Raw genomic sequence first — 72,089 nt, 5'->3', positions numbered from 1 at the left:
GGTAAGGATATCGGGAGACATAGGAAGGAAGCTGTGGAGCCGTATATACAACAACGACATTCAATGTCGTCAGTGCAGAGGGGCGACAAGTTGAAAGTATGTATACGAGAAGCGTTTAGAAGGATGTCGGATCCCAGTATCCCCACAATGGAGATACATGAGATATTTGATGAATATTCCATGCCCATGAAAAGAAAAGCACTGCAGTCGATGGCTGAACATTTACTAGACAAAGATATAAAAAACGACATGGCCAGCCCACCCGAAATAATGGCATTATATAAGAGAGCACTAGAGCGAGGGACAGGAGAAACAGCCCTATTGCTTGATCTGGGAATATTGTTGCACATGAGAGAAGGAGGAGGAACAGTAAGTGGGGCATTTCCTATGAGAGAGGTCCCACCTACCTTTGTGCCCAACGTAGAGGTTCCCGCAACGGGCAACGTAGCGGCGCAGGTAACACCAGCCCATTATACCGCCCAATATGTACATGCCCCTTTTCCAGACAGAAGGTGAACAACATAAAGCAGACGATTCCCGATATAAGAAAGAATCCTGCAGGGTTCTACAAGGAAGTAGAGTCCTGCCTGCAATCATCCGTGCTTACCATGGGTGACATAGACCTGATATTCCCAGTGATCCTGCCAACAGACATATGGAAGCAAATAAGAAAGGTGGATGACATAACAACCTTTGGCGCCACATGGGCGGACTTGATAATAGAGGATAGGAATAAAGCGGTTGGAGGAACACCGGGAGCGAACCTGGTGGCATTACCAGCACGCATAGTACAGAAATTAAAAGAAATTGTCCCAGAGAAAAGAATTCAATGGGACAAATTGACTGCATGTGTACAAGGCAAGGATGAGTTAGCTACAGATTATTTTAACAGGTTTGAAGAAGTATTTACAGACTTCAGTGGGCAGAATGTGAGCTCGGAAGCGGGGAAGAGGTTATTTGTTGACAAATATGTGAGGGGGTTAAAACATCCAATCCAGAACCTAATAATGACATCAGAGAGTGCATGGCAAGCAAAAACGCTGGGCAAAGTATTACACATGGCCCAATATTATGAGAACAGAGTGACTGCGGAGAAAGAAAAAGAGGAGAAGGATAGGGTAAATCTGAAAACCCGGGTGCTACTACAGCAAGTAGCAGGACATAATAGAGGGAGAGGGAATGCACAAGGAAGGAGTAATTCGAATATGCATGGGGGACCAGTGGGATCAAATCAGTGTGCGTATTGTAAGGAGGAAGTACACTGGCGAGCGCAATGTCCACATCTGCAGAATAGAAATGGGTCTGGTCAGAGGAGACAGCACAAAGGGCACCAAGGAGCGAATGGTCCAAATAGGAATAGTATGCAGCAGCACCACAATAATGGAGGTAATCAAAACCAAGCCCAAAACCAAAGTGCCCCTAACCAGAGTTAGGGACAGCAAAACCAACAGTATGGGAACCAGAGTGGGGGAAATAGAGGGAAGAGTGGGAACGTTTTCGATACACAGCCAAACACGTATTACAGTAATAGTAATGATTACAAATCGGACGATGTGTTATTTACCCAATAGGACAGCCCAGGACAGGGGTCGGAACCAGTGTCTATTCCCGTGAATCAGAGAGGACCCTACATAGAAATGAGAGTCGGGAATGAGGAGCACCGCTTCCTTGTAGATACAGGAGCGTAAAAGTGTTCAATAGACCATCACTTGGTTCCGGATATACCACTGTCAGGGCAAAAGAATGTTTCCGTAGGAATCGCAGGTACACCAGTCATAAACCCAGTGTCCCAACCAGTCCCAGTTACGATAGGACCATTCACTGAACATTGTCCTTTCCTTCTAACAGAAAATTGTGAGGAGAACCTGTTGGGATTAAATTTGTTAAAAAAGTTAGGTTCCGTTATACATTGCACGGCAGAGGGGGTGTTCCTAACGATTTGGCCACAAGATGCCCCTGTGTCAGAATTCATGTCTGAAACTTTACCAGGAGAACTAAGTAAAGTGCCAACCTGTATATGGGCAATGCATGATAATGATGTAGGATGCTTGAAAATAGAGCCAGTAAAGATCATTTTAAAAGAGGGTGTTACACTACCGCGAATTCCCCAATACAGAATTTCGACTGAAGGTGAGAAAGGATTGAAGAGTATTGTTACAGATTTGGTGAAATTAGGGGTGATTGAAGAAATTACAGGCAGTACATGCAACAGCCGATTCTTACAGTTTATAAAAAAGGAGGCAATGAAAAACCATACCGTTTCATAATTGATTTGCGCGCGCTAAACAAAGTAGTAGATCCACAATTTCCTTTAGTGCCAGATGTCACTACAATATTGACAATGATACCTGTCTCAGCAGAATACTTTAGTGTAGTTGATCTAAAAAATGCGTTCTTTAGCATTCCGGTGGACAAGGACAGCAGATATTTGTTCGCATTCACATTAGGAGGACGATCATTTACATTCACGCGGATTCCGCAAGGTTAAACGGAAAGTCTGAGTATTTACAGTAGAGCATTGAAAGAGCAGCTAGACATGCTAGAATTACCAGTGGGTTGCGTACTCTTGCAATACATAGACAATCTATTGTTAGCTGCTGACACAGGAGATTTGTAAAGAAAGCACTGTATTACTACTATCACACCTAGCGGCACATGGCCATAAAGCTAGTTTGAAGAAATGTCAATATAATCGAAAGGAGGTAGCTTATTTGGGCTACCTACTTTCGAAAGAGGGGAGAAGGCTAACGCCAGAACGCATAAAAAGTATTTCTTGTATGCCTATTCCAAAGACACAGAAAGGAGTCAGAGCCATAATAGGCATGGCTTCATATTGCCGACAGTGGATCGGTAATTTTGCATTAATTGTGAAACCGATGGTGAATTTGACTAGAAAGGATGCGGTTATGCCTCTACAGTGGGATGAGGAATGTCAGAGAGCGTTTGATCAATTGAAAACTGCATTATGTTCTGCTCCAGTTTTGGGCACACCAAATTATGAAAAGGTTTTTAGACTGTTTGTGTGTGAAAGTGAAGGATGTGCATTGGCGGTTTTGACACAGGAACAAGGTGGAAGAAATAGGCCGTGCGGCTATTTTTCTTCTGCACTGGACCCTGTAGCGCGTGCACTACCACAATGTTTGCAATCTGTCGCGGCGGCTGCTGCGTCAGTGAAACAAATTGAAGGAAGGGTATTGGGGTATACTTTAATTCTGATGGTGCCACATGCCATAGACGTCCTATTAAATAGAACACAGACGCAACACCTCACCTCTGCTAGATTGACAAGATATGAGATTATCTTGTTCGCGCCCCATATCCAAATTATGAGGTGTAGCGTTTTGAATCCTGCAGAATTAAGGCCACTACCCATAAATGAAATTGGTGACAACAAATCACCCCCCCATGATTGCTTAATGATCACTGAGGAAGAAACAAAGGGGAGAGTTGATTTAAGTGATACCCCACAGAAAGAGCCAGATGGAGAGTTGTTTTGTGACGGCTCTTGTTTTAAATTACCTGATGTCACGACAACTGCCGCCTATGCTATCACTACCCTAGAGAGCGTTGTAGAAAGCAAAAGAATCCCCTACAACTCGGCACAAGCTGCAGAGATAATAGCATTGACCAGAGCCTGCGAGATTTCTGAAAATTTGAATGTGAATATATATACTGATAGTCAGTATGCTTTTGGGGTGGTTCATAACTTTGGTTGACTCTGGGCTGAGAGAGGGTTTTTGACATCACACGGTGCCAGAATTCAACATGGCCCTTTGATTGTATGATTGCTGTCTGCACTCACATATCCAAAACACCTAGCAATAGTGAAATGCGAGGCACACAAAAAGGTAACATGCAAAGTAGGAAAGGGAAACGCGTTTGCAGACAGAATTGCGAAACAAACTGCCACTGATTTGAATACTAAAATGATGCCAGTCCAGACTAAGGAAGTACCCTGTATGATAGGAAATGGAATTGCCACTGTCAAAGAAATGCAGGCCGAAGCCACGGCCGATGAAATACAAGGGTGGGCAGAGGGCTCTGCTGAGTTAGATCTGGAGGGTTGTTGGGTGGACAAGGGAACTAGAAACTGGATGTTGCCAAATTCTTATGTGACTGCAATGGTCACAATGGCCTATTCACATCTGTGCGAAAAAGATAATACAGCACCTATCCACAGTATGGCAGAATGTAAACATAAAGAAGAATGCAGAGAGGTTGGTGCAGAACTGTATCACGTGTTTACAACACAATGTAGGAAAGGGAACAGTGACTCAAATAGGCAGTTTTGGCCCGCCCTCTATGCCTTTTGAGGTAATCCATTTTGACTTTATAGAGATGGAGAGATGCCAAAACTTGAAATATGTCTTAGTGGTGATTTGTGCATTCAGCAAGTGGGTGGAGGCATATCCCTTAAAAGACTTCACAGCAATGAGCACAGCAAAATTAATGCTTAAAGAATACTTTTTCCGTTTTGGCCTGCGCCGCGTCCTATGGTCAGATAATGGTCCACATTTTGTGGGCGCAGTGGTGTTACAGATATGTGCGGGTCTTCAGATTGATAAGTGATTTCATAGTTCAAGACATCCGAGTTCGGCCGGTCTTGTGGAGAGGTAAAACGGGATCCTCAAGTCAAAAATAAGCAAGATATGTGCAGGAAGCAAGTTGAGTTGGGTGGATGCATTACCAATAGCATTATTATGCATGCGTACATCTGTACAGGCTAGAACTGGGCTCTCCCATTACAAAATCGTAATGGGGAGACCGGCAAATGTTTGATGCGCACCTCAGCCAAAATGACTTAGAGAGGTAGAACACCCTGTGCTTAGTACTTATTGTGGCCTTTTAATGCAGAAATTGCGTTTGATTCATCAGCAGGTGCAGAAGGCTTTACCAGTGAGATACACCGGTCCGGGGCACGCGCTGGAGCCAGGCAACTGGGTGCTGCTAATATTTTTTGAAAGAAAGTCATCATTAGCACCCAGGTGGCGCGGCCCCTATCAAGTACTCTTGGCAACGCAGACGGCGATACGGGTGGATGGACGGAAGTCGTGGATCCATGCCACCCATGCCAAAAAGATTCCAACTTCACTGAAAGACTTGCCTGACCCAGACGATTGGAAAGAGACAGCGGTCCCAGAAACGAAAGAAACTGTTGCCAGTAAGCTGCCACCAAATCTGCCCGAGCGAGAAGTGAAACTCGAAACAAAGCCTGAGACGATTGCCAACATGGGGGAAGGGCAAAGAGTGCCTTAAAGTTGCCCAGCAGAATCTACATCACTGTCGGCTGACACAAAATCTGCATTGCAAATACTGGCAGACATTAAACGTGTACCCCTTTGGTGCCCACCAGCACTTGCCAGCATGCCAAAGACCGAATCTGCATCACTGGTGCGGCGCACACCAGCACCTGCAATAGCGCCACAGGCTGACTTTGAGCCTGGATCTGGAAGTGCACCGGCACTGGTCACACAATACCAGGAGTGAGGCGATATGATTTGTGGCCTCGAAAGACAAAGTGATCCGCAGTTCTTTGATGGTTATGTCAACCTCTGGTTTGGCTCATGGACGGAGAAGGAACTAGAGGTGTAGAGGAGAGAAGCGTGAGAATTGTGCAAGTCGGACAATTCAACTCTCGCGGCTCCTCGGTGCGATCATAAAAAGTACACTTGTCCTGAACCAGAGCAGACAAGCTGGGCACACATGGTACTAAGGCAATAGATAACTGATCAAAGGTCCTCTGAGCAGTATGAGAAAGGACAAGTGATCTTGCCTAAAAACAAGTAAGCAAATCCAGGCTATAAAGGACTGGCAGAACTGAACTGTGACAATTCCGTTGAACTTATTGACATCAGAGCAAGTGCAACGAAGAGAGATATCCACGACGAACTCTAATAAGAAAGAAGAAGGACGATGAGAAACATGTCAGGACCGGTTTCAGCCTCCTCCTGCACTGCTGGTGAGAATGAGTTAATTGTAAAGACTGTAAGCTTAAGAAAAACGCATGGTAAAAAGAATTGTATGCTGCTACTGACAATAATCATGTGCTTCATGAGTGTGGTAGCACCAATAACGACAGCCCTAGTATTATGGTATGTGAAATCGATACACCCATTGGGAATGTTTTTACCAATAGTTAATATATCCAATACTGAAAGCCCAGTTCAGGTGATTACTTATACCTTGTCCCCAATGGAAGAAAGACAGAGGGAAGGGTATGGGAACAATACGTTGTTATTGATTATGAATATGACACATGCAATTCTAAAGAAAACAAATTGCTGGGTATGTGCCCATTTACCGCAGCATGCTGGGAAAGGAAAAGGTTGGTATGTACAGCCATTACCATTAAGTTCTGCATGTAGTGCATCTTTAAGTGCAATCTTCTATGGGAAATGGAATAAGAGTAGTACGGGTCAATTAGACAGAACAAACATGAATGATTTTGAGGAAATAATTATGAGGCCTGTGGGTTGTTCCATATTCCATAAAGCACAAGTGATGACCCCAGAGCCTTTCGAGGAAAAGTACGCGAAAAATAACACGACAAAATAGACAAGATAGATTGTCCCCACCAGTTAAAACATCTGTGATGACGTTTCGTGTAAGAACAGACGGGAACAAAGATGCAGTTCCCCCTTCTTACACAGTGAATTACAACCCAAGAACTGTCCCTTTTTGTCTAAAAAAGAAAGGCTCCTATTCAGTCAGAACATTTACTGGATGCATGAATACAGTGGTATTAAAATGGGAAATAGTACCAGTATATGTGGGAGATCCAGTTTATTTTATATGTGGAGAGAAAGCATATCCTTGGTTGCCCAGAAACTGGGGAGGTACATGTTACCTAGGTCTACTGTTCCCAGGAGTGTTCCTCTTAGAAACAGCAGACATGGCCAGACTATCCAGATCTAGAGACAAAAGGAGTAGTGAAGGCCTTCTGATAGCGACTGACATAGCAAAAACATTAATTCCATTTTTGTCCCAAATAGTGAACTCCTATAACATAAGGCAGCTGTCCAGAATACTAAAAAATACCATAAACACAATGACAGATATACTATTTAACATGACGTTGGAAGAAAAAGGAATCAGGTTAATGACGCTGCAAAATAGAATGGCTCTCGATGTGATCCTGGTTGATCGTGGGGGAATTTGAAAGATAGTGGGATCAGGGTGTTGTGTATTTGTAGATGACTATTCCCCTACGATTTTTGAAGCGATAAAGAAAATGCTTGTCCTAAGCTCCAAACTCCCTACTGGAGAAGGAGGCTTGGGAATAGAGTCCTGGTTTTGGGGAATATTGCATTCTTGGGGATGGAAGTTGATCTCAATATTAGTAGTGGTGTTTGGAATATTCATAACGTGCTGTTGTTGCATACACTGCCTACCGTTAGTTTGCACTGAGGTAACTGAGGGATGTACGAAGGGATGTATGCATATGATGACAAGAAGAAAACAAACTTATGGTCGGGCTGACCGAGACACAAATGAGATGAAAACAGTGAAAGAATTAATGGCTATAGATATTAATGAAGATGATGATGCTTACAAAAGCATGCAAAATTCAGACATAAATACTTCAGACTTATTGTCATCAGAGGAGGATACCATGAATGAAGGAGACGTTTGGCATACGGCCAAAGGAGGGTTTGTCAGTCTAGAAAAATGGATACCTCTCATGATTGACGGCAAATGTATTTTGGTGGCCGTGGGCCAACCGTCTCATGCTTGATGTAACAAGGATCGCCATTTTGTTTTCTAACAATTGCTCATTGCTTTCTGTTCTTATTGCTTCACAGCATATTTTCTGCTTACACTGCTCGACTGTTAAACATTGTTGTCTGAATGTGAAAGGACAAGGCCGCAGGGCCGCGAGGCGAACAAGAGGCTAACAAGAGTTTGTTGAAACACAACGTAGGCAGCGCCAGGAAGGAATGCCCGGCTCCCTCCCGAATGTAGCCTTGAAGCAGAGCTGCAGGGCATTTAATCATTTCACAGCTGCCAGCCAGTCTCGTTATATGGTAGAATATGCTAGAATAAAGCAGCTAAAAGCTTGAATTATGCTCTTCTTATGGCCCCACTTTTACTGAGCCCTGTAGAGCGTGTCGGCTCCCAGGACACAAATAGCACCTCATAGATAGCAAGGTCTGGAATGTGACTCTTCCCCCGTATGTAGCTCGCTTCCAAGAACAGAAGCACTGTGTTCTGTTCAACAACTAAAAGATGCCTCCGCACTTGCAAATTGCATATTGTTACTAGAATAGATATTTGAAGGTGTCATAATTGTCGAAAGTGTCCATCATCACACCGAGTTCAAAGAAACCCAATAAAGGGGGGTGTTAAACATGTCATAGCTGATTGTATGATATGCATTTTGTATATATGTAACTGATGTACGTAATTCGCTCTCTTGCATCCCTCAAGGTCTAGAGATACACGTCGTGGGGCGTGAGACCGAGTTGGCCAACTGAGACTATTTGCTTTGCAATAAACCCTAGCTTTGGGAATACAACCTTGTGTCTGGCGTATCTATCGTGTGTGGTGACTTGCCTTGTTTCCATAGACGTAAGGGACCCCAAGGGGCCTCTTTCAGTTCCCACCGGTGAAGGCTCCAGCCCCAGCATGGGAACTCAACGTGATACTGACAAGGCTCATGGGCCCGCCATTTGATCCATTGCATTCGGCTCTGTTGAAGTTTCTGTCATGGAAGACAGCGTTCCTTGTGGCCATCACCTCTGCACGACACGTGGGAGAGATTCAGGCCCTTTGCTGCAAGTCTCCATACTTGACTTTCCACGAGACGAGGGTGGTGCTGAGGACGCACCCCTCGTTCATGCACAAGGTGCCGTCGGACTTTCATCTCAACGAGCCCTTGGTGTTACCAGTCTTTTTCCTGCCACCTTCGTCGCCGGCCGAGAGGACTTTGCACTCGCTGGATGTAGCTAGAGCGCTGAAGTTCTACGTGGACCGAACAAAGAGTTTTCGGAAGACATCACAGTTGTTTGTGAACTTTGGACCTGTGAACCAAGGGTAGGCTCTCTCGAAGGCTTCCATTTCCAGATGGATATCCGGCTGCATCATGCACTGTCATCGGTTGGCAAACTGACCGTTGCCCGGCTGTCCGAGAGCCCATTCGACCAGAGCGATCACTGCTACCACAGCGTTCTTGTCTGGTGTGCCCCTGCTGGACATCTGCAGTGCTGCTATGTGGAGGTCGACGCACACCTTCACGAGATTCTACTGCGTCGACCGGGATTCCAGGGAGGTGTCCAGAGTCGGCCAGGCAGTACTGCACAACCTGTTCGCTTAAGGTGAGCCTGGTGAGGAGGTAAGAGATGCTTAATGTTGAGTTTTATGTAATGCTTAATGTTGATCCTTGCCACCTCCCATGGTAGTGCATGTGTGTACTGCTATGTATTCTTATATTCATGAGCATGTGAATCCATGCCAGACCCCATTCTGGAGAAGGAACAAGTTACTTACCTGTAACTGTTGTTCTCCAGCATGGGTCTGGCATGGATTCACATGCGAACCCTCCCTCCGTCCCCTCTGCGGCTCTTCACTTGTTCATACTGCCACTTTACGTGCTACCAAATCTGAGGATGGCTGTCGAGGGCGGGGCTTAGGGAGAGGGCAGTCATTGGCTGGGGGCAGCATGACCCAGAGACCAGTGATTGGTTACTACTAAGAAAGACAGATCAGAAACGGAACTGATACTGATTTTTTCTTTACCGAGGATTCCCAGCCTGACGACTGGGAATACTCATGAGCATGTGAATCCATGTCAGACCCATGCTGGAGAACAACAGTTACAGGTAAGTAACTTGTTCCTTAGAGTTACCTTATAAGGAAACCCCTCCGTGACTTGCAATGTCCTTATCACATGCAACGGTGGGAGAGCTGTGGATTGTGGCTTAAACAAACATAATAAATAATTTAGTGCATGGACAGTTTAAGGTATTTTGGGATTCATTACAGGCTGGTAATGGTAAAAATGAAGTATATTTTTAATACCCACTATTTTTAATATACAACCTATTTACAGGTTGTAATCACGTGGGATATTTACAGCAATGGGTATATAGAAAATATTGCACAGGATAAATACTGACCATTTTCCCCATGCAGTATATTCACACATGCATGTACTCTACTTTAGACCCCAATAGATTTCAATAACGACAGCAAAAAAAGGAAATGTGGTCCGATTAGAGCCCCCGTATTAGAGCCTCATTAAGCTCAAGGTGTATGCCTAATGTTGCAATGCCTTCAAACCCATGGCTTAGCAAGCATTTTGTGGACTTTGCAACCGAGCAACTTGAGTTCTAGCCCTGGCTTCCCACCTTGTCTTAACATAGCTTATTCTAGGCAATCACTTTATCTTAGAGAGGGAACTCAGTTAATTTATTTGGTAAAAACTAATTTTGGAAACAATGTGACCCCTAATACTAAGCACCATATTAAATCAACCAAATAATTCATAAAGACAATTCAAGTTCTAGTTATGAGAACTGCATTAAGCCTTACCAGTGTTTAACCAGATGTTAAATGTGTTCTGTATGGTTTTGATGGCATGCTGCACTTCAATTCATCACGTACGTTATTTTTATCTGATTCAGATTACTTTGAATGGCTGTGTGTGCCATTCTAAGGCTGTTGTTCAGAGGTGCAAAAATGTTGGCAGCCCTGAGAACAATGGGCTGGTAGTGGCGCTCAGTGGTAGCTACTCACCTTTTAAAGTGGGGAGGAAGAAATATTCTCCCTGGATCCTGTGAGCGAGCAAGCAAAGCATGGATCCCTGAAACCAACAAGAGGGTTTGTTAGCGGTTTCAAGCATGACGTGGTATTAAACAGATTTTATGAACTTGTCCATTTTACATCTCAATTTCTTTGAGAAATGTAATAAAAAGCCTTAGCGGGATACACTATGTAATCAAATACTTGAGATGCTGGGTCACTGACATGTGGTACACATCTGGATGCAGCAAATTATGCACAAATCTGTCATCAAATTGTGAGCACAAAAGAAACCAAGGATGCACAGTAGAAAAATATATATTTGGACTACCTCACTGACACAGTGATGATACAGTTTTCCACTCTGGCACTTTAAAACATGTCCATCCAAAACTATATATAAGTAGACATTACACCATTTTTAGTTTGAGCCGAAACTATTGCATTGGCGTACAGATAGGGAGAAATGGCATATGAGGAGGAACATAAAGCTTGTAGGTATTGTTGGGTATTTGCCCACCAATTGACTGCCCATGGCCCTGCTAATTCATATGGCCATTCCCACCAGGTTCCTGCCCCTCCCTGTCCAAAACACTTCCACATGGGAACTCTTTGGCTTGTGCATAGGTTTTGAGCTTTGCCAGGCACTACTATTAGATGGCCAGTTACTCATGCCATTTTGCACCGGCTACCAACAATGAGTGGTTAATACCACTATGGCTATGCCTTGCACGTGCCTTTCCCATGACTACACAAAAGCCCAAACTGCTGGTATTGCCAGTGCTTGTTTGCTTTCTGTTCTACTATGTTGTGTTCTTCTTTGCTATTTCTGTTCTTGTTACTGCTCCATCCTATTTTTTCTTTTTGATCAATAATGTTTTCCTTTCATATTTTTCTTAGGCATGGATAGAGGGGTCTTTATCTCTCTGCCATACCACTTGCAGCATTATGCATATAGTCTTTGGCCTCAACCAGCTGCTCTATGATGCATAACAAACAGTAGTGTAACACAAAATGTGGTGACTATGATGTGGGCCTTGCTGAGGGTATCCCATTCTCCTTGAAGATGTGCAGGCCACGCCAGACTTCCAGGCCAGCCTGAACAACCATGAATGCACAAAGCAATTGATGATCATGTTGCTGCAAGGACGTTCAGCACTGGTTGAAAGATGCAAGCACGTTTTGTAATCAAACCTTATATATTTCACCTAGCGTGGAAACAAGAAGGTGACACCTGCTGCTCAAGCATACCAGCCACCACTGTGCATGGACTGTAACATTACTATATGAATATATATCTTTATATGCATCTTTATATTGTCTCCCGATAATGCTTCCATTCTTTAAAATAAATTTTTGTGTAAACCAGATTTGGAGAACCTTTGCTCCAGGGATCTCGATTCACCAAAATGCCAGGGGTAGCGCAAGTGCCACCACAGACCTGATGCCATCACAGGAAGTGATGTCACTTGACTTTTGACCCAGATAGCATCAATTCGTCTTTAACACTAGTAGCATACTGAAAGTGGCTTGCATGAGTACAAAAAGTACATAAACGTAAAAATGGAAAAATACCAAATACGTACTGAAGCAGACAAGAATATTTTAGCTACCAATCACATTTTAAGAAGGGTTCTACCTTCATATACCATTAATGGGATAATGATATAATAGGGCTAGACCAAATAGTACAACATAGGATTATGCAATATTGGTTCCACCATCGGGTTCGCTATTTGAAGATTTGAATATATCTTTAAGCAATAATTATGACAAAGCATTGAGCAATTTTGGGGAGTTCTTTGAGCCAATTCATGCTGAAATAGACTCAGTCAAGCTGACATTGCTGAAAAGCCCAGAGAAGATGTACAACAAAATGAAAATTGTAAAATGGGGAAGGATATACAGAAAATGTCATTTTATGAACTGCAAATAGAGCTAACCACACACATGAAGAAATATAAGGAGTTGCAGTCCTCCGTGATGAGATCCCAGGGCCGAAATAGCAAGGCATTTATATGCCCTTTCGTCTTAACTTACTAGGCTCCCTACAAAAGTGGGGTCCCATAGAGGATCCCTTGGTAAGAAAAATATTGTTGGCTCTGTAAAATCCAGGGGAAGCAGAAACGCTAAAACATTGGCTTATGTGCAGCACTTGGGCCGATGAAAATGTGGTTGGGGAAGTTCATAAGGAGATTAGAGGATTTAAACAGTGAAGTCAAGTTGGCTAGGGTCTTGTATGGATACTCTATCTCAATAACCATTGCTTTAGTGAATATTTTAATAGTGATACACACACATTTTGGGGGAAATGTTTTTCTCGATTAGTCCCCCATAATGAAGTAGGGAAGGGACTCTTCCTCACTATCCCTCTTTCTGATGGGGCTGCTGGAGCGGCTTCAGCTTTCCCCTCCACCTGACCTTCTCTTCACTCTGTGCACTATGATCCTGGACACCCTGGAAGGTAAGCCCTCTACCATTGGGCCACTCCAAGATGCGCGCGAGGACGCTCGAAAATGAACATTTATGCAAATAATATTTTATGCACAGGCTTGTGCTACATCTGTAAATTGCAGACTCTGTGAGCCAGAAATCGCTCCGTTTCGTTTTACTCTGCTGTCCTTTGTGCTCCGTTTTGATGTGGAGCTGCCATTCCAAGATGGCCACTCGTTTTTACCCTGCACTGGAGTGATGGGACTGGTGCTGCTGGGGGGCATTGATTGGCTGGAGCATGTAACATCAGGGCCAATGGGAAGGCCGGCAGGCTTGGCCGGCCCTCCTCACAAGGCCCACTCCTAAGGCCCTGTCTACCGCTGTCCACCGCGGTACGCCGGATCGCCGGCCCATGCGAGTGTTTGTCTAACCCCCGTGAGTATCCCCCCCTACCCCCCGTGAGTATCTGTGTGCCCCCCCTGCCCCCATGAGTATCTGTGTGCCCCCCTGCCCCCCGTGAGTATCTGTGTGCCCTCCCTGCCCCCATGAGTATCTGTGTGCCCCCTGCCCCCCGTGAGTATCTGTGTGCCCCCCCTGCCCCCCGTGAGTATCTGTTTGCCCCCCCTGCCCCCTGTGAGTATCTGTGTGCCCCTCCTGCCCCCCGTGAGTATCTGTGTGCCCCCCCTGCCCCCGTGAGTATATGTGTGCCCTCACCCTGCTTGCCCCCCTCTTGCTCTGCACTCCACCCCCCCTCCTCATTTCCATCCTCTTCAACTTCCCGCCTACTCCCCCCTCCTTTTCTCCCCCCTCTTAGACTTCCCCCTCCTAGCACTTACTCCTATCATCTGTTCCGTGACTCTTGATAGCAGCTTGTCTGTCTCCCCCCACTTTTTGTTCTCCCCCTCCCCTACTTTTCAATTTGTCACTGACTTTTTGCTCAGTAGCGTGTCTTGTTCTCCTTCCCCCCTCCATCCACTTGCCCCCCCCTCCCACCCCGCCATACAATAAACTATCATATCATATCATATCATATCATAGGTGGGAAATGTAATCTTGTGGGTTAGAAGGGGAGGTCCTGAAATGTGTGATGAATGTGATATTATGCTGTATTGTGTGAAATGAATTAATGTCTGTAATATTTGTTTTAGAATGTTGTGCCTGAAGTAATTTATTGCCATGTGTAATGAACTAAGAGTTGTGAAGTGTTTGAATAAAAATGTTTTCAAGTTTTTAATAAACTATAAACACACAAAATGAAAATAGGCAGAGACACGGCATAGATATGCCACTTCAGCATTGTATGGCCGTATACTTCTATTTTATGCCAATTATAGCTGCATGTCAATATTGCTATTATATGAAAAATAGATCCTCTACATTGCCTGTTTCTGCGATAATGCAGTATCCAAAAATACAATAGAAGCAAGACACTTTCAGTGCACAGGAGCATTAATGCTTTAATGTTAAAGATTTGTTATTTACATAGCGCTTTTGCCGAAGCACTGTACATAGCTCATATCATCCCAACCGAAGTTGGTACTCATTTATCAACCTCGGATGAATAAAAGGCTGAGTTGGCGTTGCCAGGATGTGAACCTGCAACTTGCAGATCACACACATCAGTGAGCGCTCAACCTGCAAAGCTATCTTTCTGCTTTGCTATCAAAAATGCAATGCAACTATAAGAAAGCCTTTCAAAACTTGCTGCACAATGTAGGCCAGACACATAATAATACTTATCTGGTTTGCTGTAGCCTAAATGATGCACAGTAAAATATACCATGCCATAGTAAAACACACCTAGACTGGCAGCACCAAAATGCCAATCTAACCAGGTAATAACACTTATCATGCTTACTTTATTATAGCTGCCACAGTAAGGACTGGCTGCACCCAAATGCCAGTCTAGCCAGGTAGTTACACTTATCACACAGCAGCACAAACTGGGAGCTGATTGAATTTTCATCGGCCCTAACTGTGGAACTATTAAAATCCGACGCTGCCGACCTATCAAGAATGGGCAGGTCTTGTACCATTTGTCGCAAAATAAAGAAATTAATAGACTTCACTGATCGACCACAAACTATAAAAAAGGATGATAACTGCAAAAAGCATTGAGAAAACTGAAAAAGTAGCATTACGAGCGCGCCTATCATTTAAATAAACCTCAACTTGAGTCCATGGTAGTGGACACCTGGATACCTGAATGTTTAGCGAACGGTGCAAACTGACTGCCTATTTCTGAAAAAAACTTGAAGTGGACCTCATGGAATACCCGTGGTTATCGCTCTTTCCTGGTTCACCCTATTGGCCTTAAAACTATTGTGTTGAGTGATGTTTACTTATTACAAGGAACTTGGTGTACACAACCTTTCGCTATACACGGCTTTCAGATCATTCACAATTTCTCCACACCATCTCACAGAGGTCGAGGTAGAGGTGGTCTGGCCATTGGCCAAATATGTCACACGAACTGACTTGTTTCCCAGAAAAAATGAAAACAACGTACATATTAGCAGCGATACTCAAACCCAAGCAAAATAAGTCTATATTCATACTGATCATAAATGTCTATGATCCACCGGGAGGTTCGAAAACTAAGCAGATACAAGCTGAAATAGGGGGCATCATACTAAGATGGCACACCATCTCAACATCTGGTCTTGTCATCATGGCCGGTGATTTCAATACAGGCCATTTGTGTACCCATGTTTCTCCAAACTACATACCTAAATCTTCATGGTCACATTTTCTAATGGCTCACGATCTGACACAGCTACCCTTTAAAAATCCCTCAATTGGACAAACTAACTACACATGGACAAATGGCGTCCACCAATCACACTTGGACCACGCATTGGTGGACTCCACTCTAACAACAAAGTGTGGGCTGATCTAAATTCATTTAAAATAAATTGAATGATCACACAGTGTTGAGTTGGGATCTCAGCCTCGACGTGGCATACACAAACATGATACATCGCTCTGAAATTATGTCCAACACACAGGACAATAGGTTTCAATTGGAATAAAACAGTTTCTTTAGGGAATGGCCAAAAAGATCTAACTCATTTACTCTCCATAGTGAATTGGGATTTAGAACATATGAGTTGCATGAAAGTACAAACCACCAATACAAATTTAAACAACATGGCAAACTACAAGGGCACTACAACTAAGATCCTTTTTGACTCCCTGCTGGTAGAACAAAAACGAGTATACTGCCAAATGCGGGCATTTATCAAAAGAGACATGTTGGTAAGTGATGGCGAAAAACCGCCTCCCATTAAAAAATCAGCCACCAGATTTAGAAACTGGACTAAACAGCACAAAAGCTCCACCAATACTGATAACTGGACATTATTGTTTGGATGGCTTAAATTGCATAACACCAAAAATGTTGGTCCCTCTTTAATGGGGAAAAAAGTAGTCTGTCCCTTGCTGACCAAAATCAAGTGCCTGAGGACACATGGGGCCTCATTAGGACCCAGGCGTTAAGGGGTTAACGGCACCGTAAAAGGTGTTGGCGCCGTTAAACCCTTAACGCCTTACTACGAGGTCCCTTTGTGGGACCCACCTTAAAGTAGGGGCCCGCAAAGGGACTCTCGAGGTAAGTACGGTACCGCAATTTGCGGTAACGTACTTACCGCCTTCCCCATTCCCATTATGCCCTATGGGACAAAAATGGGAATGGGGAAGGGCCATGGTGGCATGGGGAATTACCGCCCCGCCAACCTTGGAATGGGGTGGTAATTCCCCATTCCGCCATGGCGGACTCTGGCATCGACCATGGTGCTAATAGCACCATGGTTTTCCGCCGGAGTCCTAATGAGGGCCATGGTCTGTATACATCATCGAAACATATACTGAATTCAACCCTACTAATATAAAATAGACCTTGAAATATGCTTATCTAGAATTGACTAAGCTAGACATTGAGGAAGACACTTTAACGAATGTCATCACTAAATTAAAGAGTTCTCGTGCTCCGGGGGCCGGACGGTATCCCTAATGATGTGACATAGCAGTTCGGGCTGGACTCCCCTTTTTGGGGCAGGACCAAGCCTGATTTGCATACAGTCTTTCCCCTTCTGGAGGGTTGCCCAGAGCAATGCAAGAGGTTAAGAATCATGCTAAACCTTCTAGCCACCACCTCTTAGTTTTTGCTTTGTCACCCCGAGCGGGACGCATATGCCCAAACATGGGTCCCATGCCTGCTAGGCCTAGAGACCCAAGCTACTCCTCACTGATGAGACCCAACAAGACTGAAACATGTCTGGAGATGCTTGTGGCCTCGTGCAGAAGGGGTGTGACCTAGCAATTCGGGATGGACTGCCCCTTTTGGGCTGGGACCAAGCCTGATTTGCATACCGTCTTTCCCCATTTGTAATGGCTTAGCAGGTGAAATACGATGGTCTGGAGAGTTGCCCAGAGCAATGCCAGAGGTTAAAATTCATTATAAACCTTCCTGCCATCACCTCTTTGTTTTTGCTTTGTCACCCTGAGTGGGACGGGCATGCCCAGACGTTGGTCCCGTGCCTGCTGGGTCTGGAGACCAAAGCTACTCCTCACTGATGAGGCCCAACAAGGCTGAAACATGTCTGAGGATGCTTGTGGTCTTGTGCAGAAGGGATGTGACCTAGCAGTTTGGGCTGGACTGCCCCTTTTGGGGTGGGACCAAGCCTGATTTGCATACAATCATTCCCGTTCTGTAATGGCTTGGCAGGGGAAGAACGATTGTCTGGAGGGTTGCCCAGAGCAAAGCCAGAGGTTAAGATTCATTCTAAACCTTCCAGCCATCACCTCTTTGTTTTTGCTTTGGGATGAAAGCGCAACCTGCACTAGGGCCAACATATTAACACAACTATACACACACATATAGCACGACCAGCTGGCGTACATCTGTGCGATCAAAAGAGGCGATAGACTGAACCCCACCAACAATCGCCTCCTGGCCATGATCGACTCCAGCCAAAACACATTTGCAACAGTTTCTGTTAAGAAAACTCACCAGATGGGCTGAAAAAAAATATCTTTTAAGCCCATATCAAACAGGATTTCAAAAAGCCTCTAAAACACTCACCAAGATCTGCACCCTCAGTGTTTGATTGCAAAACACACCACAAATATAGATCTAACGTGTATTGCTGCTACATCAATTTCAGCAAAGCTTTGGTTTTGTATCCCGGCTCTTGCTTAGGAGAAAGCTTACGAACTCGTGCATAAATCCAACACTACTATTTTGTATCCAGCTATTATACACTGACACCTCAATCACAGTACGTCTGAATTGTGCTGAATTACATACAAACCATTATTATACAAACTGTGGATTGAAGCAAGGCTGTGTCCTTGCGCCTATATTGTACAATCTATACACAAATGACCTGGCCCAAACTCTTTGCACAACCCTAAGGGGCCAATTCATAGAATTTGGCGGACAAGCGGCGCACGCGGCTGGCGCACAGTGTGCGCGTGCGGTAGGCTGCGCCAGCCGCGTGCGCCGAAACACATTCAGGCGCACAGCGTATTCATGGATTCCAACATCCACAACCAGCCGTGGCGCAGAGTGGCGCAGCGACCCTGCAGCAGCGTCAGTTACGCCCCCAAGAACGCCCCTTGCGCAGGGAAAAGCCATCAAAATCCCCAATCCAGCGCAAAGGGCAGCAGCAAACGCAGTGCGGGGAGCGTGTATTTCAGGGGTGTGCGGGTGTCCCCACACGCGATAGGCCTGGGTACGTGTATTACAGGGGTGCGCGAGAAATTCTACACGCGATTAGCCTGGGTACGTGTATTACAGGGGTGCGCGAGAAATTCTACACGCGATTGGCCTGGGTACGTGGATTTCAGGGGTGCGCGAGAAATTCTACACGCGATTAGCCTGGGTACGTGTATTACAGGGGTGCGCGAGAAATTCTACACGCGATTGTGCTGGGTACGTGGATTTCAGGGGTGCGCGAGAAATTCTACACGCGATTGGCCTGGGTACGTGGATTTCAGGGGTGCGCGAGAAATTCTACACGCGATTAGCCTGGGTACGTGTATTACAGGGGTGCGCGAGAAATTCTACACGCGATTGTGCTGGGTACGTGGATTTCAGGGGTGCGCGAGAAATTCTACACGCGATTGGCCTGGGTACGTGGATTTCAGGGGTGCGCGAGAAATTCTACACGCGATTAGCCTGGGTACGTGTATTACAGGGGTGCGCGAGAAATTCTACACGCGATTGTGCTGGGTACGTAGATTTCAGGGGTGCGCGAGAAATTCTACACGCGATTGGCCTGGGTACGTGGATTACAGGGGTGCGCGAGAAATTCTACACGCGATTGGCCTGGGTACGTGGATTTCAGGGGTGCGCGAGAAATTCTACACGCGATTGTGCTGGGTACGTGGATTTCAGGGGTGCGCGAGAAAATCTACACGCGATTGGCCTGGGTACGTGGATTTCAGGGGTTCGCGAGAAATTCTACACGCGATTGGCCTGGGTACGTGGATTTCAGGGTTGCGCGAGAAATTCTACACGCGATTGGCCTGGCTACGTGGATTTCAGGGGTGCGCGAGAAATTCTACACGCGATTGGCCTGGGTACGTGGATTTCAGGGGTGCGCGAGAAATTCTACACGCGATTGGCCTGGGTACGTGGATTTCAGGGGTGCGCGAGAAAATCTACACGCGATTGGGCTGGGTACGTGGATTACAGGGGTGCGCGAGAAATTCTACACGCGATTGGCCTGGGTACGTGGATTTCAGGGGTGCGCGAGAAAATCTACACGCGATTGGCCTGGGTACGTGGATTTCAGGGGTGCGCGAGAAATTCTACACGCGATTGGCCTGGGTACGTGGATTTCAGGGGTGCGCGAGAAAATCTACACGCGATTGGGCCTGTGCGAGTGGGGCAGTGTATTACGTAGGTGTGCGGGAAGTTGAAGAGGTGAATTGCCAGTGTGGGTCCTCCCAGGTCTCCCCTCTACCCCCTCCACGACCTCTGCAGGCAGCCCACACCACAGGGGACTACCCTGCACCCCTGGTCATGTCCCGCAGGCAGCCCATCCACCATGGGCATGCCCCCCAGCCAAGCCACATGTCCCCTTGCACCCCCACCCCCCAGCAGGCCCCCACTCATGTCCCCCTGCACCCCCACCCCCCAGCAGTGCAGGGGCAGCCTCCACCAGGCCCCCACCCATGTCTCCCACCACCCCCAGTCACCAGCCACCAGGGGCAGCCTCCACCAGGCCCCCACCCATGTCCGACTCATGTCTCCCAGCACCCCCACCCCCCAGCCACCAGGGGCAGCCTCCACCAGGCACCCACCCATGTCTCCCAGCACCACCACCCCCCAGCCACCAGGGGCAGCCTCCACCAGGCCCCCACCCATGTCTCCAAGCACCCCCACCCCCCCAGCCACCAGGGGCACCCTCCACCAGGCCCCCACACATATGTCCCCCTGCACCCCCACCCCCTAGCATCCAGGGGCACCCTCCACCTGGCACCCACACATGTCTCCCACCACCCCCACCCCCCACCCACCAGGGGCAGCCTCCACCAGGCCCCCACCCATGTCTACAAGCACCCCCACCCCCCCAGCCACCAGGGGCAGCCTCCACCAGGCCCCCACCCATGTCTCCAAGCACCCCCACCCCCCCAGCCACCAGGGGCACCCTCCACCAGGCCCCCACACATATGTCCCCCTGCACCCCCACCCCCTAGCATCCAGGGGCACCCTCCACCTGGCACCCACACATGTCTCCCACCACCCCCACCCCCCAGCCACCAGGGGCAGCCTCCACCAGGCCCCCACCCATGTCCAGGAACAGAGACTTCCATGCTGTCATGTGTGCAATCTGCACAGGGCTCCCCATGTCACATTCAAACACATGCAACAACCATGCGGTTCACACATTACAGGTCGCACATGCATTACCATGATGTCCCTGCACACATACATGCGTACATGGCCTATGTCACACATACAGGCAGGTATCAGACAACCAGCACACTGCAACATGCCCTGTCTCACACAGCAATGCTTGGCCACTTACCGCTCAACTCCAGACGGGTCTCCCTCTCAAGGACCTGGGCGTGGAGCGCTGGGTGTATGCGTTCCAGGACCCTCAACTGGATGGAACTCATGCGGCCCCGGCCCCCCTCCACAAGGCGCCGGGCCTTCATGAGGGTCCTTGACCTCAAGTCCTCCCAGCGCTTCTTGACCTTCTGGATGTTGCGGGTTGCCACCCCCTCCGCCTCCTCTCCCGTCCTTCCCTCTTGGCGCGGGACGATCCGAAGAGGGCATCATACTGCCCCAGGACTTGCTCCACCAGGACACCAACTTCGGTGGCAGTGAAGCTGGTGCCCCTCTGCCCCTCTGCCCCTCTGGCCGGGGGTTGCAACTGGTGTCAGATGTGGATGTGCTCCACATGGCAACCCCAGGGGCAGGAGTGGCTGACCAACTGGGTCCTGGGGCTGGGCTGTGGAGCGATGTCATTTGAGTCGGGACTCTTCTGTACCAGCAGGGGTGGACACAGCAACTGGACCCCTGCAGATGGCTGATGTGCAGGCACCAAATGGCAGGGCACGGTGGCAGCAGGCAGGCAGGCAGGCAGGCAGCAGCAGATGGCATGTGGGAGGCTGCTTGGGGCACTGGGGGCCAGTGAAGTGTCCTTCTGGGCAGGAGCGCGGTCTTCCGTGCGTTTTCGCGTGGCCAGCTTCATACGGAGTGATTAGGCACGTGAAAAATCTGCACGCTGCGTGTAATGCGCGTAAGCGCGCGTGAAAAACTGCACGTCCGCGTGTAATAGGAGGAAAGGGCCCATGCATAAGCGTGCGCGCGTGAAAAACTGCACGTCCGCGTGTAATGCGCGTAATCAAACGTGAAAAAGTGCACGTCCGCATGTGACTTGACGCGCGCGTGCGTTTTCCCTCAGCACGGGTTAAAGGTGAGCGGGCCCAGCAGTTCGCTGTACGTGCCTTTCGTGGAGACCGACGTGTGTTGCTGCTTCCAGTTGTTTCGCGCGCCATCTACTTCACAGCTCTCAAGGACGTATCTCTTCTTTTGGCGGGGGTATTGGCTACGCGTGTTTTTCTGCATCGCGCTAGTCAGACGGTGAGTCGCAAACGCTCCTTTTCCCACTGCGGGTGCCCCTGTGTATCGCACCCATTTTCGATGTCATCGTAGCCTGCGTGTCCCACGCGTACGCGTTATACGTGTTACTGGGTGCCACCGCGTACTGCGGGAGGTTTAATCCACGCACGTAGGCTGCAGGGTTGCGTGCACGGTTTTACTGCAGTTTTGGGGTGCCTGAGCGTTGCGTGACCCGTCAACACATCACCGGGGTCACATACAGCCTTGCAGGTGCAGGGGGGCTGTTAACATCTTGCTTCCCACCCCCTTCACCCCAATTGCCCAGGTCAATTGTGCTGTACACCTCCCATTGGCACCACTCCATCTGTGCCAGCACTATAACATCTGTGCCATGGTAGGGAGGCTACCAAAGGTGAGGGGCGCCTCAGCTGGGCGTCCTCCTCGTGGCGGGCGTGGTCGGGGACGTGGCCGTGGTGACCAGGGAGTAGGGGGACTCCAGGGTGTCCAGGGCAGCCACAGAGGGGGAAGAGGCAGGGGTGCGCCACTTGAGCACAATGTTGTGCCATGTGTCGGTGCAGCCATGCCACCACCCCCTGTGGTTCAGGGGGATGCAGCTCCTGCATCTGGCACTGGCACCCATATGACCCGGCAGTCCGTTCCATCGACTGCCACGGGCCCAAGGGTAGCGGTAGCTGCAGGTGCAGTTGTGGACACCGCCACCCAGGCTCAGGGTCTGCCAGCGCAGGCTGCGTTGGCACTTGAAGAGCCCTTGGTAGATCTCCAACAGGCCAGGGGGGAAACCATTGGGGCAGGCCGGGCTGCTCAGACGAAGACACGTGTCCCTGGGGCAGTCATGTCATCTGCTGCCCCGAACAGCCGGGTGTTGGCAAGTGCAGGGGCAGATGCACCCAACAGCACCCCGGTTGTGAGTCTGCCAACCAGGACCGTTGCGGTCAATGACCCTGCCACAGCTGATGTTGCTGCGCAGGGTCCATTAGTGGGCACCCAGCTGCCACTGACACAAGTCAGGCCTTTGGTCATCCCTCCACCTGCCACTCCCTCGGCTCAATCCACCCAACCCACTGGCCATACTGGTCAGGGCGGCATTAGCCAGCCAGGGTCTGCGCCACAGTCCAAGAGGAGGAAGGTTGCATCTGCAGCACAGGCTGGGACCCCACACACAGCCACGACCTCCTGCACGTCGAGGAAGAAGCCTTTCTGTAAGCAGGAACTGGACTTCCTCGTGGACTACGTGCGGGGACACAGCCGTGACATGCTAGTGGGTGCCAATAGTCAGACTACGGCTGCCCAACGTGACACCCACTGGAAGCATGTGGCGGAACATGTCAGTTCATTCGGCCATGAGGTGCGCACGGCGCAGGAGTGCAAAAAGCGCTGGAATGACATCAAGCGCAGCACTAAGGCCAAGCGTGCCTCAAATTACAACTTGACTCTGGTGACTGGCGGTGGGCCTGCACCAGAGGAGGAAGAACTCACTCCGCATGAGGCTCTCGTTGCGGAGTTCATACCACCAGAATTGGTCGAAGGTGTGGGAGAGATGCTGGACTTTGATGCCCAGTCCAGTGAGTGTTGATGCGTAGTTGTTGAGGACGTGTGTGTTTCACATGTGGGATGTGTTGTGCATGATTGCTGCTACATGTGACCTGTACATGGTTCTGATGTGTAAGTAATGCAATGCCACCGTCATGCATGTCTCCTCTGCCTGCATGCGGGACTCCATGTGGCCATGCTCCCTTGCCCCTCCTCCGCCACTCTGCACCCCAGTTCCACCTTTGCACTGGTCTGCTACATTCTTGCCAATGTGTAGTTTCATGTTCATGTGTCCTGTGTAGATGCTAACTTCCAGCTTAGAAACTGCCAGACATATGCCGTGTGGTACAGCCTTAGTACTCGATGCAGGGCATCCCACTTGTACTGTGCATGGGTCAGATGTCCCGCAGGGACATGAGTGCCCATTCATGCTCCATGTGCATTGCACACATGCCCCTATGTGTCCTTGACTGGATGATCACTGTAATATGAGTTCTTGGTTACATACATTGCCTGCCATATTATCGGCCTCCCCATGTCAACTGTGGCTCAGTCCTGCGTTGCACACATGTTTAGGCTCTGACAATCTGTGTGGCTCACAGGCCTCAGCCTGTTCAATGGCCAATGACTCTGTCCAACTCCTGTCGTGTCTTCTACACACGTGGCCGGCCTCCGGATCTTCCATCATGTGTCCTGCCCACTGTCCCAGCATCATTTGCAGTGTTGTAATTGAAATCACATTAAGCTGTTGATGCCAGTCAACACTGCTTGTCAATACACAGGTGTATGGTCAGCCTTTTGATACCATGCCAGGCATCCCTGCTTTGGTACTGGGGTGGAGGGGTGCTTGCCTTCTAGACATGGTACACATTGAATACACAATGCACGTGATGTCTGATTTTGACATTGCACTGCCTTCACATTTCCTGGCACACACCATGGAGTGCTTGTACATGTAGGTAGTGAGTGGCGTACACATTTTCTGCACTGCATAGACCCACTTCCATGCAAACTGCCACCTTTCAACAGGTCTGATCACAGAAGCTATTCTAAGTAGACCCAGCATGCATGCAAGGTCATATGTTGTGTGTCACATGTCTGCCAGATGCCTTTGCTGTCGGTGTGTGTGTTGTGTGCTTCTGACATGTGTACTGACCCTTTCCTCTCTATTTTTCAGGTGATGACGCAATGGATGCAGAGGATGGTGTTGTCATGCCAGACACAGGGTTGGTAAGACCACATCAACCCGGCACTAGTGGGGGTCGTGGGGTGGTAGGCCACGAAAACCCCCAAGTGCTGCAGTCCATCCTGTCTCTGGCTGTCTATGAGTCCAGCCTTGATGACGACTCTGACGTCCATGTTGAGTTGGATGACCATCAAGTCCATGTGTCAGGGGTGAGTGATTCTGATGTGGACACTCCTCTGTCTGCGACCCCTGCACTGAGGGATCAGACAGTCTTGGTTCCTCCGCCCGTGGTGGATCGGGACGCAGGGTCACCCTCCACACCAGTCACTGATGTGCCTGGGACATCACGTCGACGGGGGCATGTAGTCGTGCAGCCGCAGGCGGTGCCAACACAGCGAGGACCCCCGGTCCTTGGGTCCCGCAGGGGTCAAGCCCGGCAACGCGGTCGCCGCGCGCAACCGCTGTATACTGAGTGGGAGCAAGACATGACTGCCAATTCAGAACGGCAGGGGGCAGCAATGGAGAACATCGCTGACAGCATGGAGCGTGTGGCCCGATCTGTGCTCCCCCCTGCTAGGCAGGTGCTACTCCAGCAGCAGGCGGCACGGTCCACGGCCCGCTCACTCAGGCTGGGCATGGCGGCCTCAGACAGGGCACGCCAGGCTGAAATGTCGTCTCTGCGTCAAGCAATTGCTGCTCACGCAGAGGCGCACATGGATGCCCTGAGGGAGGAGTATGCCTCCCTCAGATCCACTCTGGGTGTCCTTATGATGTCCCAGAGGCAGCAGGCAGAGGAGAGGTTTGCACAGCTTGAGCGCACCATCTCGGCTGAGCTACAGGCTTGCCGGGAGGTGCAGCGGTTGTCCAGCCAGGCCTTGCAGGAGGAACTCCGTGTTACACGTGCTACCTTTGCAAGAGGAAGCACGTGTATCACGTGAGGTCCTGCATGCAGACCTATGTAACATCGCCACACAGAACCAGGCTCACCTGTCCGGCAGACTTGCTGCCGACGAGGGGCAAGCTGCGGCTAGGCGTGGCCAGGCTACTGTGCCACGTCCTCCTTTCCAGGATGAGCCAGACTCGGACGACCATCTATCTCCCACATAGGTCGTGCTGTGAAGGCGTTGAGCCCATGGAGGTATTTTTTTTTGGCTCAGCATCATCGCATGTGGATGTTGAGCAGCACCCTGTACCTCCCCCCTCCTGGGTGCCTCCCCTCCCCCCCGGGTCGTATGTGGCCATTTTTGATTTTTCTTTTAGTTTAGTTAGTTAAGTTTCTGTTTGATAGTTAGTTTAAATAGGTAATGTAGGTTTTCCTTAGTTAGTGTAATTAGTTAATAGTTGAGTTAGTTTAAAATTTGTAGTCTATTGTGCTTACATGTGACAGTGCGGTGCCTTGTGGTTTTTGAAGGCATCCACTGTCTGTTCCAGCTGGGCCCTTCATGGTTGTCTTGTGTATGTGTTTGCTGCTTGGGTACCTTGACTCACATATGCCACTCCTGCCTCCCTTATCCATGGGCTCGCAAGGATGGTTCGGTGTAACAGATTTTTACACAAGGGCTTTGGACTGTCATATCTGTGGCATGTCTGGTGCTTTTTGACTTGTGTTGACACCCCTAGTGGGGATGATTTAGGTGTAATTGTCCACTGTTCAGCTTTTGCTAGATGGGGCGTGTCATGATTAATGTGGACATTGATTGCTATGCATTGTGTATTATGTTTCATATCTTTCCTGTACACGTGCTTGTTGCAAGTCATGCTGTAGATAGTGTTCCACACTTTGGAGGTGAAAGACGGACTGATGGTGTGATTTGTGATGTGACTCTCTGACATGGTCAAGTAATGAGATGCCTGATGAGACACACACAGATCACTTTGATGCATTAATCATGTGTTTCATGCACTTTCTGCAGGGGGATGAGGCATCAGAGCACCTTTGCCAGCAGACATGGCCCATTGGACGACCTAATTCCTGACCCGTTTGTTGGTGCCCACATGCACATGTGTGCACAAGCAGAGCTACAGTGATTGCAGACCCACATCCTAGAACTGCTGACATGTTCCAAGCAACTCCAGGCAAGGTGAGCATCACAGGGGGGCCACGAGACAGCAAAGCTTGCACCAGGCGAGTTGCACGTGCAGGCTTAGTCACAGCACTGAGGGTGAGCTTAGACAAATATTGGTGTTGAAGCACAGAATGCAGCTCAGATGTGTTTGTGGACTGATGGCTGTTGATAGTAGGGTTGTCTGGGACACATGCGGGGGCAGTGGCACATACCCTGCGGTACACCAAGGTTCTTTGAGGCACTTGTATCAACCATGTAGCCTTCCAAGACATGGAAAGGGGCAGCTCACAGGGACATACAGCAAGGGACATACTCGGGTGCAGTGCATGTCTATTCCACGTACTTCATGATAAATGCACTGGCAACTTTGTTTTGGTCATGGTGGTACGCAACTTGATCTGTAGTCATGGCTTGCCATATGGGTCTGTCTGCTTACCCAGGGAACATTGCATGTTGTGTGAATTGTGACACATTGGTGTTCCATTTGCCACGCACCCACCAGCGGCTGACTTACTGCATTGACTGTGAATGACCCGTCACAGGGTTGATGTTATATATGGGTACGAAGCATGGAGCACAGATTTTCTGTTTGTAGAGGTGTATGTTGTTATGGGGCATGTTTTGTGTTGTGTTTTTGGGTAATTGGCATGTACTGGTTGCTGACTGTGTCTCTCTTTGCAGCATTGCAGTGCTCCTGTAACCGGACCTGAGAGTGCGCAGGCAGGAGGCCAGCACTCAAAACCAGAGCTAAGTGTCTTGTTGTATTTTCTTACAAACTGCCCTGCATAGGCTTGCTGGGGAGTGTACTGATGCATGGATGTATGTGTGGTCCTATTTGGTATGTTTTTTACCCTAATCACCCTTGATCCTATGCAATTTCGAAACCTGTACCCTCTACCCGGTGTTCCTGCTTCCCATGCCTATCCAAGCAATGTTCCCTGACCCTCTTTCCCCACTGGGGTTGCGGATGCCTGTGTAAGCCCCGAACTTGCAGGCGCCAAAACCCTAGAGGGGGTGGTTGGTTCGTACCACTCCTGAGCCTGGACTACAGAAGGCCATGACAATGATGTCCAAGTTTGTTTGGATTGTGCATGTGTTCATGCAGGTTGTACATTTTCGTGCATTCCCTGGTTTCATGTGTCATTCCTGCTCCCCTCACCTGCCACGCATTCCAGTCATCCAGTGTGTCTACACCTGTCCAGACTGCATATCCCTGAACCTCTTTCCCCACCAGGATCTCAGGGGCCTGTGTGAGTTTGACCTTGCAGGCACCCGGGACATGGTGTGGGTGGTTGTTTCATGAGACTCCAGCGCCTGTACAGGGGATCTGTGACAGTACACATCCATTCATGGTGCATCATCCTATGTCATGTACCACACATGTCTCACATCCAGTCGTGACATTGTTTTGCTGTGCTACCTTGGTTGTTGCATCATTGTGGTAGTACTTGGCCTTTGAGACGTACTGCTATGTCAAGTCATCTACTGGAGGGTGTTTGGGTTCCTTTTCATGGCTTGGATTATGTGAATTTGGAAATGAGTGTGGATTCTGAGGGTTCAGGCATCTCTTTACACACAAGGTGGGAGATGGACACGAAGGGTAAAGGTGATCCTGTGGCCAGGTGGGAATGAGGGTTGGAGGCTCCATGACCCAGGTGCAGTTGTTCAGTGGGTCATGGTCATTTGCGAGGGGGGGGGGTTGTTGTTGATAGTTGCGTTGCCCTGCAGTGTGATGGGAACTCTGACATTGTAATGTTGTTGTCCTATGTACATGTTGTGTTCTGCTGATCAATGCCTGTTCATGTGTTGTGTTTTCCTTTCAGGTGCGAGGGGATAGTAGTGGTTTGACATGCTGGGGTGTACACATGGTGGATGTTCACATGTGATGTGTAGGGAACACTGATGGTCACTTGAGTGCACATGCATATGTGGAGTGCATGTCCTTGCAGAACCACACACTTGCACTCGGATGCACTCCATGTGCTCCCACCCTTGCATATCCACGTGTACACTGTTTGCCTTCTGGTGGCCACTGTGTCCCGCCAGCACATGTTCTGTGACCGATTATGGTTCGAGTACATGCCTAATTTGATGTTTGATGTAGTCTGTCACTTAGATGTGATGCTCAGGGTGTGCATCACACGCAATGGCTGTTCACTGTGCTGTGCGCTGAGCAGTGTGATGCAGGAGTAGGACATTGCACACATGAGCTGCAGTGTTCATTTTGCAATGCATCATGTGCATATAGCCAGGCATTCATTGTGATGTTACGTCTACGACAGTTGTAATGCATTAGGAATCGACTTATTTTTGGTGGGACATTTTGTTGGTCTGTCATTTCATCGGATTCCGGGTCAGGCATCATTGTCCGATGCCACTGTACATTTAGGACATGGAAATGTGTACCTTATCGTTACTGGGTCGGTGTATGGGTATTGCTTGCCATGTCATGTTGATGTTTGGGAGGGTTTGACTGTCATGACAGTGATGGCCATGGCCTGTTTTGCAGGTGTGTGTGATGCACACCTTGCATGTCCAGGTCATCCGCTTCTCAGAGCAACTAGCTGGGGGTAGGTTTCTCTCCGCAGCAGGGCCCTCCCCCTCAAACCGACTTCCTGACTTGACCTTGAGGGGAACCATCTCCAGTTCAGGAAGCACCTCAAGACCTTCCTCTTTGCTTCTGCTTACTCTCTGCCTCTCCCTTGCAGAATTCTTCACTGGAACTGCACAGGAGCTGCAACTGGGCCACTCTCACCAACCTCGGTCCCTGGCCCAGCCACTGTCCACTTGCACTGCCACCCTGGCAACCCCTGCACTGCAGTACTGTCTCTCTATCCCTACAGCCCTCCCTTCCCAGCACTCGTCTGCACTTACCTTAGCAGTTGCCACCAGGCGACCTATGTATTATTGTTTGGCCTACTTCCCCTGTACTGGACTCCACCCCCCCCCTTGCACTTTTCCCTTCCCCCTACCCCTGCACTTGCACAATCACAATGACACCTGGCCTAGTAGTACCATTCTCTGTGTTCCCTTGTTCCCCCCCCCTGCCTCATTGTGCCTTGTAATACTTGTGTATGGCTCATGTCATGTCACATGTCATATGTGTGCATTTTGGTTGCACAGGATAGCTTGTGTTTAAGTAGCTAGGGATGCAGACAATGTGGCACTTCCATGGCAACTATCTCAGGGTGGTAGGGTTGTGACAGTTGACTGTCACTTTGTCATCATCGATTGTCACCTGGTATGTGCCAGGCCTGTGTGCACTCCGCAGGGGTGGGAGTTTAGGTGAAAAATGTGGCCACAAGCTGGGTCCGGGCTACCTCGCCACGTGCCCTGTCCCCTCCCATGGGCAGCGCCTGTGCCTGTGGTTGGGGATGTGGGGGCACCACCATGTCCACCGGGACGCCCTGCCGTGTTGCAACATTGTGCAGGACACATGCTGCCACAATGATCCTGCACACAACTGCTGGTGCATAGAGTAGTTGCCCACCAGAGCGGTCAAGGGAGCGGAAACGTGACTTGAGCACTCCGAATGTGCGCTCCACTATGCCCCTGGTTGCAATATGGGCAGCGTTGTATCTTACCTGGGGTGGTGTGGTGGGGTTCCGGATTGGCGTCATCATGTGGTTGCTCAGAGGGTAGGCACTGTCCCCTGGGGAGGTGATAATTGTTCAGATTAATGGGGTTGGTATATTTGTCTGTGTGTGACTTGCATGCATGTGCAAGGGCATTTGTACTCACCTAGGAGCCATGTGTCACCATGCTGCCCAGCTTCCAGGGCCCGGCTCAGGGCGGACATTCTGTATATGAAACTGTCATGGGTGGAGCCAGGGTAGTTTGCATACACAGAGGTGATGATTCCCTTTGCATCGCATACCACCTGTACATTGATGGAATGCCAGTGCTTGCGGTTTCGGTAGATGTGCTCAGTGGCCCTAGGTGGACGTAGGGCCACATGGGTGCAATCTATGGCACCGAGCACTTTGGGGAAGTGTGCCACCCTGAAAAAATCCAGGACAACGGCCTGCCTTTCTGCGGGTGTTCTGGGCATGTATATGTGCCTGCGGACTGAGGGGCGCGCTGTCATGATTGCCAGTACCTGGTGTAGGCAGCGTGACTGCGTGGCCTGTGAGACCCCCCCCACTATGGCAGTGGTCCGCTGAAACGACCCAGTGGCCAAGAAATGCAAGACATTGAGCAGCTTCTCCAAGGGGCTCAATGCTTGGGAGCAAAGGGTGGGGGATGTGAGGTCATCTTCCCACTCCCTGACCAGGTCTAGGATGATATGGGGTGGAAACCTATACCTGCCGTAGACCTGGTCGTCAGGCATCCCAAAAAGGCCTGTCCGTGGTGCAAAAATGCGTGCCCTGGCTATTCTCCTCCTCCTGCGGTGTCCCACAATCACTGCAGCAACAAATGGGGCATTCATCGTCGCTGTATATACGCGTTTGTTGTTTGCGCGCACTTTTATGCTGGGCGCGGGCGCGGGACGCCTCCGTGTGGGCGGACTCGTTGGTTTCCCGTATTCTGGTGTCATCGCGTGTGATCGGAGGGCAGCGAGCGTACATGCGATTGGCCTGGGTACGTGTGTTTCGGGGTGCGCGGGAAGTTCCACACGCGATTGGCCTGGGTACGTGTGTTTCGGGGTGCGCGGGAAGTTCCACACGCGATTGGCCTGGGTACGTGTGTTTCGGGGTGCGCGGGAAGTTCCACACGCGATTGGCCGGGGTACGTGTGTTTCGGGGTGCGCGGGTAGTTCCACACGCGATTGGCCTGGGTACGTGTGTTTCGGGGTGCGCGGGAAGTTCCACACGCGATTGGCCGGGGTACGTGTGTTTCGGGGTCCCGTGAACTTTCACACGCGATTGGTTGGGATCCACGTGTGTACTGTCATCACGTGCAATGAGGGATACTCCCTCGCACGTCACGTCACAGACGCGCTCACGCGCTGAGGGCCTTTGGTCCAATGAAAATGCGTATGCGTGCAGACGCGCTTACGCGCTAAGGGCCTTTCCTCGAATTACACGCTGACGTGCAGAATTTTCACGTGCCTAATCACTCCGTATCAAGCTGGCCACGCGTAAGCACACGGAAGACCACGCTCCTGCCCAGAAGGCCGAACTACTGCCCCCCAGAGCCCCGAGCACGCTCCCACCTGCCATCTGCTGCTGCCTGACTGCCTGCTGCCCACGTGCCCTGCCATTTGCTGCCTGCACATCAGCCAGGGGTGCTGTTGGTGTGACCACCCCTGCTGGAACCAAAGACTCCCGACTGGGATTCCATCGCTCCACAGCCCAGCCCCAGGACCCAGTTGCCCACCCACTCCTGCCTCTGGGGTTGTCATGTCGGGGCCAACTCCATCTGTGACCACTGACAACCCCCGGCCAGAGAGGCAGAGGGGCACCAGCTTCAGTGCCACCGAAGTTGGTGTCCTGGTGGGGCAAGTCCTGGGCCAGTATGATGCCCTCTTCGGAAGTTGCCGCGCCGACAAGGAAGGACGGACTCGGATCTGGAATGACATCGTGACTGCCATCAACGCGGAGGGGGTGGCAGTCCGCGACTTCCAACATGTCAAGAAGCGCTGGGAGGACTTCAGGTCCAGGACCCTGACCAAGGCCCGGCGCCTCTTGAAGGCAGCGGATGCCAAGGGGCGCCGGGGCCACTTGTCGGAAGAACAGATGAGGGTCCTGGAACACATATCCCCAGCGCTCCACGTCCAGGTCCTTGAGAGGCAGACCCGTCTGGAGTCGAGCGGTGAGTGTACATGCATCCTGATTGTGAGCAGTGCGTGTGGTGATTGTTCAGTAGTGTGCAGGTTGCACATCTGTTTGTATGGGGTCGAGTATGGGTGCGGGTGTACAGGGCCGTGGGGCTGACACATGCGAGGGCTGTAATGTGTGAGACATGGATGGTGCCTGTGTGTGTGGGCTTGCATGCCAAATGCAGTTGTGTGGGCACACAAGTCTGTATGAATGTGTATGTGAGTAGACATGTCCGTGATGTCACGCATGTATGTTGTTTTCAGCTGATTGTATCAGCGCTGTGTACATGTGCATGTGTGTGTATTTGACAAGGGTGCAACAGTGATGCAACATGGATGCATGTGACAGCGGTATGTGGAAGCCTGATTGGCAGATGTGACATGGATGCCCGTCTGAACACTGCGAGACTTAGCAGAGGTGTACACATGCATGCAAGTGTGGTGGTGTGTGTACATGTGTGGTGCACTTCCTGTGTTGCATGTGATGTCTGGCTCACCTTTGCCTGCTGATGCTGTTGTATGTGTATGGATGGTGTTGGCAGTTGCAACATGGCTGTGGTATGGCTCGTGTGTGCAAGTTGTAATGACATGTGTGTTGGGGATTGTGATGACATGTCAGAGGTTTGCCAATGCCACTCATGTACAACTTTCATGTGTGTATGTGTACATTGTACAGTGCCCTGATGCCTGTGTTTTGTTTCTCCCTGTCTGCAGCGTCAACTGATGAAGAGGGCGGAGAAGGTGCTGTGGAGCACAGCGGCGGGGATCCCACCGCCAGCCGGAGACGCAAGGCCCGGCTCCCCTCCCAGGTTGTCATCTCGTCGGGGAGTGAGGAGTCCGGTGCCGCGTCCCAGGCCGCAGCTGCCGGGGGGAGGTCCAAGAGGCGGAGGTTGCAGTTTGACTCCTCGGCAGCAGAAGGGGCAGCTGGGACCCCACAGGGCCCAACGGGGGAAGATGGCACAGAGTCATCCAGGTTGGTGGGGGGTTTGGTGGAGGAGGAGGCCGTGCAAGCACCGGAGACGGGGTCTGGGGGTGGGGATCCCACTGGTGCTAGTGGTGCAGTGCAGGACCAGGGACAGGAGGCAGCACAGGCCGCCGCGGAGGTGCCTGTGTGCAATCCTGTCCCTGCATCATCTTGCACCAGCAGGGATGCCCATGTCCAGACCAGTTTTCAGGCAGGGGATGAGCTGACGTCAACTGGCCTTCCCCTGCCTGCGGACGTGGCTATCCAGGCCCGGGTTGAGCCTGTCCTGGCTGGAGTGGCGTTGCGTCAACGGGCCATGCGAGGCGACCTGCAGTCTTTTCATGAAGAGACTGCAGGTCATCTCGAATGGCTCGTTGACCACGTCAGCCTGCTGGGACAGGTCACCCAGGCCGGATTCCTCCGTCTGATGGGGCTTGCCACGACCCCCTCCTCAGCTGGACCCCCTACGCGCCAGTCGTCCTCTGTGCCATCTTCCCACCCATCAGTCACCTGGGTGCCCTGTGGAGCTGCCTCTGACGGTGCGGCCAGGCTGGTGGAGGAGGCATCCCTGCCACAGTCGGGAGTCGGACGTCCAGCAGGGGTGGCCACGTCAACAACTGCACCCCAGCCGGCGGAGGATGTGCAGGCAGCAGGAGGCAGTGCAGGGGCAGAGGCACAGCAGCAGCAGCTCCATGGTGGGAGCCATGAAGGCTCGGGCCTTCGACATCGGAGGGGCAGGCATCGGCCGGAGGGCAGGAGGACCCAGGACAAAAAGTGTCTTCCGTGTGGCAGCGGTTGGGCCACGCCATAGATGCGGAGCGGCAGCGGGCGGAAGAGGCACGGCTCTCAATGGTCAGGGCGGAGAACTCCATGCAGAGGGCCCTGAGGCGGGTCGAGTGCCTCGAGGCAATCCGCAGGGCTTTGGAGGTGGACACGTCGACGGCCCTGCGGACCCTCGGGGCCATGGAGGAGGACCGCCTCCGGGACATAGAGGAGGAGTTCGATGATGCCCTGGGCCGGCACATCCAGAAGTGAGCCGTGGAACTAGCCCGCTGCCCTTGTACATAGTTATGTAGGTAGTGTTAAGTTTCATTTTTGTTTTTATTTCATTTGGACCTTTTGGACATTGGCCACATTTCTGTATATAGTTTTTTTTATTGGTTAGTGTAGTTAGTTAGGTTTCCTTTATTTTGTTGGGATGATGGACCCTGGCTTCTTGCTTTGTACATAGTTGTGGACTTGTACATACTTTATTTTTTAACATTATCCATGGATCAATGGCTTATGTTTTTTTTTCACATTGGATTTTGTTTGGTGGACATTGACTTTGTAGTACATTACTTTGGATTTCTATATTCTTTGATTTTTTCTTTTTTTTGGACGGACATGCTTCTTTTCATTTTTTCCATTCACATTTCAGTTTCTTCATTTTTGTTTCTATTCATCTTTCCTTTAATACATTATTTATTTGTTGCACTTCAATGTGTGGTGTCTCATTGTTTTCATGCATTTCATGTTATGTGTTTTGAGATTCACTGACACCCATTGGGTGTATGTGAGGGACATGTGTTTGTTTTGGAACTTGCAATTGGTGTTCTGTGATGTAATTGCAGAATATGAGTGGGTGGATGCAATACTCGGGTGGGTGTTTTGCATTTGGGGGCTGACCATAGAGACCAGGGATCTGGACTGTGATGACATGTTGGGTGGGGAACATGAGTTGGACATGGGTGGGGGCCTGCTGGCAGGTGCCCCACAGTGCTGGGGGGTGGGAGACATGAGTGGGGGCCTGGTGGAGGGTGCCCCTGGATGCTGGGGGGTGGGGGTGGTGGGAGACATGTGTGGGGGCCTGCTGGCAGGTGCCCCACAGTGCTGGGGGATGGGAGACATGGGTGGGGGCCTGGTGGAGGGTGCCCCTGGATGCTGGGGGGTGGGGGTGGTGGGAGACATGTGTGGGGGCCTGGTGGAGGTTGCCCCTGGATGCTGGGGGGGTGGGGGTGGTGGGAGACATGGGTGGGGGCCTGCTGGCAGTTGCCCCACAGTGCTGGGGGGTGGGAGACATGAGTGGGGGCCTGGTGGAGGGTGCCCCTGGAAGCTAGGGGGTGGGGGTGCAGGGGGACATGAGTGGGGGCCTGGTGGAGGGTGCCCATGGATGCTAGGGGGTGGGGGTGGTGGGAGACATGTGTGGGGGCCTGGTGGAGGGTGCCCCTGGATGCTGGGGGGGTGGGGGTGGTGGGAGACATGGGTGGGGGCCTGCTGGCAGGTGCCCCACAGTGCTGGGGGGTGGGAGACATGGGTGGGGGCCTGCTGGCAGGTGCCCCACAGTGCTGGGGGGTGGGAGACATGAGTGGGGGCCTGGTGGAGGGTGCCCCTGGATGCTGGGGGGTGGGGGTGGTGGGAGACATGTGTGGGGGCCTGCTGGCAGGTGCCCCACAGTGCTGGGGGATGGGAGACATGGGTGGGGGCCTGGTGGAGGGTGCCCCTGGATGCTGGGGGGTGGGGGTGGTGGGAGACATGTGTGGGGGCCTGGTGGAGGGTGCCCCTGGATGCTGGGGGGGTGGGGGTGGTGGGAGACATGGGTGGGGGCCTGCTGGCAGGTGCCCCACAGTGCTGGGGGGTGGGAGACATGAGTGGGGGCCTGGTGGAGGGTGCCCCTGGATGCTAGGGGGTGGGGGTGCAGGGGGACATGAGTGGGGGCCTGGTGGAGGGTGCCCCTGGATGCTAGGGGGTGGGGGTGGTGGGAGACATGTGTGGGGGCCTGGTGGAGGGTGCCCCTGGATGCTGGGGGGGTGGGGGTGGTGGGAGACATGGGTGGGGGCCTGCTGGCAGGTGCCCCACAGTGCTGGGGGGTGGGAGACATGGGTGGGGGCCTGCTGGCAGGTGCCCCACAGTGCTGGGGGGTGGGAGACATGAGTGGGGGCCTGGTGGAGGGTGCCCCTGGATGCTGGGGGGTGGGGGTGGTGGGAGACATGTGTGGGGGCCTGCTGGCAGGTGCCCCACAGTGCTGGGGGATGGGAGACATGGGTGGGGGCCTGGTGGAGGGTGCCCCTGGATGCTGGGGGGTGGGGGTGGTGGGAGACATGTGTGGGGGCCTGGTGGAGGGTGCCCCTGGATGCTGGGGGGGTGGGGGTGGTGGGAGACATGGGTGGGGGCCTGCTGGCAGGTGCCCCACAGTGCTGGGGGGTGGGAGACATGAGTGGGGGCCTGGTGGAGGGTGCCCCTGGATGCTAGGGGGTGGGGGTGCAGGGGGACATGAGTGGGGGCCTGGTGGAGGGTGCCCCTGGATGCTAGGGGGTGGGGGTGGTGGGAGACATGTGTGGGGGCCTGGTGGAGGGTGCCCCTGGATGCTGGGGGGGTGGGGGTGGTGGGAGACATGGGTGGGGGCCTGCTGGCAGGTGCCCCACAGTGCTGGGGGGTGGGAGACATGGGTGGGGGCCTGCTGGCAGGTGCCCCACAGTGCTGGGGGGTGGGAGACATGAGTGGGGGCCTGGTGGAGGGTGCCCCTGGATGCTGGGGGGTGGGGGTGGTGGGAGACATGTGTGGGGGCCTGCTGGCAGGTGCCCCACAGTGCTGGGGGATGGGAGACATGGGTGGGGGCCTGGTGGAGGGTGCCCCTGGATGCTGGGGGGTGGGGGTGGTGGGAGACATGTGTGGGGGCCTGGTGGAGGGTGCCCCTGGATGCTGGGGGGGTGGGGGTGGTGGGAGACATGGGTGGGGGCCTGCTGGCAGGTGCCCCACAGTGCTGGGGGGTGGGAGACATGAGTGGGGGCCTGGTGGAGGGTGCCCCTGGATGCTAGGGGGTGGGGGTGCAGGGGGACATGAGTGGGGGCCTGGTGGAGGGTGCCCCTGGATGCTAGGGGGTGGGGGTGGTGGGAGACATGTGTGGGGGCCTGGTGGAGGGTGCCCCTGGATGCTGGGGGGGTGGGGGTGGTGGGAGACATGGGTGGGGGCCTGCTGGCAGGTGCCCCACAGTGCTGGGGGGTGGGAGACATGGGTGGGGGCCTGCTGGCAGGTGCCCCACAGTGCTGGGGGGTGGGAGACATGAGTGGGGGCCTGGTGGAGGGTGCCCCTGGATGCTAGGGGGTGGGGGTGCAGGGGGACATGAGTGGGGGCCTGGTGGAGGGTGCCCCTGGATGCTAGGGGGTGGGGGTGCAGGGGGACATGAGTGGGGGCCTGTTTGAGGCTGCCCCTGCACTGCTGGGGGGTGGGGGTGCAGGGGGACATGCGTTGGTGGGCAGTAGTGCTAGTTGATATGTGGGTTGGCTGGTGGGCATGGCCATGGTGGATGGGGTGCCTGCAGGACATGTGCTGGGTAGGCCCCTGTGGTGTGAGCCACCTGCAGGGGCCGTGGAGGGTGTAGAGGGTACACCTGGGAGGACCCACACGTGCAATTCATGTGTGCTGCTTCCCGCGCACCCCCGAAATACACGTACCCCGCTCAATCGCGTGTGGAACTTCCCGCGCACCCCTGAAATCCACGTACCCGGCCAAATCGCGTGTGGAACTTCCCGCGCACCCCCGGAATACACGTACCCCGCTCAATCGCGTGTGGAACTTCCCGCGCACCCCTGAAATCCACGTACCCGGCCAAATCGCGTGTGGAACTTCCCGCGCACCCCTGATATCCACGTACCAGGCCGAATCGCGTGTGGAACTTCCCGCGCACCCCCGAAATACACGTACCCCGCTCAATCGCGTGTGGAACTTCCCGCGCACCCCTGATATCCACGTACCCGGCCAAATCACGTGTGGAACTTCCCGCGCACCCCCGGAATACACGTACCCCGCTCAATCGCGTGTGGAACTTCCCGCGCACCCCTGAAATCCATGTACCAGGCCGAATCGCGTGTGGAACTTCCCGCGCACCCCCGAAATACACGTACCCCGCTCAATCGCGTGTGGAACTTCCCGCGCACCCCTGATATCCACGTACCAGGCCGAATCGCGTGTGGTACTTCCCGCGCACCCCCGAAATACACGTACCCCGCTCAATCGCGTGTGGAACTTCCCGCGCACCCCTGATATCCACGTACCAGGCCGAATCGCGTGTGGTACTTCCCGCGCACCCCCGAAATACACGTGACCCGCTCAATCGCGTGTGGAACTTCCCGCGCACCCCTGAAATCCACGTACCCGGCCAAATCGCGTGTGGAACTTCCCGCGCACCCCTGATATCCACGTACCAGGCCGAATCGCGTGTGGAACTTCCCGCGCACCCCCGAAATACACGTACCCCGCTCAATCGCGTGTGGAACTTCCCGCGCACCCCTGAAATCCACGTACCCGGCCAAATCGCGTGTGGAACTTCCCGCGCACCCCTGATATCCACGTACCAGGCCGAATCGCGTGTGGAACTTCCCGCGCACCCCCGAAATACACGTACCCCGCTCAATCGCGTGTGGAACTTCCCGCGCACCCCTGATATCCACGTACCCGGCCAAATCGCGTGTGGAACTTCCCGCGCACCCCCGGAATACACGTACCCCGCTCAATCGCGTGTGGAACTTCCCGCGCACCCCTGAAATCCACGTACCAGGCCGAATCGCGTGTGGAACTTCCCGCGCACCCCCGAAATACACGTACCCCGCTCAATCGCGTGTGGAACTTCCCGCGCACCCCCGAAATACACGTACCCCGCTCAATCGCGTGTGGAACTTCCCGCGCACCCCTGAAATCCACGTACCCGGCCAAATCGCGTGTGGAACTTCCCGCGCACCCCTGATATCCACGTACCAGGCCGAATCGCGTGTGGAACTTCCCGCGCACCCCCGAAATACACGTACCCCGCTCAATCGCGTGTGGAACTTCCCGCGCACCCCTGAAATCCACGTACCCGGCCAAATCGCGTGTGGAACTTCCCGCGCACCCCTGATTTCCACGTACCAGGCCGAATCGCGTGTGGAACTTCCCGCGCACCCCCGAAATACACGTACCCCGCTCAATCGCGTGTGGAACTTCCCGCGCACCCCTGATATCCACGTACCCGGCCAAATCGCGTGTGGAACTTCCCGCGCACCCCCGGAATACACGTACCCCGCTCAATCGCGTGTGGAACTTCCCGCGCACCCCTGAAATCCACGTACCAGGCCGAATCGCGTGTGGAACTTCCCGCGCACCCCCGAAATACACGTACCCCGCTCAATCGCATGTGGAACTTCCCGCGCACCCCTGATATCCACGTACCAGGCCGAATCACGTGTGGTACTTCCCGCGCACCCCCGAAATACACGTACCCCGCTCAATCGCGTGTGGAACTTCCCGCGCACCCCTGATATCCACGTACCAGGCCGAATCGCGTGTGGTACTTCCCGCGCACCCCCGAAATACACGTACCCCGCTCAATCGCGTATTTTACTTCCCGCGGCGCCACTTTTTTGATGCGCTGGGACTCTACCGCCTGCCTTCGTGTGGCGGACGTGTTTCAGCTTGTGCGCGGCTTTGGCTGTGCGTGGGTTTGCCCTATTCCATTCCATGGATACGTGTGGTTCGTGTGCGTATGGGCGTTACCTCTGCTTCCGTGCAGTGCATCCCCAGTTACGCCCTTATTTTCGCGTGTTGTTCCCCATTCCGCGCGTTACGCCCCATGTCCCGCCCACTTTCTGCTGTGTGCGCTGAGGTTGTGCGCTTTCACTGTGCGCGTCGCGCACCGTCGCGCACGCCTTTCGCGATGTTGCAGTGACTTGTGCGCCATGCACGGGTTTGGCGCACATCGCGCGGTGAACACGCGCTGGGACTTCCATGAATCGCACGCGTGCGCGTGCGCCTGTTTTTTTCCGCTTGCGCCTGCTTGCGCCTACTTGCGCGTAGATTTTCGGCGCACGTTTGTTCCATGAATCGGCCCCTAAATCTCTCTCTCAAAACGAACAGGGCACACATGCTATGGCTTTTCTATGCAGACAATATCATATTGTTCGACCAACACCGATTGGACTCCAGCGTTATTTGGATGCTCTGGACGATTACGCTGCTAGGAATGACATGTTAATCATTATACATAAAACAAAAACGATGTCCATTGTGAAAAAAACATTACAATGAAGGGGAGCAAGGGATGCAAGCTAAAAGAACACCCTTTGGAACATGTTCGAAAATATATCTACCTGGGCATTCCTATCAGAGTAAACTCATCTCTTCATTACTATGAGGAGCAAGATACTGACAAAATCTGTAAAAATGGCTGGCCATAGGAAATTACGTAATGCACCCTGGCGGCTATAGTGTGCAAGGCCTGCTTGAAATCTATTGCACAACTATTACCCCTGGCATTTTATATGCCCTGGCAGCATTGCATCACAGACAAGAAGAGTGGCTTGACCGACTCGAGGATAGGATCCTACATACTGTTATCAGCCTCGCAAACTCTTTACCGGTCGAGGCACTCAGATTAGAATGTGGACAGACATCCCTTTTGTCCACTTCACAGGTACAGAGAGCCCTACTCTATGTTAAAATGATACAAACAAACCAAAACACAAATGAATTGTATAAACTGCTAGGACAAATGAAGAATATCAGCAAGGGGAATTAATTCATTACAAAGTTGAAATGTTCTGTTACGAGCTACCTAGAGGCATTAGACGTCAAAATGGACATTTTTACTACTAAGCCTAACTTTGAAATGATAATCAAAAAGAAATCAAATTTGTGGGATAGGGCTCGAACCATTGACATCCTACACACTAAGAAAGGGTATAATGAATTCTCTCATCAACGTTTCCCCATGCAAAAACCATGCAGTTAATTGACTAAATCTTGTTCCTTTGAATCAAAATGCTTCATATTGCAACTACGATGTAACCTTTTACCAACAATGGAGAATATTAAAAGAGCTTTATCATAAAGGTTATACTGATCATGTTGTGCAATTTGAGGATATTAACAAAGACCAATTTTGGTCCACGCTAATTGAAGCTGAGTCTATAGTTATTTCAGCAGGTGGACTTGCAATATGGAAAGAAGCACAAGAGTTTTTTTAATTCATATATTCCTGATCATTATTTTCATGGTTTTATATATCTGAAATGTACATGTGCTTTGTCTCTATTCTCTTCTTTTTAAATCTTGTTGTTAATGTATGAACTATGCATATTGTATTTTTTATAATGTTTTTTCTTTTATGATTTTCTACATGTGCTAAAAGTTTAAAATAAACTATTGCACAATTAAAAAAAAGCTTATCATGATTGCTTTATCAGAGATGCTGAGTACAGAATGTGAAGCCACAGTAAGAAATTGCTACTCTAGATGCAGCAAAATGCTAGTCTAGACACGTAATAACCCTTATGATGCTTTACTTCATTATAGATGCCCAGAAAATTATGCCACGAGGCAGTAAGAAACGGCCAGAAAGGCTGCCCCCAAATGTCAGTCTAGACAGGTAATAGCACTTATCATGCTTACTTTATTAGAGATGCCCTGTAAGAATGTCATGCCACAGTAAGAAATGACTAGACTGGCTGCACAGAAATGCCAGTCTAGACAGTGAGGAAACACTTATCATGCTTACTGTATCATAGATGCCCTGTAAAAATGTCATGCCACATTAAGAAAGGACAGTACTAGACTTGCTATGCCGAAATGCGAGTCTAGACACAATCTAGACTAGTCTAGTAGTAACACATATCATGCCTGCTTTATCATGGATGCCCATTACGTGATAGCATGCCCCCACCTGCACCACCATCATGGCACGTCGCCCATCCCTCCAACCTTCCTCCTTCAACCCCAAGCTCAGCACCTTGGCCCAGCCTTGCCTCCACATCCCTCTTTCTTGTCCCAGTACTTATGTATGAGGCAAGGTGCTTCAAAGGCAAGTACTGGGATGATGAAGAGTAGGACTAGTAGCAATGAAGGTTAAAGGTAGGTAATCTAGGTATTGAACACAAGGACACCATTCACATCCTCATGTATACTGCAACCTTCCACCATTCACTAACACTCCCAGCCGCCCATACATCATGCAGTCTATCACACACATTACATAATATACATACACATACACACACACTTTCATGCATGCATACACACACACACACACACACATTTAGAAAGAAAACATCTTACCTTTTCAAAATCCATTGTTGCTGCAATGAGGAACTCCTCTGAAGGCAGGCCTATCTCCCTTGCTCCAAGCATGCAAGGAACAAGCTCTGGTTCCTGTAATGATATGTTATGTTATGTTACTTGGCATTTATATAGCTCTTTATATAAAATTTGTATGACCTCAAAGCGCTGGTAGGTTGAACGCCCTCGGGAACCAAAGTTCTGGTCAGTAGAGGGAGAGATAGTGTCGTAGGATGCGTGGGTGCACCAAATATTTGTGCAGCTGTTGTAATTGCCGGGTGATAGCTGCATCCTAGTGTTAAGTGCCGTGCCGGAGGTATCAGTTGATGTGTTTAGTCTTTTGGGTGGACACCCAGACTGGGCTCTGGCTGCGTTAGGCCTGAAGGACTCATATGTGAGCGACTAGGCCGGAATGTGCTTGGCTAGTTGCGTTTTATTTGGGTGATGAGATGTTCATGGGGTAGTATTTGTATGTGAACAGCTAGGGCGAATTAATCAGGCGTATAGCTGTGTTCTAGTTGAATGATGGTGTATAGTAGAGAGTAAGCGTAGTGATGTGATATGATGGTTATCTTTAAAGTGCCCGAGACCAGGCACGTGGACAGGATGGTAGGGAACATAGCGACACACAGACACATAGAGACCAGGGGATGGGTTTATAGTGGCAGCAGGGGGCATATGGATATATAGTAACAGCGTGGGGAACAGGAAAGTAGGGTTCACAGTGACACACGAGTGGGGCATGCTAACATTTACATTCGCATTTCTATCTAGATGCGATTCAGTCTAGTGTTTACAACTCCACCCAAGTGTGGGGCATGCTAACATTTGCATTTCTATCTAGATGTGGCTCAGGCTCATGTTTGCGACTTCATCTAAGTGAGGCACATGCATCATCCACAAGTCCATCCAAGTGTGGGATATGATGACACTAGCCTTTCTGTCTAGATGCGACTCAGGCGAATGTTCACAATTTCATCTAGGTGTGGCACAGGTTGCCATTCACAATTCCATCCAAGTATGAGGCATGCCGACAATCACAATTCCATCTAGGTGTAGGGTATGCTAACATTCACATTTCTATCTAAATGCGACCCAAGGTAATGTTCTTGGGTTCATCCAAGTCTGGCCCATGTTACCATTAACAATTCCGTCTACGTGTGGGACATGGTGACAATTCCATTCTATCTAGATGCGACTTAGGCTAATGATTATGATTTCGTCTCTAAGTGTGGCAAATGCTACCATTCACAATTCCAACTAAGTGTGGCACATGCTACCATTCAAAATTCCGTTTAAGTGAGTCATGTGCTAACATCCACAATTCCATCTAGGTGTGGGAATGCTACTGTTCACAATTCCAACTAAGTGTGGCAGATGCTACCATTCACAATTCTGTTTAAGTGAGGCACATGCTACCATTCTCAATTCCATCTAGGTGTGGGACATGCTACTGTTCACAATTCTATCTAGGTGTGGCACATGCTACCATTCACAATTCCATCTAGGTATGGGACATGCTAACATTCACAATTATATCAAGATGCGACTCGGGCTAATGTTCATCAATTCATCTAATTTTGGCACATGCTAGCATTCACAATTCTATCTAGCTTTGGGACATGCTAACATTCACATTTATATCAATATGTGACTCATTCTAATGCTCATGATTTCATCTAAGTGTGCACATGCTAACATTCACAATTCCGTTTAAGTGAGTCATATGCTACCATCCACAATTCCATCTACGTGTGGGAGTGCTACTGTTCACAATTCCAACTATGTGTGGCAGATGCTACCATTCACAATTCTGTTTAAGTGAGGCACATGCTACCATTCTCAATTCCATCTAGGTTTGGGACATGCTAACATTCACATTTATATCAAGAAGCGACTTGGGCTAATGCTCATGATTTCTTCTAAGTGTGGCACATGCTACCATTCACAATTATATCTAAATGTGGTGTTTTCTAGCATGCACAATTCTATCAAGAAACGACGTAGACTAAAGTTCTTGATTACACCTATGTGTGGTGCATGCTAACATTTACAATTCTGTCTAAGTGTGGCATATGCAAGCATTCACAGTTCAGAGGTAGGAAAATGTAGAGTGGCTGTGCTTTCTGAAGTAGAGCAGAGTACTCCTCACCCATGCCACACTTACTTTTTTGGTGGTCATTGCTGGTTGACGGCTGGCTACTGGCTTCCCTTGGCATCTCCTACAGACACCTTCTGACATTTTCTGGAGCCGCATTGTAGGAGCCGCCCATTGCCTCAGGCCCTTATCCAAAGGGGCTGATGGGCAGAGGGGCTGCCCTGGGAGGGCCAGATAAGACCAGGTGAGTCTGCCAATCAGGCACACTGAGTGGGTTGGGAGGCGAAATCGAGGGGAACCAGGAATAAACACCGAGGACAGGGGGGATTCGGGCACCACAGGGCTGCAGATTATTTTTTTACAATAAATTCAGGCCAGATTGGGGGCACAAAGGGTGCTGCACTCACCTGCTGCATGGATGATAGAAGGAGGCAGGAAGGGCAAGCATGGGTCGGTAGACCCAGAAACAACGAGGCTATTCAGCCAATCAGGCACGGGTGGCAGGTTGGGAGATAGGAGGGAGGGGAAACATGAAGAAAGCACCGAGGGCAGGGGGGATTCGGGCACACAGAACCGCTGAATATTTTTTACAATAAATTCAGGCTACATTGGGTGAACAAAGGGCGCTGCACTCACCTGCTGTATGGATGATAGAAGGAGGCAGGAAGGGCAAGCACGGGTCTCTAGATCCAGAAAAAATGAGGCTATTCAGCCAATCAGGCACGGGGCAGGTTGGGAGGCAGGCGGGAGGGGTACCAGGAAAAAACACAGAGGGCAGAGGGGATTCGGGCACACAGGGCCACAGAGTATTTTTTATAATAAATTCAGGCCAAATTGAGGGCACAAAGGGCACTCCACTCACCTGCTGCATGGATGATAGAAGGAGGCAGGAAAGGCAAGGACAGGTCGCTAGACCAAGAAACAACGAGGCTATTCAGCCAATCAGGCACAGGGGGGCGGGTTCGGAGGTGGGGGGAGGGGAACCAGTAAGAAAGCACTGAGGGCAGGGGGGATTTAGGCACACAGGACCGCGGGTTATTTTTTACAATAAATTCAGGCCAGATTGGGGGCATAAAGGGCGCTGCACTCACCTGCTGCATGGATGATAGAAGGAGGCAGGAAGGGCAAGCATGGGTTGCTAGACCCAGAAACAACAAGGCTATTCAGCCAATCGGTCACAGCGACTGGCTGGGAGGCGGGAGGGAGGGGAACCAGGAAGAAAGCACCGATGGCAGGGGGGATTCGGTCAGACAGGGCCACAGATTTTTTTTTACAATAAATTCAAGCCAGATTGGGGGCAGAAAGGCGCTGCACTCACCTGCTGCATTGATGATTGAAGGAGGCAGGAAGGGCAAGCACTGGTTGCTAGACCCAGAAATAAGGAAGCTATTCATCCAATCAGGCACGGGGGGCAGGTTGGGAGGCGGGAGGGAGGGGGACCAGGAAGAAAGCACCAGGGGCAGGGGGGATTCGGGCACACAGGGCTGCAGATTATTTTTTATAATAAATTCAGGCCAGATTGAGGGCATTAAGGGTGCTGCACTCATCTGCTGCATGGATGATAGTAGGAGGCAGGAAGGGCAAGCACGGGTCGCTACACCCAGAAACAACTAGGCTATTCAGCCAATCAGGCACGGGGTGGGTTGGAAGGTGGGAGGGAGGGGAACCACAAAGAAAGCACAGAGGGCAGGGGGGATTCGGGCACAAAGGGCCACAGATTATTTTTTTACAAAAAATTCAAACCAGATTGAGGGCAGAAAGGCGCTACACTCACTTGCTGCATGGATGATTGAAGGAGGCAGGAAGGGCAAGCACCGATTGCTAGACCCAGAAACAACGAAGCTATTCAGCCAATCAGGCATAGGGGGCAGGTTGGGAGGCGGGAGGGAGGGGAACCGTGAAGAAAGCACCAAGGGCAAGGGGGATTCGGGCACACAGGGCTGCAGATTTTTTTTACAATAAATTCTGGCCAGTTTGGGGGCACAAAGGGTGCTGCACTCACCTGCTGCATTGATGATTGAAGCAGGCAGGAAGGGCAAGCACTGGTTGCTAGACCCAGAAACAATGAAGCTATTCATCCAATCAGGCACGGGGGCGGCAGGTTGGGAGGCGGGAGGGAGGGGAACCAGGAAGAAAGTACCAAGGGCAGGGGGGATTCAGGCACACAGGTCTGCAGATTATTTTTTACAATAAATTCAGGCCAGATTGAGGGCATAAAAGGTGCTTCACTCACCTGCTGCATGGATAATAGAAGGAGGCAGGAACAGGAAGGGCAAGCATGGGTCGCTACACCCAGAAACAACTAGGCTATTCAGCCAATCAGGCACAGGGGTCGGTTGGAAGGTGGGAGGGAGGGGAACCACAAAGACAGCACCGAGGGCAGGGGGGATTCGAACACACAGGGCCACATATTTTTTTTTACAATAAATTCAGGCCAGATTGGGGGCATAAAGGGTGCTGCACTCATCTGTGCATGGATGATAGAAGGAGGCAGGAAGGGCAAGCATGGGTCGTTAGACCCAGAAACAACTAGGCTTTCAACCAGTCAGTCACGGTGGACCGGGTTGGGAGGCAGGAGGGTGGGCAACCAGGAAGAAAGCACTGAAGGCAGGGGGGATTCGGGCACACAGGGCCACTGATTATTTTTTACAATAAATTCTGGCCAGATTCGGGGCACAAAGGGCGCTGCACTCCCCTGCTGCATGGATGATGGAAGGAGGCAGGAAGGGCAAGCATGGGTCACTAGACCAAAAAACAACAAGTTATTCAGACAATCAGGCAAGGGGGGGCGGGTTGGGAGGCGGGAGGGAGGGGAACCATGAAGAAAGCACCAAGGGCAGGGGGGATTCGGGCACACAGGGCTGCAAATTATTGTTTACAATAAATTCAGGCCAGATTCAGGGCACAAAGGGCGCTGCACTCACCTGTTGCATGGATGATAGAAGGAGGCAGGAAGGGCAAGCATGGGTCGCTAGACCCAGAATCAACAAGGCTATTCAGCCAATCGGTCACGGAGACTGGATGGGAGGCGGGAGGGAGGGAGGGGAACCAGGAAGAAAGCACCGATGGCAGGGGGGATTCCGGCAGACTGGGCCAAGGATTTTTTTTACAATAAATTCAAGCCAGATTGGGGGCAGAAAGGCGCTGCACTCACATGCTGAATGGATGATTGAAGGAGGCAGGAAGGGCAAGCACTGGTTGCTAGATCCAGAAACAACGAAGCTATTCATCCAATCAGGCATGGGGGGCAGGTTGGGAGGTGGGAGGGAGGGGACCCAGGAAGAAAGCACCAAGGGCAGGGGGGATTCAGGCACACAGGGCTGCAGATTATATTTTACAATAAATTCAGGCCAGATTGAGGGCATAAATGGTGCTCCTCTCATCTGCTGCATAGATGATAGAAGGAGGCAGGAAGGGCAAGCACGGGTCGATACACACAGAAACAACTAGGCTATTCAGACAATCAGGCAAGGGGGGGCGGGTTGGGAGGCGGGAGGGAGGGGAACCATGAAGAAAGCACCAAGGGCACGGGGGATTCGGGCACACAGGGCAGCAGATTATTGTTTACAATAAATTCAGGCCAGATTGGGGGCACAAAGGGCGCTGCACTCACCTGCTGCATGGGTGATAGAAGGAGGCAGGAAGGGCAAGCATGGGTCGCTAGACCCAGAAACAACACGGCTATTCAGCCAATCAGTCACGGAGACTGGATGGGAGGCGGGAGGGAGGGAGGGAGGGAGGGAGGGGAACCAGGAAGAAAGCACTGATGGCAGGGGGGATTCCAGCAGACAGGGCCAATGATTTATTTTACAATAAATTCAAGCCAGATTCGGGGCAGAAAGGCGCTGCACTCACATGCTGAATGGATGATTGAAGGAGGCAGGAAGGGCAAGCACTGGTTGCTAGACCCAGAAACAACAAAGCTATTCATCCAATCAGGCACTGGGGGCAGGTTGGGAGGCAGGAGGGAGGGGAACCAGGAAGAAAGCACCAAGGGCAGGGGGGATTCAGGCACACAGGGCTGCAGCAGATTATTTTTTATGATAAATTCAGGTCAGATTGAGGGAATAAAGGTGCTGCACTCATCTGCTGCATGGATGATAGAATGAGGCAGGAAGGGAAAGCACTGTTAAGTGACTTCAATTCATCACTCCAACTAAGTCAATGCCTAGTCTGGGATGCCCAAGGGAAGCCCTTATTTATATATTTTTATGACAGGTTCATAGATCTGGATGATAAACCCTTGTATAACCCCCCTCTCTTTGAATCCCCCTGACCTCACTCAGCCAAGAAGTAGGTTTGTTTTGCAAATTAAAAGATTTATTTGAAAAATTAAACAATATATATATATATCACACTTTTATAAATAAATTAATATTTGATATCACACTTATGAATATAATGTTGATCAACAATGGGTAATGTTACAATTGCACACTCTTTTCAATCAGTGAGGAGTTAGTGTAGAAAGGATAAGGTAGCAGAGAATACTTTTATGGTTTCAAGGAAAAGCAATGATGGAAAGAATGCAGCACAGAAATAAACTGATATGGTTTCAACAAGAGATAATATGATCACTTTTTCTTTTGACAATTCACTCCCCCGCTATGCAATATAAGGAGATGGATGGTGAGCACACAGTTTTCAGGAATACAATCAAACGCAATACAGATTCCAGTTCCCCCCTAGCAAGCTTAGAGCAACCGGTATGCTTTTAAACAGTCAAAAATACGTTTAAATGTGATTTGCAAAGAAGTGAAAAATATGCTAAAAATGATTTTAATTCCCTATAGGAGATTCAGGGTAGGTGATAGCTACTTAAGATTGGTTCAGGTCAACACTATCAATGATTCATGAATGATTATCAGGTTGAAAACGAATTTCAGCAGTTGCAAGCAAAAGACATTTTTGACAGGTGGAGAAATTGAGTCAAATTGCAATTCGCGGCACTTTTTCCGAGTGCGTCGATTGTGATTATGGAAAATCTATAACGAGTGGAAAGCTTACGTTCTTCGATTTAAAATGAAAGTTAAATCTCTCTCCTAGGACATGCGGTTCAAAAGATACAGACGATTTAGTGGAGGTAGATTCTCAGAAATAAAGTAAAGCTCAGAATGACAAATGACACTTTCACAGCTTTGAAATCACAGAATGGACACAGGATTTCTATGATGCAGTTCTAGATAGGTGGAAATGGTTTGAATTAGATTATTTTAAACTAAGAGATTGGTTTGCACAGTTCTGGCTGGATACTCACACTATAAATTTGAACTAGGCCGTCAAGATCTGGTCAACAGGTTTAGACTTCACTCGCCCCGGACGGTCTCTGGCACTGGTTCTGCTCACAGCGATCTGGTCTGAGTCTACTATCGGCACTGCATGGCGGTCTGGTTCCGGCACAGAGTTCTTTCCTAGAATCAAACAGCAGAGCCCGGCTGTTTTATTCTGATGTGCCCCTTGGAAGTCTGGGGTCTCCCAGCAAAGCGCTTTGCAAGAAATCAGTTTGAAGTGGAAAATGAATGTCCCTACCTGGGTCTCAGTGGCTCTTTTTATGTCTTTTGAAAGTGGGTGGGAAGGCTGACTTTCTATGCCCAACCCACTAAGGATCCTGATAGGCTAGAGGATTTTCTGTCCTTTAACTGGATAACTGTGTTGTGAGTCATCCTGTTGTCATCAGGCATCATTTTTATGGCATACAGAAAGAACACGCCCCTTGTCACTTTGCACACAAATCTGTTTTTCACTTAAATGCATATTTATCTATGTACAATTTTTCTAATAGTATATGTCCAGTTCACATATTTTCTGTAGCGCCAAACCATCCGATCCCTGTCTTTGTAAGATGTTGTGTTCACTTCTGACAGAATTCTGCCCTTTTCATCCAGAACACAATCTCTAAACTTTTCCAGAATTTACACAAATGTGCGCAAGGAATATGGGCATCAGATGATGAAGTGTCTGATTTTTAACATACAGATATTTGGAGTAATACCCTATTTTCCGCTACTACCCCCAGAACATACCACAGAGTTGAGCTTAGTCTCAAATTTGTAGGTTAGTTTTTCATATTAAGAATCTCTAAATTGTACATTTCTGTATAGGAGATACAATATTTTATAAGCAATTTAATAAAACATACATTTGCCTCCAATGGAATTCACATCTGAGTCTGATCCGCCCCCAGAAGCTTGGCTTGACTCAGAGATCAAATGCCTTGTCTTCCCACAGAGCAACTGTTGACAATGACACCTCAAATCAGCATATCCTATTCAGTAGAAAGAGTCTATTGTGTTGACTGAGGTCAGCAGACCATGGTGCCACTTTTCATCTGGTTAACACGACCATGTGATCTCCTGTGCTGTTGCTGGTAAGGGCAGGTGTGAATGTTCCCATGGACAGAGGCCTCTTGAACTTTTAATTAAATCAGACTGCCTTCTAGTACAGGGCCCGGGAACAGTAGGTGTTAAGAATTCTCATTAACCAGCAAGGCTTTGAAGTCCCAGTTAACTTAGGATCCTTTTCAGCTCCTGAAATGAAGGTCTCCTGTCAGAGTTTAGATCGCTAGCGCCGGTCAGTGTCAAACACTGGTACTGTACCCATTTTTGGGAGCTGTCTTGAATTAATACATTTCAAAAAGGGGATTTTAATTGATAGCATATAATCCCTGCTAACATTGTATTAATGGAGATTCTGTATTAGAGTGATGTAGAACACCCAACCAGAAGTTGGATTCTTTGTTTGGTGGTTTCCTGCCCATGATTTTAGCAATTTCTGACATTAATTAAAATGGATTTTGAACAGCACCATATTCCTTGGCACTGATTTCGCTCATGGCGCTTGTGGCCCATCATGCTCGCACTGATGGGTGGCGGGTCAGGCGACCATTTTGGTGTGCACATAAAATGCGTGGTTTTCCTCGATTCTGGCACAAATGTGGGCTTTTCGGCCATCTTGGATTTTCTAGCCCACAGCACCAAATGTTGCAGCATAATAACTTGAACGTGGGTCGATACACCTAACAAGCCCCCCCCGCCTGACTCTGCTTTGATTTCGAGTCGAGGGGGAGTCGGGTGCAAAGGAAGTTTTGATCCACGCGCTGGGATGTCTGCATCATCTTCTTCTGATTACGCAGATTGCACAGTTCAGCATCTTTTCCTCCATCAGGGTGGATCGGTCGGTTCTCCTCGCCGGTACTGATGGGAGTTTTGGGCTGTACCTCGGGGCCCTCGGATCTTTGCTCCCGGTCCCCGGTTCATCCTCCTTGGTCAATCTCCATGGTTTATCTCTCCTATATGACAAAGCAAAGCGGCAGAAACATATTCGTAGGCATTTCCCCACCACTATTAATGGGGGGGCAAACATATAGATTTTATACATCAGGAGACATTTGCATTCAAGAATCAAAGAATTTTATAGGCTATATGTGGAATATTTTAGAGTTGTACTCGTATTAATCTGAAGCTGCCCCCTCTGGGATTGCAGAGGACTCCTCCAGTTGCTGCAGAGTGTGCTTGGGATGGCAACACTTTAGCTGATTTATATGGACCCACTTGTCTTCCCCTTCCGCCAAACTGCCTTTGGGGATGCGGATCTTATAGGCGACTGGTGAGATATTGTCTACAATTTCAAATGGTTTCTTCCATGAAGGCAGAAATTTCCGCTGTTTGGCCTGGTTCCTTTGGAAATTGTAGATAGACCCGGTCTCCCACATTGTATTCTTTCCTAGTAGTCTTCAAATCATAATGAGTCTTCATGCTATTGGCTGATCTTTCTAGGTTTCGCTGAGCATAGGCAAAAGCATGTTGAAGGTGTTTCCTTACATTTTCAACATACTTGTGAGTTGTGGAGGCATTGATCAATGTTTGCTCTTGGGTCCTGTAGAGCAAACGCTGGGGAAGCACCATTCTGCATCCAGTCAGCTCAAACGGTGACATTTTAGTTGCAGATGAAGGGGTAGATCTGATGGCCATTAGGACCGGAGGTAATCGGATATCCCAACTTGGCCCAGAATCTGCCACAAACATTTTTTAATATGCTCACAATGGTTTGGTTGTAACGTTCTACTGCACCAGAAGAGGCTGGCCGGTAAGCAATGTGTAGCTTCCTTTTAACCCCCAGTATTTCGCACATCTTAGTCATTACTTCGCTGGTAAAATGGCTACCTCTGTCTGACTCAATCCTTTGCGGTAGACCAAAACGCAAAAAGATGTGGTTGATCATCAGAGCAGCTGCTGTTTCTGCCTTGCAGTTTGGGGCCGGGAGACATTCCACCCATTTAGTAAACAAGCATGTCACCGTCAACATGTACTAATTCCCCCTAGAGGAGCGAATCACGGGCCCTATGTAGTCGACTTGCAAATCTGACCATGGCATTGTCATCCCCCTCTTTTGGAGAGGTGCACGGTGTGTGAGGGATGTTGGCTGAAATTGTGCACACACAAGACACCCCTTCAAGTATTGGTCGAGGTCCTGCCCCATGTGTGGCCAGTATGCAAGCTCTCTTAAGATCTCAAGTGTTGTATGAAACCCCCTATGACCGGCGGTGGCCGCATCATGGGCGTGATTTAACATCAGGCTTCGGAATGAGGTAGGGACCACCCACTGATCATGGCCAGCTTGGGATTTCCTTACCAACAAACCGTCTTGGATTCAGAACATTTTCTGGACATTTCATCAACACTGTAAGGTCCTCTTTCCCAATGTAATCGGTATCCGTCAGGGGAAAGTTCTCAGGGTCCTGAATGTGTTGGTAAACCTTACCAATTATTGGATCCCCCGTCTGAGCCGTAATCAAATCAGCATCTGGGGTCTCCTTACTCCATTGTGTGGTTGAAAGATCATTGTGAGCATTTGTCTGGGACCTAGTGATAGCAGTGACCTGGATTTCCCCCAACAGAGACTCAATCTCTACTAGATTCCCTTGGATGGCCCCGGTTTTGGCCAGCTGATCAGCTAAGTCATTTCCAGTTTTGTGTGGTCCCTCTACTTTGGAATGACCTTTGATATTTTTCCACTAGATGGTCATACCGTTTGAGGTGACCAGATCATCAATATTTTGGAATAACTTCCCATGTTTCAAGGGTTTGTTATTAGCACATAACATGCCTCTGGTTTTCCAATTAACCAGGTGCTCCACGAAACCGTTCCGTAAATAATCCGAATCTGTGATTACGACCAGTTTGTGGAGTTGATGTTGGACAGCAGTGAGGATGGCTTGAGCTTGATGCACAGCCATCAACTCTGCCACCTGATTACTTCGGGGACCAATCTTGTACCCAGCGGAGGGTTTTGGGGACTCATTCACCCATGCATTCCCTACGCCGGCCACAAGTTCTTTTTCCCTGTTGTTGTCAACATGGTAAAATCATCCGTCCACATAGACAGTGGGCATTCCCTCACACTTGCCTTCTTCAAAGACTTTGTGTGGGGAATTAAGGTATGCCTCCATGCTGTCCTTGATTTTTAGACTTTCGTCCTCGAGACAGTTTTCTCTCGCACAATCATGCAAGTCAGCCAGACCTTGCGCGAGGGGACTCTTCTTGTTTTGGCCATACCTGACCTCCACAGGAAAGCCTTGCATTGGCAGAATCCAGGAAGTAATTTGGAAATTACTCACATTTCCGGCCCGGATTCTGTCACTTTGGAGATATTGCAGAGGCTGGTGTGGAGTCTCCATTATGATGTGTTCCCCCTGGATAAACGGGTGGTAATTCTTCAATGCCCACACCGTTGCCAGGAGTGCCTTCTCACAATCGTTGAATTTTTCCTCCACAGAGGATAAAGTTTTGCTCTCATAGGAGATTACTTTATTGACCTTGTCCTGCTTTTGATATAATACTGCAGTCAAGCATGTATTAGAGAACCCTGTCTCCAAGAAAAACTCCTTATTTCTGACAGGGTAAGCTAGGCTAGCTAGGGCGCTTGTGAGAGGCTTCTTTTGAGCTGTCTTACTGCCTCGGATTGTTCTGGACCCCATTCCCACTTGACCCCCCCTTCAAGAGATGAATCAGGGCTCTGGTGATCTCTGCGTAGCCCTCAATGAACTTTCTGCTGTAATTAGTCAGTCCAAGGAGGCTCCTTAGTTCCCACAGAGTTGGGGGTCTTTCAGTTTCTGAAGTGCTTCCACTTTCTTTTCCTGGGGACAGAGACCCTGAGGAGTAATCTCATGCCCCAAGAAATTAACACAGGTTTTACACCACTGTGCTTTCTGAAAGGGAAGTTTTGCTCCGGCGGCCCTCAACTGTGTCAGAACATAACGGATCTCCGCTATGTGTTCCTCCACAGATGAACTTTTGATGAGGATATCATCTACATAAGCCAGGTTACCCTTGCACCCAGGTCGGGCATGGCCTTATGTAGGAAAATGTTGAATTCATTGCCGGAGATGAGGTATCCGAAGGGAGTCCAGGTACATGTGTACTGCTCGCCCCCAAAGGTAAAAGCCAGCTTGTATTGGTCCTCCCTACTGACAGGCACGGTCCAGTATCCATTGGTCAGGTCTATTGCAATGAACACCCGTGACCCCTGGATCTGGGCCAGCCCTTGGTCAATGTAGGGAAGAGGCCATCGGGAAGTATGGACCCGTTTGTTGAGCTCCCTAAGGTCGGTGCAGAGTCTCCACTGGCTGTTTGGATTCAATATTCCCAGCACCGGATTATTGAAGGTGCTGTGTACTGGATGGATTATTCCCCGGGACTCAAGGTTCTTAATTATTTCAGTAAGGGGCTCCATGGATGCGAGAGGCAAGCGATATTGCTTCACAAACACTGGGGTCATGCCAGGGTCCGTGGGAATTGTCGTTGTGTGGATGTCGGTGTGACCAAAGTCATATGAGTCCACCGCGAAGAGATCTTAGAAATCCAAGAAAACTTGTTTCAACTTTTGCTTCTGCTCCAGAGTCACACAGGCATCAGCTAGGTTGACTCTCTTTTCAACCATCTGCCTGAAGCCTGGAAAGACTTCTAGTTTTGCTATCTCAGCGGCCTCCTCCAGCTGGGTGGAGAAGTCCCTGGTCAGGGTGCTGATTTGGACTGGAGGCTTCAGGTGGGAAAGGCAGCCCTCATGGACCTGGAAAATCACCTCATCCCTTCTGAAGTCACAAGTCACATCTTCCTTACCATAAGGGCAGGAAGTGTACACCAGGAAGTTCCCCCCATGCCGGGTAAAGATCCTGTCTGGTGTTGTGTTGTCATCACTGTCACTGTCAAAACAGTCCTTGGGGATTGGTCCTAACAGTTCATTTCCTAAATCAATGGAAAAATGTCAGTCATCAACCGCCATTCCAATAATGGTGCCTGCGGCTAGAGTAATACTCTTTAAGTCGCTGTTATCCACCTCTATTGGAATGGTGTCATGTTCTATGTTTATTAATGGGGTTGGGTTTACCCCCAACCCTTTCTGTTGGAGAAAAGCATTTAGATGAATATAAGCATCAGGGTTTTTCAATTTTTGTCCTCTTTTAACTTTCACTTCCAGGGAGAATTGTCGGGTCCTTTCTGGGCTGGTGACTTCCTCTTTAATCTGAATTTCAACTGCATAAGGTTGCAATTGAGCTGACCTGAATGCTTTTTCTGGATCATCAAAGCCCATGGAATTATCCGCTAATCGGGACCACGCTTTGAAGTTGATTAGGTCCAAACTAATGGCAAAGCAATCGAGAATGTCACTGCCTAAGTAAAAGGCGGCAGTGCCGTCTCGCACGACCCAACAATTATGGACTATGCTCTTGTTGCCAATGGAAATTTTGAGCAGACACCTGCTTGGCAGGAGATGTTTGGAATTGGTTGTCTCCAGATCCATTTCCCATTTGTCTATCAGTTTGAATGTGGGAATGGCTGGATCTTTTGGGAGTTGGCGGAACATAGCTTCGCTGATGAAGCTCTTACCATTGTTCACACACACTCGGGCGAGAACAGAGTTCTTCCCATCATTTAACTGAACAAGGATGAACAACTGCTCTCCAATTTGTTGAATATCAGCCAGGCTCTGAGCTGATTTCACATCTTTCTGGACAATTGGAGTGGGAATGTCTGATTGTGGATTAGTAACGAATTTCAGAGTGTTTCCTTCCAGTGTGGAATACCACCTTAAACTGGAAGGAAGGTTGATTTTCAGAAATAGAGAGGACCCCCCATCACCAGTCTGTTGTCCTACTGCTATTACTGTCACGTCTGGAATTTGGTTGTTCTGGAAGTGAAATTCTACTTGGTTAGATTTTTGTTCAACCATGTGGCATGTGCCGTTTAAACTAACATGGTTGACACTCTGTTTTAATTTTATTGGTCGGCTAGTCTGGGTCCAGAGGACCTTGTTTACGCAATCTATTAGGGGTGACAACTTTCTCAGGAGGTCATTCCCTAGTAAACAAGGGTTGCCCTCTGAGTCACTACTATGACCGGGTGTTTCACCTTGTGTCGCCCAATTTTGATTTCCAAATCTGCAGTCCCCTCGACGGGAATTTCCTTCCCGTCAAGGTTCTGAAGTTGTCCAGGAAGAGAGGTGAGAGGAATTCGGTAATTCTCCCCCCTTCCTGCATTTAGTTCATCAAAGGCCCTTTTGGACAGAAGGGTAGCTTGGGATGCAGTGTCCACCAGTGCCAAAATTGTACCCTGACCCTGCACTTGAACCGGGGAATAGTATCTTCCCTCCTTCTCCTCAAGGGGGCACAGATAATACACATTTTTGGACAACTGGTGGTCCAATTTTTTAGTTTTGGACATTGCGAGAGCAGAGATCTGGGCAGAATTCTGTGGAGAGTCATGGGAATCTGCAAGAAAAAGTCGGCAACTGGAAATCAGAGCCGTTGTGGGTTCCCCTGGTTGTGGTTCTGGGCCGCCCCCCCCTTTTTGGAGGCAGTCACCAGAATGGGTTTGAACCAGGGGATCTTGATGTTGTTGGTTCTGGGATGAGATGATGGGCGGCGCTAGCTCAGTCCCCACATCTACCCAGTCTGGATTTGGATCCCTTGGGATCCATTTTTCTTTGGGAGGAGTTCCCCCATCTCTGAAGGAGAAGATCCTTTTCCCAGGATCCTCTGAGTATCCCTCTCCCTCAAATTGGAAGATCTGTACCTCCTCCACAAAATTGGCCTGTTTGGGTCTTTTGTTTCTCCTACCTCCTCTCTGCTCCTTGGGTGGCAGACTTTCAGGGGTAGGAGATTTTGTTTCCGGTTCCTGGGTTTCCAGGGGCTGTTTACAAGTGGGGAAGGAAGCTTCCTCCCAGGCTTTGCACCCCCTTCCCCTCGTGCCTCCCCCCTTCGAACCGGTGGGATATCGGGGTGCTGCCCCGTCATTGTTCTGGAGCACCAGGCCCAGAGTTTGGGGCATTCTGCGCCGACATGCTCATCTGAGGGTTCTGTTGAGCCCTCAGCATGTGACCCAGATCCGGTGCCATATTTTGGACCTGGCGCTCTAACTGTGAAACCCGCTCAGGCTGATACGGGGTTCTGTTTTCACCCCTGGGCTGATCCCGGGAAGGGTAGCTATCCCTTCTCTAGTAGTACCCCGGGTTGGGAAGATTTGGGTACCTCTCCACCCTTGGCCTCCCCTCTCCCGGATTAGGTTGTCTGGACTCAGGGAATTGGGGAAAGAAGGACCGATGATTTTGGGGTTGGAAATTGGGTGGATACATAGGAAAAAAGTTCTGCCCAGTATTTGGGGAATTTCTGCCTTCCTGTGGGAAGTTAGGAGGGGAGTTCCCTGGGATAGGTGCTTTGTTGGATCCCCCTCCCTTGGGCCGGAGGAGTACAAACATAACCCAGGATGGGTCGGTTTCCCTTGTAACGGGGACTTACATAATCAGGGGAATGAGGGATCCCATTTGTGGGACTACCTCCTTAACTCCCTATTTGTGACTGGCCCGAGGGCCTTCTGGGCTTAGAGTTATTCTGCGCAGGCAAGTTTTTAGGCCCCCTATCTCCAAATTTAAAATGGGGGCAACCTTTACCTCTGCCACCTTAGCAGCAGCAGGGGTGCTGGTTGATTTGGGGCTTTTCTGGGCGTTATTTTTATTTTCTATGGGCTTCTGCACCTCATAGATCCAGGGTAGCCTGTTCAATGACCCAGTCTAGTGACCTTTTCTCATGGAAATCTCTCACTAGCTGGGTCATGATGTATTTGGGCAAGGCATGGAAAAAAGTGATAACAAATTCTTTGCTGTCCGTGCACACCCTTCTGGTAGTCTGCTCAAAGGCATGCTTCAATTCCTGCACAAATTCTTGTGGGGCCTGATCCTCCCCACATTGCAAATTGTAGGCTGCCTTGCAAGCCTCTTGGGGATTTCTGTGAACAGAAAAATGTTTCAAGATGGCCACCCTATATGGGGACCATCTTGAATGGTTTTGGTCCTCCAGCCCTGCAAAGAAACTGTAGTATTCTGGGGAGAAGGTCCATTTTACATACTGGATGCAGCTACTGTTGTCCTTCAAATGGAAAGTCTCCATCATTTGCTCGTAAAGCTCCAAGTGTTCCCAAACAGAATACTTGGTGTTCTTGTGATAAGGGGTGATGACACTCCTTATTGCCTTAATCTGTTTTAAGGGGTCCTTAAGCAAGGCCCTTTTTGCCTTATTGGCCTTTTTGGTTCGGGTAACCCTGGTCATTTCATCTTCTGACTCAGAAGCACTGCTCCCAGAGGTGCCTGTCTGATCTTCCAGGTTTTCCCGGATTCTGTGAGCCTGGGAATGGCTGACAGAATGTGGGGACCTGGTCTCCTGTGTCCTGTGACGCTCAGAGGAGTATTCAGACCCCTCCTGGCTGCCAGGATTTGATGGGTACTACCCCACTGACCTAACTAGGCAGAGGTTTTCAGGATGCCCTCAGTGAGCCTACTCTCCTGGGGTTCCCCACTAAATTGCACTGTACTTAGGTGCCCATACCCTGATGCCCGCCCATCCATTCCTGGGTGGTACTGGCCTATGAGCCCCATACTTTTGGCTGGATAGTAATCTGCCATCCCCGTGGACCTGGGCTCATATGCACCAGAGGACATGGGGGTTGCAGAGTCCAGGGACTGGGAGAGGTGAAGGCCTTTGGTACTAGAGCTCCTGAGGTTATGCTCAGGTGTTTCCCTTTCCCAGCGAACCTCATCTCTATCAGCCCCTGCTCCCTTTTGCAGTGCAAGAGCCTGTGCTTTCAGTTCCTCAACCAAAGCCTTACTAGACTCTATCAGTCTCTCCTGCATGGCTACCTGTTGCTGGAGCCTATCATTGTGCTGACAGAGAGCCTCATTCTCTCTCTGTGCTTCCTGGTTTGTCCTGGAGTACTGGGCCAGTCTTTGCTGCAGGAGGGTTACCTCCTGAGTCCCATCCCTACTGCCTGTTCCTTTCTTGCCAGAGCATCTTCCACTCTCCTGGTGTGCTCTAACAAGTTCTTATGCTCTTTTTGGAGGTCACCCAGTCCCTGAAGGGCCAAGTGATTTTCTTCAATTTTTCCTTTTAATTGGCAGACTTCCTGGCCTAAGGTGTCCCTTTCCTGACTAAGAACCTGCATCTGTGCCGCCAGGTCGTCCCTCTGCCTTTTAAGGGCACTAGCTTTCTGGCGCTCTTCCTCAAATTTTGTCTGGGTATCCAGGTCTTTCAGAATCAGTTTGTTCCTCTCTGCCTTCTCCCTATCTAGGTGTCTTTGCAGGGTGACTACCTGCTCTGCGCATGCCCTATTGAAGTCCAGTTGTTGCTTCAGCTTTTTCTGGTCAGACTTTTCCTGTTGCAGGATACCCATATCCTCTTTGATTTTAATGAGATACTGTCTACTCTCATTTTCTGACTCCTGGCTCCTGTACAGCCTCTGCTTAGAAGAGACCAGGTCAGATTGGGCCTTCTCTAATGCCATCTGTTGCCTATTTGCTAGATCTTGACCTTCAGCACATTTGTCCTGTATGGCTCCCATATATAAATATAAATATGCCGCTATCCTGACAATCTTGTCGTGCTCATCTTTGGCTTTAGGGGCCATATGTAGTTCACTCAGGGCCACATGTAATGGACCCTGATCTCTCCATGTGTCTGACCCTGTTGCAGTGGTCTAGGGTGTGATTGCCTGCAACCACACCGTCTGGTCCTGTTCCGTCCATTCGCCTCTCACAAATAGCTTATGTAAGAGGTGCTCTCTGGCTATTTTGATATCTACCAAGGTCGTCATTCTGGAAATTGATTTCCTTCCTGACTTACAGAAGTTAGTATTTTATTTTGCAAAACAGACCGTCGCCTTAGAGCGTCCTTCTTTTGAGGGGTGCTTTTACAGTGTAACACAGCGTGGTGATCCAACACGATTTATGTATCCTGTCAGTTAGCACACTGTATTAAGCTGCACAAGTGGTAGTTCTAATCCAGACGTCCCGGCTCGAGCCCCCACGTTGTTAAGTGACTTCAATTCAGCACTCCAACTAAGTCACTGTCTAGTCTGGGATGCCCAAGGGAAGCCCTTATTTATATATTTTTATGACAAGTTCATAGATCTGGATGATAAACCCTTGTATAATGCCCCTCTCTTTGAATCCCCCTGACCTCACTGAGCCAAGAAGTAGGTTTGTTTTGCAAATTAAAAGATTTATTTGAAAACTTAAACAAAATATATATATCACACTTTTATAAATAAATTAATATTTGATAGCACACTTATGAATATAATGTTGATCAACAATGGGTAATGTTACAATTGCACACTCCTTTCAATCAGTGAGGAGTTAGTATAGAAAGGATAAGGTAGCAGAGAATACTTTTATGGTTTCAAGGAAAAGCAATGATGGAAAGAATGCAGCACAGAAATAAACTGATATGGTTTCAACAAGAGATAATATGATCACTTTTTGTTTTGACAATTCACTCCCCCCTATGCAATATAAGGAGATGGAAGGGGAGCACACAGTTTTCAGGAATATAATCAAACACAATACAAATTCCAGTTCCCCCCTAGCAAGCTTAGAGCAACCGGGATGCTTTTAAACAGTCAAAAATACTTTTAAATGTGATTTGCACTGAAGTGAAAAATATGCTAAAAATGATTTTAATTCCCTATAGGAGATTCAGGATAGGTGATAGCTACTTAAGATTGGTTCAGGTCAACACTATCAATGATTCATGAATGATTATCAGGTTGAAAAAGAATTTCAGCAGTTGCAAGCAAAAGACAGCGATTTTTGACAGGTGGAGAAATTGAGTCAAATTGCAATTTTTCCGAGTGTGTCGATCGCGATTACGGAAAAACTATAAGGGTTCTTAGCTTTAAAGTGAAAGTTAAATCTCACTCCTAGGACATGCGGTTCAAAAGATATGGACGATTTAGTGGAGATAGATTCTCAGAAATAAAGTAAATCTCAGAATGACAAATGACACTTTCACAGCTTTGAAATCACAGAATGGACACACGATTTCTATGATGCAGTTCTAGATAGGTGGAAATGGTTTGAATTAGATTATTTTAAACTAAGAGATTAGTTTGCACAGTTCTGGCTGGATACTCACACTATAAATTTGAACTAGGCCGTCAAGATCTGGTCAACAGGTTTAGACTTCACTCGCCCCGGACGGTCTCTGGCACTGGTCCTGCTCACAGCGATCTGGTCTGGGGCTGCTATCGGCACTGCATCGCGGTCTGGTTCTGGCACAGAGTTCTTGGCTAGAATCAAACAGCACAGCCCGGCTGTTTTATTCTGATGTGCCCCTTGGAAGTCTGGGGTCTCCCTGCAAAGCGCTTTGCAAGAAATCAGTTTTAAGTGGAAAATGAATGTCCCTACGTGGGTCTCAGTGGCTCTTGTTATGTCTTTTGAAAGTGGGTGGGAAGGCTGTCTTTCTATGCCCAACCCACTAAGGATACTGATAGGCTAGAGGTTTCTCTGTCCTTTAACTGGATAACTGAGTTGTGAGTCATCCTGTTGTCATCAGGCATCATTTTTATGGCATACAGAAAGAACACTCCCCTTGTCACTTTGCACACAAATCTGCTTTTGACTTAAATGCATATGTATCTATGTACAATTTTTCTAATAGTATATGTCCAGTTAACATATTTTCTGTAGCGCCAAACCATCCAATCCCTGTCTTTGTAGGATGTTGTGTTCACTTCTGACAGAATTCTGCCCTTTTCATCCAGAACACAATCTCTAAACTTTTCCAGAATTTACACAAATGTGCGCTAGGAATATGGGCATCAGATGATGAAATGTCAGATTTTTAACATACAGACATTTGGAGTAATACCCTATTTTCCGATACTACCCCCAGAACATACCACAGAGGTGACCTTAGTCTGAAATTGTAGGTAAATTTTTCATATTAAGAATCTCCAAATTGTACATTTCTGTATAGGAGATACAATATTTTATAAGCAATTTAATAAAACATACATTTGCCTCCAATGGAATTCACATCTGAGTCTGGTCCGCACCCAGGAGCTTGACTTGACTCAGAGATCAAATGTCTTGCCTTCCCCCAGAGCAACTGTTGACAATTACACCTCAAATCAGCATATCCTATTCAATAGAAAGAGTCTATTGTGTTGACTGAGGTCAGCAGACCAGTGTGCCACTCTGCATCTGGTTAACACGACCATGTGATCTCCTGTGCTGTTGCTGGTAAGGGCAGGTGTAAATGTTTCCCATGGACAGAGGCCTCTTGAACTTTTAATTAAATCAGACTGCCTTCTAGCATAGGGCCCGGGAACAGTAGGTGTTAAGAATTCTCATTAACCAGCAAGGCTTTGAAGTCCCAGTTAACTTAGGATCCTTTTCAACTCCTGAAATGCAGGTCTCCTGTCAGAGTTTAGATTGCTAGTGCCGGTCAATGTCAAACACTGGTACTTCACCCATTTTTGGGAGCTGTCTTGAATTAATACATTTCAAAAAGGGGATTTTACCTGATAGCATATGATCCTTGCTAACATTGTATTAGTGGAGATTCTGCAGTACAGTAATGTAGAACACCCAACCAGAAGTTGGATTCTTTGTTTGGTGGTTTCGTGCCCATGATTTTAGCAATTTCTGACATTAACTCAAACGGATTTTGAACAGCACCATATTCCTTGGCACTGATTTCGCTCATGGCGCTTCTGGCCTATCACGCTCGCACTGGTGGGTGGCGGGTCAGGCGACCATTTTGGTGTGTGCAAAAACTGTGCGGTTTTCCTGGATTCTGGCGCAAATGTGGGCTTTTCGGCCATCTTGGATTTTCTAACCCACAGCACCATATGTTGCAGCATAATAACTTGAACGTGGGTCGTTACACCTAACAGCATGGGTCGCTAGACCCAGAAACAACTAGGTTATTCAGCCAGTCAGTCACAGTGGACCGGGTTGGGAGGTGGGAGGGAGGGGAACCAGGAAGAAAGCACTGAGGGCAGGAGGGAATCAGGCACACAGGGCCACAAATAATTTTTTACAATAAATTCAGGCCAGATTGGGGGCACAAATGGTGCTGCACTCACCTGCTGCATGGATGATAGAAGGAGCAGGAAGGGCAAGCACGGGTTGCTGGACCCAGAAACAATGAGGCTATTCAGCCAATTAGGAACGGTGCGGGTTGGAAGGTGGGAGGGAGGGGAACCAGGAAGAAAGCACTGATGGCAGGAGGGATTCGGGCACACAGGGCCACACATTATTTTTTACAATAAATTCAAGCCAGATTGGGGGCAGAAAGGAGCGGCACCCATTTGCTGCATGGATGATTGAAGGAGACAGGAAGGGCAAGCACCGGTTGCTAGACCCAGGAACAACAAAGCTATTCAGCCAATCAGGCATAGGGGGCAGTTTGGAAGGCGGGAGGGAGGGGAACAATGAGGAAAGCACCAAGGGCAGGGGGGATTCGGGCACACAGGGCCACAGATTATTGTTTACAATAAATTCAGGCCAGGTTGGGGGCACAAAGTGCGCTGCACTCACCTGCTGCATGGATGATAGGAGGCAGGAAGGGCAAGCATGGGTCACTAGACCCAGAAACGACAAGGCTATTCAGCCAATCGTTCACAGGAGCTGGATAGGAGGCGGGAGGGAGGGGAACCAGGAAGAAAGCACCGATGGCAGGGGGGATTCGGGCAGACAGGGCCAAGTTTTTTTTTTACAATAAATTCAGGCCATATTGGGGGCAGAAAGGCGCTGCACTCACCTGCTGCATTGATGATTGAAGGAGGCAGGAAGGGCAAGCACTGGTTGCTAGACCCAGAAACAATGAAGCTATTCATCCAATCAGGCATGGGGGGCAGGTTGGGAGGCGGGAGGGAGGGGAACCAGGAAGTAAGCACCAAGGGCAGGGGGGATTCGGGCACACAGGGCTGCAGATTATTTTTTACAATAAATTCAGGCCAGATTGAGGGCATAAAGGGTGCTGCACTCATCTGCTGCATGGATGATAGAAGGAGGCAGGAAGGGCAAGCAGAAGTCGCTAGACCCAGAAACAACTAAGCTATTCAGCCAGTCAGTCACAGTGGACCGGGTTGGGAGGCGGGAGTCTGGGGAACCAGGAAGAAATCACTGAGGGCAGGGGGGATTCGGGCACACAGGGCCACAGATTATTTTTTACAATAAATTCAGGCCAGATTGGGGGCAGAAAGGAGCTGCACTCATTTGCTGCATGGATTATTGAAGGAGGCCGGAAGGGCAAGCACCGGTTGCTAGACCCAGAAGCAACAAAGCTATTCAGCCAATCAGGCATAGGGGGCAGTTTGGGAGGCGGGAGGGAGGGGAACCATGAAGAAAGCACCAAGGGCAGGGGGGATTCGGGCACACAGGGCTGCAGATAATTCTTTACAATAAATTCAGGCCAGATTGGGGGCACAAAGGGTGCTGAACTCATCTGTGCATGGATGATAGAAGGAGGCAGGAAGGGCAAGCATGGGTCAGTATACCCAGAAACAACGAGGCTATTCTGCCAATCAGGCACGGGTGGCAGGTTGGGAGACAGGAGGGAGGGGAAACAGGATGAAAGCACCGAGGGCAGGGGGGATTCAGGCACACAGAGCCGCTGAATATTTTTTACAATAAATTCAGGCTACATTGGGTGCACAAAGGGCGCTGCACTCACCTGCTGCATGTATGATAGAAGGAGGCAGGAAGGGCAAGCACGGGTCGCTAGATCCAGAAAAAACAAGGCTATTCAGCCAATCAGGCACGGGGCAGGTGGGGAGGCAGGAGGGAGGGGAACCAGAAAAAAGCAAAGAGGGCAGGGGGGATTCGGGCACACAGGGCCACAGATTATTTTTTACAATAAATTCAGGCCAAATTGAGGGCACAAAGGGCACTGCACTCACCTGCTCCATGGATGATAGAAGGAGGCAGGAAGGGTAAGCATGGGTCGCTAGACCCAGAAACAACTAGGATATTCAGCCAGTCAGTCACGGTGGACAGGGTTGGGAGGCGGGAGTGTGGGCAACCAGGAAGAAAGCACAGAGGGTTTGAGGGATTCGGGCACACAGGGCCACAGATTATTTTTTACAATAAATTCTGGCCATATTCGGGGCACAAAGCGCTCTGCAGTCACCTGCTGCATGGATGATAGAAGGAGGCAGGAAGGGCAAGCACGGGTCACTAGACCTAAAAACAACGAGGCTATTCAGCCAATCAGGCAAGGGGGGGTTGGTTGGAAGGCGGGACGGAGGGGAACCATGAAGGAAGCACCAAGGGCAGGGGAGATTCAGGCACACAGGGCCACAGAATATTGTTTACAATAAATTCAGGCCAGATTGGGGGCACAAAGGGCGCTGCACTCACCTGCTGCATGGATGATAGAAGGAGGCAGGAAGGGCAAGCATGGGTCACTAGACCCAGAAACAACAAGGCTATTCAGCCAATCGTTCACAGGGGCTGGATGGGAGGCGGGAGGGAGGGGAACCAGGAAGAAAGCACCGATGGCAGGGGGGATTCGGGCAGACAGGGCCTAAATTCAGGCCATATTGGGGGCAGAAAGGCGCTGCACTCACCTGCTGCATTGATGATTGAAGGAGGCAGGAAGGGCAAGCACTGATTGCTAGACCCAGAAACAATGACGCTATTCATTCAATCAGGCATGGGGGGCAGGTTGGGAGGGGGAGGGAGGGGAACCAGGAAGTAAGCACCAAGGGCAGGGGGGATTCGGGCACACAGGGCTGCAGATTATTTTTTACAATACATTTAGGCCAGATTGAGGGCATAAAGGGTGCTGCACTCATCTGCTGCATGGATGATAGAAGGAGGCAGGAAGGGCAAGCACGGGTCGCTAGACCCAGAAACAACTAGGCTATTCAGCCAGTCAGTCACAGTGGACCCGGTTGGGAGGCGGGAGTCTGGGGAACCAGGAAGAAAGCACTGATGGCAGGGGGGATTCGGGCACACAGGGCCACAGATTATTTTTTACAATAAATTCTGGCCAGATTGGGAGCACAAAGGGTGCTGAACTCAACTGCTGCATGGATGATAGAAGGAGGCAGGAAGGGCAAGTACGGGTCGCTAGACCCAGAAACAACAAGGCTATTCTGCCAATCAGGCACGGGGGCGGGTTGGAAGGTGGGAGGGAGGGGAACCACAAAGAAAGCACTGGGGGCAGGGGGGATTCGGGCACACAGGGCCACAGATTAATGTTTTACAATAAATTCAAGCCAGATTGGGGACAGAAAGGAGCTGCACTCACTTGCTGCATGGATGATTGAAGGAGGCAGGAAGAGCAAGCACCGGTTGATAGACCCAGAAACAACAAAGCTATTCAGCCAATCAGGCACAGGGGCTTGTTGGGAGGTGGGAGGGAGAGGAACCATGAAAAAAGCACCAAGGGCAGGGGGGATTCGGGCACACAGGGCTGCAGATTATTTTTTGCAATAAATTCAGGCCAGATTGGGGGCACAAAGGGTGCTGCACTCATCTGTGCATGGATGATAGAAGGAGTCAGGAAGGGCAAGCACAGGTCGCTAGACCCAGAAACAACTAGGCTATTCAGACAGTTAGTCACGGTGGACCGGGTTGGGAGGCGGGAGGGTGGGCAACCAGGAAGAAAGCACTGAGGGCAGGGGGGATTAGGGCACACAGGGCAACAGATTATTTTTTAAAATAAATTCTGGCCAGATTCGGGGCACAAAGGGAGCTGCACTCACCTGCTGCATGGATGATAGAAGGAGGCAGGAAGGGCAAGCACCGGTTTATAGACCCAGAAACAACGAAGCTATGCAGCCAATCAGGCACAGGGGCTTGTTGGGAGGTGGGAGGGAGAGGAACCATGAAAAATCACCAAGGGCAGGGGGGATTCGGGCACACAGGGCTGCAGATTATTTTTTACAATAAATTCAGGCAAGATTGGGGGCACAAAGGGTGCTGCACTCATCTGTGCATGGATGATAGAAGGAGGCAGGAAGGGCAAGCACAGGTCGCTAGACACAGAAACAACTAGGCTATTCAGACAGTTAGTCACGGTGGACCGGGTTGGGAGGCGCGAGGGTGGGCAACCAGGAAGAAAGCACTGAGGGCAGGGGGGATTCGGGCACACAGGGCCACAGTTTATTTTTTTAAATAAATTCTGGCCAGATTCGGGGCACAAAGGGAGCTGCACTCACCTGCTGCATGGATGATTGAAGGAGGCAGGAAGGGCAAGCACCGGTTGATAGACCCAGAAACAACAAAGCTATTCAGCCAATCAGGCATAGGGGCTTGTTGGGAGGTGGGAGGGCGAGGAACCATGAAAAAAGCACCAAGGGCAGGGGGGATTCGGGCACACAGGGCTGCAGATTATTTTTTACAATAAAGTCAGGCCAGATTGGGGGCACAAAGGGTGCTGCACTCATCTGTGCATGGATGATAGAAGGAGTCAGGAAGGGCAAGCACAGGTCGCTAGACCCAGAAACAACTAGGCTATTCAGACAGTTAGTCACGGTGGACCGGGTTGGGAGGCGGGAGGGTGGGCAACCAGGAAGAAAGCACTGAGGGCAGGGGGGATTCGGGCACACAGGGCCACAGATTATTTTTTTAAATAAATTCTGGCCAGATTCGGGGCACAACGGGAGCTGCACTCACCTGCTGCATGGATGATAGAAGGAGGCAGGAAGAGCAAGCATGGGTCACTAGACCCAAAAACAACAAGGCTATTCAGCCAATCAGGCAAGGGGGGGGGCGGGTTGGGAGGCGGGAGGGAGGGGAACCACGAAGAAAGCACAAATGGCAGGGGGGATTCCGGCATGCAGGGCTGCAGATTATTGTTTACAATAAATTCAGGCCAGATTGGGGGCACAAAGGGCACTGCACTCACCTGCTGCATGGATGATAGGAGGCAGGAAGGGCAAGCACGGGTCGCTAGACCCAGAAACAACAAGGCTATTCAGACAATCAGGCATGGGGCGGGTTGGGAGGCGGGAGGGAGGGGATCCAGGAAGAAAGCACCGAGGGCAGGGGGATTTGGGCACACAGAGCCGCATATTATTTTTTACAATAAATTCAGGCCAGATTGGGGGCACAAAGGGTGCTGCACTCACCTGCTGCATGGATGATAATGCACAAAGCAGGGGCAACCAAGCCTTCTTCCATGTCCTGGGCGGGGCTGGCGGAGATCTGCTCATATCACTTTACTTGTGGGTATTGTGCTGGGGAGATAACAGGAAGAACTTGAAATATGTATACTTGCACCAGTGTATTTGTGTGGTTTCCTTTTATTTAACTGAATAGCAGCAGCAAATTCACTTGCAAGTGCTTCAGGTTTCAGATATGTTATTCTCAGGTCTAGTAATAGGGGGCAAATAAACATGAAATATAAATGTTTTCCAGCTTTTGATCCTTTTGATTTCAGTCTAACTTCAAAAAGAAATTAATGTAAAGAGGGATCTCGTGTTGCGCTTTATTACGCGGTCACACTCAACTCAGGGAATTTATTTCCCCCCAATTAATGTGGCGCACAATAACTCACTATTGTTTGTTAAGGTTCACTTTGGTAAGGCCTCCAACCCATCTTGCACCCAACCCCAACAAATACCTGGTGCCACAATGGACTAGGAACCAAGCCGGCATGTAGTACGAATATAGATTCATTAATTTAGTTTAACAAAATTTGACAAATAGTAGACTAAGTTCAGCCACCAATGCTGTGGCAACACAAGAACAAAAATGACTTCCGTAATGGCACCAACACAGAGATAACACTGAGATATGCAGTCACAATTTCCCATAGTTTTCTTTTCAAATCACCCACCAATACAGAAAAACAACAATTCAAGACACACAGTGATTGCTGATTTGGTTGTAATACTTTTTCTCCCAGCAACCTCACCCTCCGAAAATCATTTTTTTTTACTTATTACCACAGATGCAATATGATGGAAAGAAAAGCAATAGGAAAATGTGTTTTGCCATACCTAAAAATAACAGGCAGGGCTTTGTGGTTTTGGTCAGAGCACAATGGGAATAAAGGGGAAATGTTGTTTTGTATCCTGCACACTCACATGGAAACAGGGTTATGGATTAATTCCTTTGGCACATTGTTATATCTATACCGGCTCAAAACATACTCGGAAGACCATGTTAGTTTTGAATACTAACAAAAAACATCCTGTGATTTCTCTATGGGAATTAATTGATTTACTTTCATTAAATATGCTAAGGATCTACACAGACAAACAGGATATTTTCCTATGGGGAAATAACTAAAACAATGCTTGAAAATGCAGGGCCTACACAATCTATGTCTTTGGGGATAGTTTTACTTACAGTAGATGCCTTATAATGAGCATCAGGGAACAGCAAGGCACCTCTGGGACAGCAAGGTTGTCAGTCCAGGACAGTCCCCTGTGGCTCCTCCAAAGGGTCCCAGTCAGCTTCTATGTCTCCCGGTCCCTGTCTCCAATGCAAGATTTGGGGCCTCTCTGCTTGGATGTTTCTCGCAGGAGTTCAGCAGCAGGTTACCTCCCAGAATAAGTGGAAACATTCCAGTTCTGATGCAAACTGGTTTACTTATAGGGCAACTGACATCACCAGCTTGTCATGATTCCCGCGAAAGGGACTGGTTGGTTTTCTCTACCCACCTCCCACCTGTGTGCTAATGGAGATGAGGGGTGCAAGTTAGGAAAGCTGTGGGAGGAAAAAGCTTTGTCATCCCATTCTGACATGTGGGCTTGGCATGTCCAAAGCTCTGAAAATCTATCAACATCGCAAGTACCCTAATTTTTCAAATCATTCCATATATGGATATATTTTTAAGAACTACATTTTAAGGCAAATCAGGTGATGCTAATCTGAAGTCGGCACGCCCTTCCTATGCAGAGATATGTTTTTTCTTCATTTATTCAGGAGCCTTATCAGTGAAAAATATGACACTTGATAGTTCCCCTGTTAATTTTATCCTTCACCCTCACAGCAACTTTCAAATCCCTCGGAATCAAGGGAAGGCCCAAATCAAATTTTCATCTATGACCTATGTTATGTTTACCACACAAGAAATGTTTTTAGCATAGTTCAAAAGGGGTTGCTGTCACCTTTAATAAAAGTCTGGAATGGCCATTGTGGTATATACACTGCCCTTATTATGCAATAATATGTATCTTTCCATTAACTAGACTCCAGTCTTTTCTTTATTCGCTTTCAATTTCATTTCCCCTTAGGCATGTGATCAGCAGGAGGCTGGCTCATGTTGATCTTCGCCTCACCCTTCATGGCCTTTAATGGCCCTGGCTGCAACTCTAATGGATATTGTATGGGAGTTGTGACCTCAAGGTCACTTCTGCTGAGAGAACAAGCGAGGCCTTATCTGTTTCCACTGTGGTTTAAATTTAGACTGTGTGTTTCCTTCTATATTTTTAAGCAATGGCACTGGCACTGATTGATGGTTGACAACCAGACCTCCCTCTCCAAGACCAGCAGAGGAAAGGTCTTGGAGGTTAAGTTTCATGTCCGGGAGAAATGACCAGCTGCATGTAAAAGTCTGCAATAAATGGCTTTTAAACTCACACACAATGCATTTTACATGACATTTTGTAAGGCCTTATAGCCATGTGTATGGTACTTCTTTTAATCTCACAGTTGCAAAATACATGAATATCACTCCTGGATTGTCCATATGTATAGGGCAGTTATATTAGAAAACAATGTTCAAACTCTGATAGTCTATTAGGCACTTCTCTCTGCATACTGTCATCTGGATGAGGGAAAAACAAAGTTGTTTTATGTCTTTGTCTCAGAGGGATAGCTCAGGGGCAACACGCTTGCCCTGGAAGCAAAATGA

Source organism: Ambystoma mexicanum, chromosome 7q (assembly GCF_040938575.1).
Source record: "Ambystoma mexicanum isolate Mex_15411 chromosome 7q, UKY_AmexF1_1, whole genome shotgun sequence".
NCBI lineage: Eukaryota > Metazoa > Chordata > Amphibia > Caudata > Ambystomatidae > Ambystoma > Ambystoma mexicanum.
This window is presented reverse-complemented; position numbering follows the sequence as displayed.